Source organism: Diabrotica virgifera, chromosome 8, assembly GCF_917563875.1.
Source record: "Diabrotica virgifera virgifera chromosome 8, PGI_DIABVI_V3a".
NCBI lineage: Eukaryota > Metazoa > Arthropoda > Insecta > Coleoptera > Chrysomelidae > Diabrotica > Diabrotica virgifera.
The window spans coordinates 119762676-119834764 of NC_065450.1; the positions used below are offsets into that span (position 1 = coordinate 119762676).

General features: G+C 32.3%; 1 protein-coding gene across 1 annotated transcript; it reads left to right on the forward strand.

The window, feature by feature from the left end:
* Positions 1-1458: 1458 nt before the first annotated feature.
* LOC126890743 (uncharacterized) lies at positions 1459-50188 on the forward strand. The gene is made up of 2 exons (XM_050659913.1): positions 1459-2087; positions 50054-50188. Exons 1-2 carry the CDS (start codon positions 1634-1636, stop codon positions 50062-50064), a joined length of 465 nt encoding a protein of 154 aa, XP_050515870.1. The 5' UTR covers positions 1459-1633; the 3' UTR covers positions 50065-50188.
* The last annotated feature ends 21901 nt before the right edge of the window (positions 50189-72089 follow it).

Consider the following 72089-nt stretch of genomic DNA (forward strand, 5'->3'; position numbering starts at 1 on the left):
ATTAGCCATGTGGTAATAAATTAATCATTTTCATAAATTTATACATATGGCCTACGCGTCATATGGCCCAATATTTTTGTCCGACAAAATTGTTTTCGCTGTTTATATGATAAAAACCATTGATTAAAATGAAATGACCAATGTGGTTATAAATTTTTTTTCTTGCATAAAATTGATAACTTCGTGACAGCTTAACAGACAAACGCTCCACTACCATAATGCGCCAAGCTCCAAATTTGTCCGACTCCACCCAAATAACAAGTACAAAAAGTTTCGACGGTGTGGTCATTAATAATAATTTTATATGTGGGCCCAAGGACTAAGAGGGCGCCAGGGCATCAACTGCACACGGGCGCTACATGGGCTAGAGCCGCCTCTGATCGTATTGCATAGGAATGCTATGAGAAGTTTCATAATGTTTAATAAAGTCCTTTTTAAAAGTTGCATGATAATTACACAGAGAACATTTATGATGAAATGTTTTAGTTTCTGCAGAAACTGATACATTTGTGTGCACTTTTTTGACATGAAAGTTTAAACTTACTTATATCTAAATTAAAGGGGCAATTGCATCCAATTTGTCGGGATGCGAACTTTTTACATGTCTTTTTAAATCATGTTTATGTTTATACACTTTTTCGCATTTCACGCACTTATTAATTCTTTCCACACCTAACATTTTCGATGTCAAGAAAATGAAATACATACTCAAAAGCAAACACAAACACACAACTGTAAACAGTAGAAATGATTGAATCGGAAAATTGATCTAACAGCTTCACTGTTCAATTGGTAATTATACAAAGAGTCTACATTCTACCACATCCAATAATATTTTAATATTAAATATCATGTAACCGCAGTAAATATCGGTTTTTATTATCACTAACTAGTCTTTTCAGCGTTTTAAATAACTCAAATTTCGTCGATGTTTATATAGGCAACCCAAATTACACGCCGCTACCCCTCGGGTCAAGATTTAGACAGAATAATCTTACTCGGACCGAAGAGTGACTGTCCTTGAAAATTTTTCAAATAAAGAACAGAGCTCCTGTTAGATATAAAATTTTTAATGGACTGCGCGTACGTGCTAAGGTTATTGCAACTTTAATAATTATTTTCAGTGCAAAAAAAAGCCTGATCAATGTTCAATATAGGTGATCATTGGTCAGCGCTTTATTTCCTATCGAATACAGTCATTCGTTTTAAAGATTTCGATCAATGAGGTGCCAACATCTTTTTTTTCGTCCTTGAATTTTCAACCCTTAATAAAAAATAAACTACAGGTGATCAAAATCTGAAACCTAGTGATCATTGCTGTACAAACCGTGAGCAAAAGAATGGTATAATTATTTTTACGAAATTCGATCAATGAGGTGCTAACATCTCATAACCAATACGAACCTTACGAACTGTCAACACGACAGTTGTCACTGTCAGTGTTGACAGTTGACACTGTCAGTGGTGACAGTTTGTTGATAAACACATACAAAACAAACAAATAAACGTAAACTAAACATCACTACTCTAAACTATAACCTATCTATAATTATTTATTATGTGTTCAAGTGTTTACTGCTTTTATTATCATGAATATTGATAATATTGTATTAAAAATGCATTTCTGATTAATATGAGCTTTTATCTGAAACCGCCTAGAGGAATTGTTAATCTACATACCTTGGAAGCATGTGTAAAAGAAAGACTTACATGTTACAAGTTTCTAAACAAGCAAAGTTTAGAAGTAACTCATTTTCAATATTTAGTAGAAGATAGTTCCTTAGATCGAACAGGTCATTTCATTTTAAGATTAATTGCTTGTTGCAATAAGAAATTTAAGTATGATTTTATAGAAAATGAGGTAAAACTTTTCGAAACACGACTATGTTCTTATGATATACAAGATTTAAAACTTTGCCTCAAAAGGTTACTTAAACATACAAGAGAAACTCTAAACATAGCTACCAATAAAACTTTATTGCATTTACTTGCAGCTTTAACAAGAATACTGTTATTTATGCTAAGGAATGCTTATTTAAACCACATATTTAATGACTGTGAAGGTTGTAGCCTTTTTACAATTGAAGGTATGTATGCACACTATCATTATCATTAGGTACTCTTTTTATCTAAGTATACTTATATCAAAACATACTGGCAGGTTATGTAGAACTGTAGTTTTTCTTTTCAATTCGTAAATCATAACACATGATGTTATATTCTGTTTATTTCTTGGTTCCTTGTCATCCATCTTTTGTTTCTTGTGTATGTCTGTAGAAATATATTCCTCTTTCAAAAGTATTATTTTGTAAGTATTTAATCAGTTTTTTAATATCTTCTCAGGATCGTGTATCACTCCATCTATCCACCTATCATACCTAAAATTTCTTTTCATCATCATCATGGGCTCTACCTTGCTCATTCCTTCCTAACCTTCTCATTGGTTTTGCAATTTTGTACTCTTAACATCCATCTTCTAACTTCTACCTGATCCTTAAACTGTGCTTTGGGCCTGCCCTGCCCCTCACTCTATCTGGTCTGTACTTAAACTGCGTTTCGATGGCTCCATCTTGTTCATGCTCTCTAAGTTGTTTAGCCACTGCAGCCTGTTTATTTTGATTGACCTACCAATACTGGGTTCAGTATAAAAGGCAGTAAAGCTCAAAATTATAGCACCTACACCATTATCTGTCTTCCTGCACACCTTTATAAATATGTCTGAGGATTTTACATGTAAATAGCCTAAACATTCCTCATTGCTTTTTGTCATTGTTTACATTTCTGACATGTAAGTGATGATGGGCTTGATACGAGTTCTGTGTCAAGATTTTTTCGTTATATTTGTGACTATGTTTGATGTTAAAAGTGTCTTTAATCCATAATATGCTCTATTTGCTGGATATATATTATGTTTGTTAATTTTGGCAGTTACAATATTACTTTGGTTGATTTTTGAGCCTATATACAGAGTGAGTCTGTAATTTGGAATAAATTCAATAGTTGAAATACTAATTGTTTTTTTGAAAAATACTCAGATCTGTCGATTAGTATTTCAAATCTAAATTTTTTACATACAATAATAATGTATACATTGTGACCCAATTTAGAGATATGTTATGATTGATTTTCTTAAATGGCAACACTGTCATTTTGATAGCTATTTTGATAGAGTGTGTAAAGTTATACATAACTGCTAAATGTCAAATTTTTATTCCCTACCATTTACAAAAAGTTATGTATAATTTGGAATAAATTCAATAGTTCAAATACTAATTGTTTTTTTTTGAAAAATGCTCAGACCTGTCGATTAGTATTTCAAATCGAAATTTTTTACGTACAATAATAATGTATACAGGGTGTTCCAATTTAAAGATATGACGTCATCGTTGATTTTCTTAAATGACAACACTGTCATTTTGATAGCAATTTTGATAGAATGTGTAAAGTTATACATAACTGCAAAATATCAAATTTTTATTCCCTACCATTTACAAGATATGCCATATCTCTAAATTGGGACACCCTGTATACATTATTATTGTATGTAAATTTCGATTTGAAATACTAATCGGTAGGTCTGAGCATTTTTCAAAAAAACAATTAGTATTTTTGAACTAATGAATTTATTCCAAATTACATACATAACTTTGTTATTTTTATTATCTTGTAAAATGGTAGGGAATAAAAATTTGATATTTTGCAGTTATGTATAACTTTACACACTCTATCAAAATAGCTATCAAAATGACAGTGTTGCCATTTAAGAAAATCAATGATGACATCATATCTCTAAATTGGGACACCCTGTATACATTATTTATTTATTTATTTATTTTACGGATATACCATTTTTACAAAAATAGGACGTCAACCTTTACAAATCATAGGTTCAATAGGTTGCGTTAAGAAAACAAACCAAAAATTAACATTAACACATTCGCGGTCATGACTGCATATGAAGTCATTTACTCCATAAGAATACGTGTATCAAATGACAGCGTGTCCGCGAATGTGTTAAACAACATTCAATAAAAGTAGTAGCTTAAGTTATTAAATAATGCTCAAAATCTCTCAACTGATTTCTTAAATGTTGCTATAGATATTCCAAATAACTCTAAACTATTGCTGTGCTCATTGGCAGTTCGTAAAATTCTTGTAATGGGTTCATTTTGACCATAATTTGTAGTGTGGAATGGAATGTTCAAAATCTCAGTGTTATGAGTTCTGCTAGTATTAACATTAAAACTTATTAAATTTAGTAACTCTGGATCTTGAACATATCCATTGATAATCTTCAAAAGATAACATAAATCCGCTTGACACCTTCTATGATGTAGTGGTGAGATATTTACTATTGACAGTATATCCATCATATGTGTATTGCTGTCTAATAAAACCAATCTTGTAAGCACATACCCTCAAGACTTTATTCTGAACTCTCTCGATACTGTAGATGTCACTGTTATATGAAGGAGACCAAATGAGAGAACCATACTCTAAAACTGATCGGACTAAACTAAAGTATAACATTTTTAAAGTTTGTACTGAAAACTGATTACAGTTTCTTAGAATAAATCCCAACATTTTTAAAGCTTTAGCTGAAGTTTCGTTAATGTGATATTTAAAAGTTAATTTAGAATCAAAATTTATACCTAAATCGTTAATATTATGACGTGCCTCTAATGGTACATTATTTATACAATAATCATAATTTACAAACTCTCTTGATCTTCCAAAAGTAATTTTAAAACATTTTTTTATATTCAAGTATAGCATGTTTACCTCACACCAACTAGCTAAGCTTTTAATATTATTCTGTAACAAAGAGGCATCAACTAGGTTATTTACTAATCGAAATATTTTAAGGTCATCAGCAAACATTAGAAATTTACTACTTTTAATCACTGAGGATATATCATTAACAAATATATTAAATAAGAGAGGCCCAATATGAGACCCCTCAGGAACTCCTGAGGTTACAGATATTTGGACGGCGTTATGCATAACTCGACCAAGCGCCAAAACATAGTTTTGAGATAAATGGCTTCAAAGTTTTTCGTTTCTTGGTTGCTTAATGGTCGCTTAATGGTAAGTGGATTAATGTCGCTTGCTTTAATTTTGTTTTTCTTAGTAACCGGTAACGTGACAATAACAGGGATTTTTTCCAAGATAGTTTTAGCTATGTGTCACCAGAATCCGCTGTTATCTTGATATTAAAGAAATGGCGCTTGGTCGAGTTATGCATAACGCCGTCCATTTGTTGAGATAAACAATTTCCATATTTAACATACTGACATCTACCAGATATATAACTACCTATCTACTCAATTATTTTACCACCAATTCCATAGCCTTTTAATTTAGCAATAAGCAGATCATGGTTAACTCTATCGAAGGCTTTAGAGAAGTCTGTGTAGATAGCGTCAACCTGACCCTTCTGTTCAACTGAATTAGCAATGAAATTAATATACAATATTAAGTTCGTACATGTAGACTTACCTTTAGAAAAGCCATGTTGTCTAACATCAATTATATCTTTAGAATTCCATGTCAAAAAGTTATTTACAAGGCACTCAAAAAGTTTGGGTAATACAGATTGGTTACAAACCGCTCGATAATTTTCAACATCATTTTTATTACCAGACTTAAAAATTGGTGTTAAATAACTAGTTTTCCAAAAATCAGAAAAGATGCCAGTACTCAATGAGGAATTAAATAAGTAGCAGATAGGTTTTACGAGAGTAAAAATGCATTGCTTGAGAACATAAGCTGGCAAACAATCTGGTCCAAGCGATAATTTCCAAGGCATCTTTAAAACACTATCAATTATGTCTGAGAGCTCAATACTATAATTATTCACATTTACACTCTGCTGATAGTTAAAAATTGGGATCTGATTAACTTTAGAGTTAGAATATGTAGTTGAGAAAAACTTACTTAATAAATTAACTACGCCTTGAGCATTATCACCTGTACTATCACCGTAGAACATATTAGACGGCAGATTATAACTTATACGTTTATTATTGATATACTTCCAAAAATGTCGAGGATTAGATAGAATCCCATTCTCAATATTATTCAAATAGTTACTATAACATTGAGAGGAGACTTGTTTACATTCATTTCTTAACTGAGACAATCTTAAATAATCATCCCTTCTACCAAATAATTTGTACTGCTTATGTATTTTCTTTTTTAAATATATCAACTTCCTTAATTTACCATTAAACCAAATCGGAAACGAACTTGTTTTAAATTTTTTGATCGGAACAAATAAGTCAAAACCGGTATACATAAAATCATAAAATACTGCTAAGCTGTAATTCACATCATCTGATAAAAGTAAGTCCCAATTAATACTTGCGAAGTAATCATTTAATCCGACATAATTTGCATTTTTAAAATCATAATAAAATTCCTCGTAGTTCAGTTGTTGATAATGCTTTTCAAAACCAGTTAATTCTACAACTATAGGCGAATGATGGATACTATATTATCAAATAGCGAATCAAGTGGAATAACTACATCAACATTGTTTAAATTTGTAAATACTAAATCTAGAAAGCCATTACGACTGTTAGGTATAGTGTTTATTTGAAACATGTTAAAATAACCAAAAGAATTTGCCAAATACACAGCAGGAGAGTCATCAGGACATTCAACATTTAATCCAAAGTTGTCATTACTCCAGGAAGCATTTGGTAAATTATAATCACCACACAGTACCAAGTTTCCACACTTCTCCATAACATATTCAACTGAACTGCAATGTAACATGTATACATTTAGGTCGGATGCAGGAGGGATATAAACTCCACCCATAACTATGCACTTATTATTAATTTTCAGTGATACAAAAATTTGTTCTACTTCACAATCAGGGATTATCACTTTCTGCGCACTTATGTCATTTTTAACAGCAAATCAACACACCTCCACCCCTAGTTTTTCCTGTAGAAGCAGGATTGCGATCATTTCTAAACACATTATAACCAATAAGTCCTAATTCTGCATCGCTATAATCACAAGTTAACCAAGTTTCCACCAAAATGATTATATGATAATTACATTGAGCTATGGCAATTTCCAGAGACTTTAGTTTAGTTCTTAATCCACCAACATTTCGATAATAAATTAATAAAGGAGGTGAGCTTATATGTTTCGTTGTGTCTAGTTTTTTGTGTGGAATTATCATTTTTGCAAATTTCAGGTATACCTTTAACATATCGTATAAATAAATCTTTCTCACCTTGTTCTTGGCGTTTTTTGAGGTCCTCTTTAACTTTATTGAGTTTGTTGAGATGCTGGGGAGTTAGATTAGAATTTATAAATATCTTTTTTGCTTTGACAACGTGAATCTTATTTTTTAAAATATTCATTACATGAAACGAATTTGTTAGTACAATTTTTAGGGAACGAGCACCATTTTTGTTTTTCTTACCAAATCTAACAGCTTTGACAACTTTAATATCCTCTTGAGTAATATCCTTGAAAATTAAGGTCACAGTAGCCAAATCATCAGAAGCAGCATTTCTTCTATCCACAGATTCACCTAGATTATGAATGATTAAGTTGTTCATTCTCTTTTGTCTTTCAAATACCTCACAACCTCATTCTGCAGTTTTTCAATTAATTTGAATAGTTTTGGAACAAGTTTCATTCCAGATTTACATTCTTGGCACAAAAACTGCAGAACACGATTCTTCTTTAACTCCATAACCCTAATTTCTGATGAACACAGACCAGAACAATAAGTATCTTTGTGAACTGGGCGGTCACAGCTATCACAATAAAGCATTTCTTCTTCAGTACCATCTTTCTTGCATTCCATACACTTCATTTTCTAAATTAAAATTTAAGAACCGGTCCTGTACACTAACATTATTATTGAATGTAAAAAAATTTCAATGTGAAATACTAATTGAGAGGTCTGAGCATTTTTCAAAAAAACAATTAGTATTTGAACTATTGAATTTATTCCAAATTACAGACTCACTCTGTTATACACTCCCTTAAGCGTTGGTTTCCTCGAAAGTGGTGCCGACAAACTGCGACCATAACACTGCGATGAATGACGTCATAAAAAACTGTACCATGCAAAATAATAGCGGTGGTTTCCAAGGATGCGTTAGAAGCCACCGCTTGCTGAGTTTGCACATTCCATTGCCGCAGTGAAGAACCTTGAATTTGTCACCGTAATCTGACGTAATTCATCGCAGTGCTACGGTCGCAGTTTGTCGGTGCCGCTTTCGAGGAAACCAGCGCTTTACTCGTTTGAAAGTATGTATATGTTCCAACCTGTAGATCCTTGGATTTTGTTACTAGTACAATCATTCAAGCTTAAAATGGATCCAAACCTCACAATTCTAATTGCCTTTTCGATCTTCTTGACTCTTCAAACCTGACTTGGTCGCAAAGTATACTTTTTATTTTTAAAGGTTGAAAACTACCCCTTACTCTACTCTAATAAATTGAAAACTAATGAATTTATTTATTTATTTATTTAAAACACGGGATAACCCCATTAACAGTTAAATTACAATACAACATCAGTTAGGTAATAATTAAAGCGTAGGTAAATTAAAGCGGTAATGGGCTATAATTATGTATGTTCAAATATGTTAAATGTTGATTGTTTTCAATCATGACTTGATATATTTTGATATTTTACAGCTCACCAACCCTTAAAAACAACCCCTCATACCAAGATTATTTAAAAAATATGATCAAGAAACATGAAATTTTTTTATTTTGGATCGGAATAGGAGAATTTTTTTCCTTAAGTACAATAAATCTGACACTTAATTTTTTTAATAATGCAACCACCAAAACCACCCCTAAGAATGAAACTTAGGAAAAAATTGAAAACTAATAAATGGAAGCAGTTATAGACATCAATATGTTTAAACATGTTAATTTTGCTGTTTTTTTACAATGTAACTACCCAAAACTACCCCTCATACAGTTATTTAAAAAATGGCTGAGATTATGAAATCATTTTATTTTCGATCTTAAACAGAAAAAATATATTATTTAAATATAAAAACCTGATACATATAAGTTTTTAATTTGATTCAACCCCTAAAAACTACCCCTTATCATAAAAACTAGGGAAAAAATCTTTTTGAAAGCTTGAAGTAATGGAATTCGTTAAGAAAATGAAAATTAATTGTTACATATGATATAATGATAATATACGGATTTATAAAATTTGTATCCAATAAAAATATACATTTGAGGGAAATTAAACTTTTTAAACTTCACATTTTGATGATAATGAAAAATTGATGAAAACTAAGTACATATAAAATTAATATGATTTTTAAAGTATATGTCAATAATTTAACTTCAACTTCCAAATTCGTCTATTTCTTCTGCATCAACTTCCTTTTCTTCTTGGTCGACAGGAGGACAATTTTGGCAGCTATCACCAGAACAAGAACCGCAAGATTGATTGCAATATAATCCAAGTTTGCGACACCCACAAGTTGAGCCACATCCTTTTTTGCAATTGGAAAATATCATTTTAAGTAGTTCTTCTGGTACAGAAATATCCTTCATTTTGTTTGGTACCAAGATGCCCACTTTTGTTCATCCCCAATCAGCAAAATTGAGAGTTTTGTTGCCCGATATGTAAATACAAAGCAGACACTGCATGTATAAAAGAATAAATACTCAAAATAACATCAAAATTTAGACGCTCCGTAATTTTCTAACATTATCTCTAGAAAAATGTATTTGGTTTTTTAACAATAACTCTTCTTCCCTTTAAGCTTTTTGCATTCACTGTCACATCATTTTGTAGAGAATTTCATTAGCTATACGAGAATGAGAATTGCAATCTTTCTAAACCCGTTTGTTCAGAGAATTTTAATGTTATGTATGTATACACCGTTCTTAGGCGTCAACGCCCTTCGGTAGGGATCTATGGAGGAGTATCACCAAGCCGGAAGCCCTTATCCCTTCCCGTACCGCTCCTCCATAGGTCGATCAGACGCCAGTTTATTCCAGACCAAGCCGTAGACTCTATTGAGTTTTATACTACGGCGTTGGCCTTTTATAAATTTCATGACCTAGCTGAGGCTCGAACCAGCGACCGCAAATCGCAAATCCACTAAACTTGTCGATCGACTGAGCCCCAGCTAACTGGACCGTCAAGACCGACTTGACCGAGAATTTTAATGTTAAAGGGCTAAAAAGACGCTCCATTTGCATTGAAATCAATACTTTAAACGTTTATATCTCGCTTAATTTTTAAACTACGTGAGTTATAAAGAAAGCAAAATGTTCAGTAAAAAAGCTAAATTTTTGGTCACAACACTTTTTTCCATAAATCCAATAGTGTTTGAGATATTTTGAAAAAATAACGTATTTTTTGAAAAATCGAAAAAAAAAAAAATTTACTTAAAACAAGTTTTTTCAAAATGTAATTATTCTAAATAATTCAAACTTTTGGAACGTGTTGTCGGAATATAAATTAAGTTAATTTTACATGGGCTACGATTAATATTAATTTTGCCGCACATGGCATACATTTTACTGTCATTTTTTCTTTTATAAATTCGAGGTATTTGATTAATTTTCGTCATAACTTGCTTAACTTTCATGCTAGAGGCTTTTATCAAAGCCTATTTTGAAGGTCTAAAAAAGTACTTTAAAAATGTTTATTAACATTTTCTATGAAAAATAATAATTTTTCCGGTATTTGAGCTCGAATCTTTGCATACATTTTATGAAAAACAAAAATTTTTTTTTCAATGGCTCAAAGTTGCTTAACATTATCTAAAAAATTTATCAAAACTGACTAGTTTCTTTGTTTTTTTTATAAGCTTCAATTTTAATAAGGATGATTTTTTCCTGAAAATGCGTTGTTTTCGAGTTATTCGCGAATAACTATTGAAAAACGTGTTTTTTTGGAATCTTCAAGCGCGAATAACTCAGAAATTATGAAGTTAAGTAAAAAAATTATTTTACATTTTCTTCATAAAATTCAATAATTCTCTATCGATTTCCGGTGTCATTTTGAAATTTTAAATTTCCACCCCGAGAAAGGGTGGCATTCAACCCCGGGGTGGAAGCATGCATTGGCACCAAGTCAGGTTTGTTATTTGCATAATTGTTGAGCTACTGTAAAAATTTCAAACAAATCCATGAAGGCCTTTAGACTTGCGAGGTGAACTGCTTGAATGAATGTACTATACTTAAGTAGCCCCATTCTTTTTGCTGCTACTTTCGATGCAGTGAATGATTCAACCTGGTCCTCCTTTCTTCTTGCACTGATGTCAATGTTGAAAATTTCTTTCACCATTTCATATTCAGTCTTCCTCTTGTGCTTTGTCCAGGAACTTGACATTAAATAATCTAACCTATACTCTAACTATAATATCACTATAATAATAGGTAAATATTGTTATCACAAATATTGTTATCACTATATAGGTAACAATAGGTGCCATAAATTTTTGTCTTCAATCTTAATATAAATAGTCATTATCTCATCATCATTCTCTTTGCTTTATCTAATCACTGTGTTGGACGATCATAATTTTAACACTATTATAGTCAACGAATCCTAGAACCACCTGAATCCATGCTCTCCCCTTTTGGAGGCAATTGGTTTTAGACCTTCTTTTAAATGCATTCTAATTTAATTTTTTTTGTCACTCGTTCATTTAAGGATTCTTATTTCTGCAATATTCATTTTTTGTTCATCTTTTATTTTTGACTTCACACCTCGTAGACCCTTTTGACCTCGTAGAACCAGAGTTATAGCCAATGAAAAATAGGTTCATATTCGCCAAATTTCAAATAGGCTATTTCAACGTGAAATATCCAAAAAATAAAGTACTTTTTGGGAAAACCTATTATAACTTTTTTAAAGTGTTTAAAAAAAGCTTTATTTCTGTTTTTATAAAAAGTTTCTCGCATCAAATTTAAGCAAGTTACGCTCAAAATAAAGTTGTTCCCTTTTGTTTTGGCAAAAGAAATCGGGAAGATCACCCCCTAATTGGCAACCTAAATGAAATTAATCGTTACCGCTCCACAAATTATTTAACTTAAGTTCTGTTTATATGATATGTAAGTTTCAATGACTCAAAGTGCTTATTTTTGAAAAAAATTGGTTTTAAAATAAAATTTTTAAAATTTTTAATTTTGAAAAATATGTTTTTTTTTTCAAAATAACTTAAAAATTGTTAGATACCAAAAATTTCAAAAAACAGAAAAGTCAGTATTACTTTTCTGAATATCTTGTATTTTTTGTTTTTCTGTAAGACAAAAATTGATTAAGATTTGGTGTTTCTAAATTTACATACACTCGTGATCAGTGACTTGTTCAAGCCCTTTTAACTACAGCTCTTGCAAAAATAAGGACTTTGAACCGATGAAACTTACAGATCATATAAACAATACATACACGAGTAAAGAAACTTGTGAAGTGGTAACGATTAAGTTCATCTGAGATACTAATTAGGAGGTGATTTTCCCGATTTTTACCAAAAAAAGGGACTAACTTTATTTTGAGCGTAACTTGTTTACTTTTGATGCTAGAAATTTTTTTTTTAAAACAAAAATGAAACCTTTTTTAACTACTTTAAATAATTTGTAATGAGTTTTCCCCAAAAAGTGCTTAATTTTTTGGTTATTTCACGTTAAAGTATTCCATTTGGAATTGAACGAATATGATCCTATTTTTCATTAGCTATAACTCTGCTTTTACCAGGTATAGAGACCTAAAATATACACATTTTATTTCAATTTTTTGCGGGCTATATTTTTGCTAAGAATGTTTTTTTCGACAAAATACTTACTTTTTGAGTTATTTGCGAAAAACCGTCTAAAAGCGCGGTTATTTTGTTGAAAAATGAACATATTCACTCGCAAATAACTCAAAAAGTATTGACTTAATGAAAAAACTCTATAAAACAAAAGTTACTTAAAATTAGTCAATTTATCCATTTCCGGACTTACTTTGGACGTATATTTTTTCACCCTCCAGAAGGGGTGAAAGCCACCCCCATGGCAAAAGCACACATCGGCACAATATCACTCTTTTTCTTTGTCTTGTTAGCTATGTATATGCCAAATTTCATGTCAATCCAAGTGGTTCTTTAAAATTTAGAGGTTTTGCAATATATTACCGTTAAAGAACGTACCTACTATTTCTGAAATTTCCTATATATGTATATGTAAGTATCTTTCAAATAAAACAAATTAAATGAAATAAAACTGCATCATCACCATATATTTGACTCCTATGAATGTCCCTGTATCTCTTGAATTTGGACTTTTCTTGTTTGAAGCTTATCCACCAACTCTATGGTCTCATCTACCAGGCACTCCTGAGTATATAATCTTTTTAAACTGAATAGTTCTGAAACCATTTTCTTCAACCATCTTGAACATAGATATTTTTTATATGTGATTTAACTACAGTTCATTGCAATGAAAGTTACATTTTATGCTTGCTTTTATTATTCAATTTTTAATCTAAAGATGGTTTTCAAAAATTCTGAAATAAAAATTATGAATGACTAAGTTTTAAATGTTTATATGAATATAATATAATATACATGGTGTCCCGAAACTCTCCTGACAAACGAAGACTGGAGATTCCTCAGATAATTTTAGACAATTTAACCCAATTCACCTAGCCCGAAAATGCTTCCCAAGGGAGCTAGAGGTCTTTAGATGGCGCCTTGTAATTAGTTTTTTTTAAATACCTCTAGTCCAGAAAGCCACTGCGCATCCGCTAGGAAAAATATTCCGATTCGGATTTCTTGCACAATCTTACTCAAAAAGGACCCCTTTTACCAAATGTGCACGTTGCCAGGACCAAAAGTGGGTCAAAAATTTTTTAAACGTTTTTTTTTGTTTTTTTCCTAAAATTATTTTTTTGCATGAAACAAAGTTTTGTTAGTTTTTTTGGATCATTCCAAACAGAAAAGGTCTGTAGTGACTTTTCTCCAAAGTTGATAATTTTTGACATATAAGCGATTAAAAATTGAAAAATTGCAAAATGGGCCATTTTTAACCCTCAAAAACCATTTGAAAAACTGAAAATTTGAATGTTGCCAAGGTAGGTAGATATTCGTCAAAAACATCGATTGATGAAATCCCGAAGAGTTTTTTGCAATACAATATTCAAAACTCCTTTGCATAGAACACTGTGCATACAGTATGGTGCAAATGAAAGGAATAAATTCGTTATTTCGTAAACTGGCGACCTTAAGAAAAAATCCCGAAACAGGTCGATTTTTATTTTTAAGTTATGATATTGTGGCATATATGGTATACTAGTGATGTCATCCATCTGGGCGTGATGACGTAATCGATGATTTTTTTAAATGAGAATAGCCTCAATAGACTCATAGTATGCCAGCTCATTTGAAAGGTTCTTTAATTCTCTATTCAGTTATATAAACATTTACATAATTATTTATACAGGGTGTCCTGTATACTGTCCTGTAAATTTTTTGAACACCCTGTATAAATAATTATGTAAATGTTTATATTACTGAATAGAGAATTGAAGAACCTTTCAAATGAGGTAGCACACGACCCCTATTCTCATTTAAAAAAATCATCGAATACGTCATCACACCCAGATGGATGACGTACTAGTATACCATATATACCACAATATCATAACTTAAAAATAAAAATCGACCTGTTTCGGGATATTTCCTCAAAGTCGCCAGTTTACGAAATAACGAATTTATTCCTTTCATTTGCACCATACTGTATACACATGCAACGGTGGAAAATAGTGTCGAGCACGCTTTATTAGCAATTAAAAAACAAATTAGTTTTGAATATTGTATTGCAAAAAACTCTTCAGGATTTCATCAATCGATGTTTAACGAATATCTACCTACCTTGGCAACATTCAAATTTTCAGTTTTTCACATAGTTTTTGAGGGTTAAAAATCGCCCATTTTGCAATTTTTAAATTTTTAACCGCTTATAATTGTCAAAAACTATCAATTTTAGAGAAAAGTCACTACAGACCTTTTCTGTTTGGAATGATCCAAAAAACATAACAAAACTTTGTTTCATGCAAAAAATAGTACATTGTTTACCGGGTAGGAAAAGCTTAACATTCCTGGACGACTGTGAAGATTGCTAAGTCGAGGCGCAAGCCGAGACTTAGCAACACAGAGTCCAGGAATGTGGCTTTTCCTACGAGGCAAACATACTATTTTTCCGCAAATCGTTTAAAATTCGACAGATATTGATTGATTAAAAAAAAACGCGATAATTTTATTCCCAAATAAATGGTGCTTTGAAATTCCTAATAAAATTACTTGGGTTACTATGGAAACGTATTGAGGTTGAATTGTCAAACTTGACGCTTATAAATTTAATTGCTGGTGTTCTCGAAAGTAAAATGATAAGTGATGATGAAATTTCCATTCCTGGGACTCCTCCAGAGCTGGTTGAGGCAGTGAATACTGCTTCATTAGAATTATTGCCAAAGAAATCAAGAGAAAAGTACGAAAATGCATACAGACGTTTTATGGATTATCGCATGAGTAAAAATACGAGTTCTTTCTCAGAAAATGTTGTAATGGCATACTTCCTAGACCTTTGTTTAAAGATGAAATCTTCAACATTATGGGCCAATTATTCAATGCTGAAGTCAACCCTTGCACTTAAACACAATGTAGATATATCTACATACTCAAAACTTCGTTCTTTATTGAAACGGCAAGCTCAAGGTTATAGGGCAAAGAAATCTAAGATTTTAACGAAGGAAGAAATTGAAAAATTTATCCAGGAAGCTCCAGATAAAGAAAATTTAATGATTAAGGTAATTTACAAGGTTTTAATAGCAATGTGTTTTCTATCATTTATGTAGAACACTAACAACTGTACGGAAATATCATTTCCTTACAGTAAGGAAGTCCTGACTTTTTCTTCAAGAAATTTTGACAGGAATGTCAAAATTTCCTGGCGATTTGCGGAAAAAATAATTTTAGGAAAAAAAAAAAACAAAAAAAAAACGTTTAAAAAATTTTTGACCCACTTTTTCCAGGCAACATGCACATTTGGTGAAAGGGGTCCTTTTTGAGTAAGATTGTGCAAAAAATCCTTATCGGAATATTTTTCCTAGCGGATGCGCAGTGGCTTTCTGCACTACTCCAGATGGCTTCCATTTAGAAAAACGAAAACTGCGCTTATTTATCTTCCAGAGATAAATTGATTCCATCAGTTACGAATTTCTAGTACCGGTCATATGCGTCCGTTTTGGGTAGGACACGGTTATTTTATCGTATCACTTTTTTGTCTTTAACTTTTAAACATTTCTGACACTGGATTATTAAATTGTGATGTATTAAAAGGTACTCTTGCTGTAAGTCGCTAAGATGCACCGTTTTCTAGAAAAATCGATTTGAAAATTTTTCGTTCTTTTTTATTTGAAAAAGATTTGAAAAAAAATTCAAAATAAAACGGTCTGTTTTACCGACTTAAAGCAAGAATAACTTTTAGTACTAGAATACCTTATAATTTAATAATCTAGTGTTAAACTTGCTTAAAAATTAAAGACAAAATAGTCTACAGTGAGGGAGAAAGCCCTTACTTTATAATATAATATGTATCATAAAATGTATATAATTTAAACATAAGTAGATCGTTGAAGAGGTGTTGTTTCTGTAATAACAAACAAAGCGAAGGTTGATAATGTAGCAAATTGATGTAGTTTGTTTGGGTAACTTTGCGAATAAGAATCGTTACTCACGTATAATCTAATTTCAAAGTCCAAGATAAAGGAAGATATAAAAAGCCCTAGGAGGGGTTTAAGTAGAGATTATTATTATAGTTAGCATTGTTCGAGATGGGTGTCTGAACGACTACCCCGTGAAGCAACACCTCCTTAAGCCTACGCTTATGGACGTTGTATCTTTAAATAAAAGTATAGTGTAGATTCAGTGTTTTTCCTAAGTTCGAGTGTTGGCCCTCTTTTCGTCACTTAGAGACCAACACGACAATAGTTATGCGAAATAATAACCGTTGACCTGCCCAAAATGGACGCCTGTGATCAGTACTAGAAATTCGCAATTGATGAAATCGATTCATGTCCGGAATACTCGTATAAATAAATATAAATATCAGTTTTCGTTTTTAAAAATAGTTTTTTTGTGAAAATTTTTTTCAAATTGAAAAAACGAATAATTTTCAAATCGATTTTTGTAGAAAACGGTGTATCCTACCGAGTTAAAGTAAGAGTACCTTTCAGTACTAGAATACCTCATAATTTAATAATCCAGCATCAAAAATGCTTAAAAGTTAAAGACAAAAAAATTATGCGATAAAATAACCATTGTCCTACACAAAACGGACGCCTATGATCGGTACTAGAAATTCGCAATTGATGGAATCGATTTATCTCTGGAAGATAAATAAGCGTACCAGATTTCGTTTTCATAAATAGAAGCGTTCTGGAGATATTTAAAAAAACTAACAAGACGCCATATTTCAAGAGGAATCTCCAGTCTTCGTTTGTCGAGAGTCGAGAGAGTTTCTGGACACGTATATGTTTATATTATAAACATTTACGGGTTAAGACTCTTCATAATTTTTTCAGAATATTTTGAAATTGTTTTCTGAATTGGAAATCAAAACTGCAAAGTGAATATAACATGTGATTTTCATTACAAATCAATAAAATTGTGGTTCAATGCCTTATACAAATATCTAAGTTAATTTTTTTATCTATAGTAGATTTAATTCCTGTATTCCTGAGGTACTCATCACTTACAGATCAAAGCAAAGTATGAAAGAGTAGAAAATTCATAGCTTTTTAATGATACATTGTTTCTCAGTTTATAGGTCATGGTTTTGAACTGTTACTTCCTGATTTCCTGTCATTTGCTGCTGCACGACTTGGAAAAAAAAGTATTATTAGAAGCGATGTGAGGCTGTCTTCCTGACTGATCTCTTAGCCCGGCCGCACATCAAAGAAACATGAAACGTAAATTACGTTTCATGGAAATAAACCACTGCTAAACAAATATATATCCGGCCATTTATGAGACTCTCCGAAAATAAAAATGTGTCATGAGCATGAATCACACTCGTTTCATTAGTAGGCGGACTTTGAGATGTTTTTAGCAGTGTTTTCTTTTCATGAAACATGTTTTTCGTTTCATGTTTCATGTTTTTCGTTTCATGTTTCTTTGGTGTGCGGCTTGGCTTAGACAGGGCGCACATCAAAGAAATATGAAACGTAAATTACGTTTCATGGAAATAAAACACTTCTAAACAAATATACGTCCGGCCATTTATGAAAGTCTTCGAAAATAAAAATGTGTCATGAGCATGAATCACACTCGTTTCATTGGTAGGCGAATTTTGAGATTTGTTTAGCAGTGTTCTATTTTCATGAAACATGTTTTACGTTTCATGTTTCATGTTTTTCGTTTCATGTTTCTTTGGTGTGCGGCTTGCCTAACTTTGCCACTGTCTTAGATGAAGAAATATCAGGAAGCAATAATTCTAATTATCTATAAGCCTACAAAACCATAATATATTATACTTTAGGGAAATAAGCTAAAAATAGACCATGTTCGGGACACTCAAATATCCAAGTAGCTGACTACTTTTTTAGTTATTGTAGACCTATAGGAAGAAAACCTGCCTAATTCCCAGCCTAGAGTTCGCGTCCGTTTTTTAATTACTAACCATTTAGTACAAAAAACGCGATTTTTTCGATTTTTTGCACCCCATTAAAAGGCTAAATACATATAATTACAAAATTTAATTTTTTAGAACATTGAAAAACCTTCAAAATGCCGATTTTTGAAAGTTAAAAAGTTGATTTGTTGCTACGTAAACGGAAAAATAAGTGAAAATCGTTATTTGTTAATATTTTTTACTAAAACTACCTTAGAACCGTTTAGAACTTTAGTATTTCACCCAAAGTTGGGTATTGGGGTACTTACCAAACCCATTTGACATTAAAATTTGAGACCGATTCATTAACCCTTTCACGCTCTCTGGTAGCTATACAGGGTGCGCCAAACCTCTGGTCTTCTTTGATTACGGCTAAACTATGAGATATACAAAAAAATGTTTATAACAGAACTAATGTGTATCAAAGCGGTCTATAATTTAAAATTATTTTCAATTATACAGGGTGAGTCAGAACGACGGTATGAACCAAAGTTGTATTTTTTTAAATGGAACACCCTGTATATTAAATCATTTTTGAATATATTATTTAAAAATATGAAAAATTTGTATAAGGTCTTATAGGTCTAAAGTTAATAATTTTCGAAATATTTACGTTTTTATTGAGAAAAATGGTAATATTTATAGGGTTGTGGATTATATTTCCAAGGAAATACAAATTTCGTTGATAGGTCAAAGTTTTTAAAATATAGTGTTATTTTTAAATAATTTAATATTTTTTACTTTTAGCCATAAAATATATAGTGTGATCACTATTTGCAAATACAAAATTTTCTCATTTTTTTTAAATGGGACACCCTGTATATTACTTTTGAGTTTTGTAGTAAATATTACAACCTTTCTTTTGGTGTAAGGTTGTATGTACCTAGCATGTTTCGTTTTGTAGATATTTAAAAAAAAACTATAGATTTTACGTGTTGGCGGATTTTTTATTTAAAAATTTTTTTGCAAAAAAAATAATTATAATCTGGTTTTAGAAACATACACTAAAATATAAAATATGAAGATAAAAACGTAATTAAAGATTAAAATAAATCGTATGCTAGTACAATTCAATTGAATTTAATAACTTTAAATTATTTTACAAAAAATATTTTACCATATTAATGAATGCATAAATTAGTTACTAAATTAAATAAACAACCAAATTTTAAATCAACCGTAGTAATTTTTCTACTACAGCAACTTTCCTGTGCCAAATTAATTGTTAGTTAAATTGTATTTAGTTAAACTTTTAATTTAGGTACCTTTTAAATTTACTTACATACATCTTGAGAATATAAAAATTATTATAAAGTATGCTTTGAAACAATTGAATGTTAAATGTATCATCCAAATTATTTATTAATATAAATAGTATTTACTGGTGTCACAAAAACTGGGAATACTTTTGTAGTTGAAATTTTTGTAACAATTTTTTTTTATTTTAAATTTTAATTTTTTAACCGAAACATTTTTGGATATGACATTTGTTTTGGGTGAAACCATTAGAAATTATTACCAGATTTTGTGACACGAGTAGGTACATAGATACTATTTACTTCTTAAGGTGATACAGTAGCGATCAACAGGTAGCCAAAACGCGTTCCAAGATTGCGGCTGTAATTTTGAATATTTTTTCGAGATATTTGGCACACCTATTCGTAATATAATAAAGAATGGCGGTACAGAGCCCAATTTGAAAAATATATTAATATATGGAAATTACTCTGTAATTAAATACAATATTAAAAAAACGAGCCTGTACCGCCATTAAGAAGAACAAAAAAATACACTTTCTTCAAATAAACTTTTTTATCCGATGCCTAGATTTTGTGTCATTTTGGAACTACTAAAATTTTTTATTTCATTAGTAGTTCCAAAATGACACAAAATCTAGGCATCGGATAAAAAAGTTTATTTGAAGAAAGTGTATTTTTTTGTTCTGCTTAATGGCGGTACAGGCTCGTTTTTATAATATTGTATTTAATTACAGAGTAATTTCCACATATTAATATATTTTTCAAATTGGGCTCTGTACCGCCATTCTTTATTATATTACGAATACGTGTGCCAAATATCTCAAAAAAATATTCAAAATTACAGCCGCAATCTTGGAACGCGTTTTCGCTACCTGTTGATCGCTACTGTTTCCTCTTAATATACTTCCATAACGTTCATTTGTTTCAAAGCATACTTTATACGTTCTCAAGATGTAGGTAAATTAAAAAGTTATTAACTGATCTTACTCGTAAATACAATATAACTAACAATTAATTTGGTATAGGAAAGTTGCTGCGGTAGAAGAATTACTACGATTGATTTAAAATTTGGTTGTTTATTTAATTTAGTAACTAATTTATGTATTCATTAATATGGTAAAATATTTTTTGTAAAATAATTTAAAGTTATTAAATTCAATTGAATTGTACTAGCATACGATTTATTTTAATCTTTAATTTTTTTTATTTAATACGTTTTTATTTTCATATTTTATATTTTAGTGTATGTTTCTAAAACCAGATTATAATTATTTTTTTTGCAAAAAAATTTTTAAATAAAAACTCCGCAAAAACGTAAAATCTATAGTTTTTTAAAAATATCTACAAAACGAAACATGCTAGGTACATACAACCTTATACCAAAAGAAAGGTTGTAATATTTACTACCAAACGCAAAACTAATATACAGGGTGTCCCATTTAAAAAAAATGAGAAAATTTTGTATTTGCAAATAGTGATCACACTGTATATTTTATGGCTAAAAGTAAAAAATATTAAATTATTTAAAAATAACACTATATTTTAAAAACTTTGACCTATCACATAAATTTTTATTTCCTTGGAAACATAATCCACAACCCTATAAATATTACCATTTTTCTCAATAAAAATGTAAATATTTCGAAAATTATTAACTTTAGGCCTATAAGACCTTATACAAATTTTTCATATTTTTAAATAATATATTCAAAAATGATTTAATATACAGGGTGTTCCATTTAAAAAAATACAACTTTGGTTCATACCGTCGTTCTGACTCACCCTGTATAATTGAAAATAATTTTAAATTATAGACCTCTTTGATACACATTAGTTTTGTTATAAACATTTTTTTGTATATCTCATAGTTTAGCCGTAATCAAAGAAGACCAGAGGTTTGGCGCACCCTGTATATACCATAAGCAATTACGGCTTATTTTGTCATCAGAGTTGCGGTGAAAACAATCTTAAATAGGCGCAGTCGATACACTAAATGCTTGCTGGTAGGTGTGAATACCGAAAACCTGTATGCGGCGTGGTAACGACGTGCTTTTCACAAAACTGGTATGATAAGCTACCAGCGCGCCTTTCTGCGTTTATAACAGTTTATGTAAAAAATCGTTCAATTTTATTTTTGCTTTTTGCACAAGTGTCATTTGGAAGAAACTACTAGGACAAAAATTGAAGGTAAGTGTCAAGTGTATTTTTTTATTATTTTTAACTAGCAGATAATTCTTTAAAAGCACTGGAATAGTTATTGCAAGAATAAATATGTTTTTATTTATCTCGGCGTACAAACACTTTTTATCTCTTAGTTTTGAAACTTATGCAAGTTATTAAACAATATTGTGGCAACAAATTTCTATAAAAATCTTGTTGTTTGACATTAGCGATAGGAAAATATTTTTAATCATTTTGAGGAGTTTAAGAAATAAGAGGTTATTTTTTCACATACTAAACCAACAAAATCTCGAGATCGTAGTTTACGCACAATACTAAATTTTTTACGGATACATTAAAGCAAAGTTTAGTGTTTATTTGCTAGACAAGGTTCGATAAGACTTTAAATTATTTATTAGGCCTACTTGTCATTACAATTTTTCTAGTACATTATTAAGTTTGGTTAGATTTCTCCAGTACATTATTCCTATGTTTTTTTAGATGTCTAGAAATCGACCGCTTACAGAAGCTGAACTCCAGTATATAGTAGATCATCTAAGTAATAAAGAGTATTGTCTTTCCGAATTTAATGGTGATGAGGATGGCGATTACAATTTCCCTGAGACAAGCTCAATTTCCAGAACTCCGTCACAATCCTCGACTACTATATAGTATCGACAGCCAGCCGACATGTTCCAGTACTTCAGTACAGCTCTTGAAAAGGGTGCGCCAATGTACTCTTACAAGAAAGACAAAAATAATTCTAACGGAAACGAAGATTTTGGTTATTCGGATCAAGATTTGACTTTGATCCAGATGACGGATTTGGTTTCAAACACAACAAGTTGGCTAGGTTATTTCCTAAAAACATTTTTTCTGATGAATACGACGAGGATAAACAACTGTTAACATTACCTCAAGCAACAAATTCCCTAACTCCTGCCGATAAAGATGAGAATGCGGAACAAGCTCCTGTTCCTTCAAATCAATCTTTTGTGTGGTCCAAGAAAAACGTCCCCAATCTTCTTTTCGAATCATTTGATTTTACTGAGTCTTCAAGTGTCAATGTTGGCATTAATTCAAGTAAGCCAATCGACAAAAAATCGAACCTCTACGCTACCCAGAAGAATTCAATACCACTGATGCAGAAACTACTGGAAAACAAAACTTTTGCTTGTGGCACTGTAAGGCAAACAAGAAAATATTTTCCAAAACAAATAATTAAGTGTTGATAAAGAGCTTTCCCAAAATTAGTCAGATTCGGTTAGTTCTGGGAAATATATGTTTAAAAGTGGAAAGATTGAGGCGTAAAATGTGTTAGTGTTATCAGCAATCTACATAATTTTCAACAAAAAACTCAAGTTTTGAGAACAAACAAAACCGGAAATAGAGATTATGTAGGTACCATGTCCTCAGGCAATAGCGGATTATAACAAATACATGGGTGGAGTAGATCTATTCGATCAATATCATGCTAACTACTCCATCGCATGGAAATCAAGACGTTGGTGGGTAAAAATATTTTACTACCTTTTAGACGCAGCAATAGTAAACAGCTATATTTTATATAAGGAGACTCTGAAAAAAAAAACTCAAGTGCTAAGCCTATGACTGCATTACAGTTCCTAGCATTACATTGAACTAGCTGATAATTTGATTAGCACTTTTACTTTCAGAAAAAAGTCTGGACCTCCATCAAACTCAACTTTGAATGCTGGTTCACACTTACCCACCAAAGGAACTTATAGGCGCTGTGCTCTTTGTGCTCCATCTAAAAAGAAACAAACGCGCAGCAATTTGATTTGCCAAGTTTTTAACGTTGCTCTATGCAAAGACTGCTTTGCACCCTACCATAGTAGATAGAAAGTTCTTAGATAATAAATTTAAAATATACATGTATTTAGTTTTTTTATCTTTTCAAAATAAAGTATTTTTTTATAAATTGTTGTAATTGTTTTTACCGGTCGCTGTATATACCATTGCCCACTAAGTATTAGTTGTTTGTCAAAATGCACACTGGTAGCTATATATACCACCCTTTCCAGCCCTTCTGGCACCGAAAATTTTTTTTAAACATTTTTTGTCTTGCTAATGATGCATAATGAATTACTTTTACTATTCAAAAGTATAGTTTTACAAAAACAATAGTTCTGTCCGTTAAAGGGTTAATTAGTTTAAAAGTTATGCTATTTGTTTATCCCAAAGACCTTTATTTTGCAATAACATAAGACAGAAAATAATGAAGATAGGGCAATTCTGCGTATGTCAAATAAAAGTATAAAAATTAATACTATCAAATTGTACTAAAAAAATATAAAATTATCTAATATGTATAGTCAAAAATCCTAATGCCAAATTTTTGAAATTTTGAATTTTATAAACATTTAGAATAACTTTAAAAATATTGTCCGTAGAAACAATCATTTTACATATTCCAAAAACTGGTATTTTACACGAATTTTTAGAAATGTAGTTCAATTGGTGACTATTCGTGGTAATTGAAGGGGGAGCCGACAAATGCACGAGTTCAAAAACTTAAAAAACAACTTAAAGTATCATTTTCTATATCTCGGGATCTACTCAATAGATTTTGATCATTCTTTTTTTAATTTGTTTGTAATTTTTGTGTACCTTACAAATCTGCAATTTGTCTAGAGATTTATTAATTAATAAACAGTGTAATATGTTTAAACAATTTTTGAAAAAATAATTTTTTCCCAAAAATGCATGTTTTAATCATACTATCATTATTAATCATAGAAAAAGTTAAGGTATACTTTAATAAATAAATTATCTTCAATAAATAATTATTTAATAAAAATAATTTGTTTCTTAAAGTGTACTTTAAAATTTTATATCATCATTAATGACACTATGATTAAAAAAAGAACATTTTTGTAAAAAAATTATTTTTTCAAGAATTGTTTAAACAAATTAGACTGTTTATTAATTAATAAATTTATAAACAAATTGCATATTTGTAATGTACGTAGAATTTACATACAAACTTAAAAAAGAAGGATCAAAATCCATTGAGTAGATCCGGAGATACAGAAAATTGTAGTAGTTTGAAATTGCTTCTTCGGTATTTGAACTCTTCGGATTTGTAGGTACCCCCTAGTAACCATTTGAACTACATTTTTTAAAATTCGTAGAGGGTCCTGTGAAAGTACAATGTTTGTGCAAATTTTTTAACAAAAAATACAAATCCCATTCTTTAAAATGGCATCAATGAGATTCCTTAATTATTATAAACAAATTAGCTGTGGATTAAAAAAATATTTTTTAAATAGGAGGAGTAATTCAAATTTACCGCACCGTAATGCTTGCTTGTAATTGGTCCAACAGCAAGCAGGCTTACTCCACTAAATTATGAAAATTTGACATTTGTATAATTTTGACACTAATGACATTTCAAATTAATAGTTTAATTAAGTTATATCGGCGATTTTTTGTGTTTTATGCGATATTCCTTTAATTTTTAAATATTTAGTCTGCATTTCTATAAAAAACAGTTGTTTTAGAACTCTTTAGGGACGTATTAGTATAGTATAATATTTATGGATTACCGTCGAAGGCCGATATGATCAATAAAAAAAGAAGATGGATCTGCTTATTTTTCTAGTGACATTATTGCGTGTGAATCTAGAAAATGAACCATAGCTTTTCGAATGTACAAAAAGATTTTTTCTACGGATAATATTTTTAAAGTTATTCTAAATGTTTATAAACTAAAAATTTCAAAAATTTGGCATCAGGATTTTTGACTATATTAAATAATTTTTTTATCTTTTTTTAATACATGTTGATAGTATCACTCTTCTACTTTCATTTGGCATACGCAGAATTGCTCTATTATCATTATTTTCTGTCTTATGTTATTGCAAAACAAAGGTCTCTGGGATAAACAAATAGAATCGGGACACCTCGAATCTCCTAAACCTGTTAGTCCTGTCCAATTTTAGTGATTTTTTTAGTATGTTATAGCCTTATTCTTTAAGAATCTCGATGTAGTAATATTGTTGCTAAACTTTTAAAAGTCATTATATAACGGGTGTAACAATAATACTGTGTTTTTTCCTCAAAGTTCGGAACACCCTATGGAATATTCTAGTATTTAAATAATATTGAAATTAAAACTCAATTGTAGCCTTAGCCTTTCTTAACATTTTGCTTTGTGACTTATTCACTTTTGTTGGATAATGAAAAAGTTAGGTACTTTGACAACTAGCCATGTTCTTCATCAATGCAGGGTGTTTCTAAATAAGCGCGACAAACTTTAAAGGGTTATTCGGCATGAAAAAATAATGACCGTTTCATTTATAACCATATGTCTGCAAATGCTTCGTTTCCGAGATACGGGATGTTGAATTTTTTCTTATAGTCCTGTCGCCAGGGGGGGGGGGTGGTACAACGGCCTACCCAATTCAGATGGACTTACCCAAGTGTTTTTATGTATTTTGACCCGTAGAACACGAATTTTTTGGGTAACAGTTGATCCGGATGTCGATAAGATTGTTATAAACAAAGAACTTGAGGAATTACATAACAGCGATTTTTCGTAAACAATACATTTTTTTGTATTTATTGGGTGATTCTCAGCAAAAAATGGTCTTATAAGTTTTTTCGTAGGATGCATAGTTTTCGAGATAAACGCGAATAAACTTTAAAAAAATCGAAAAAGTTCAATTTTTGAACCCGAATAACTTTTGATTAAAAAATAAAATAGCAATTCTGCTTACTGCATTGGAAATTTCAAGTCAAATTCTATCGGTTTTGATTATTGGCATTGCTAAAAATTAAGTTGTTATTTGTTAAACAAAACCATAAACACATAGTGTTTCCCGTGCCCAATGCATGCGTTTTAATGTACATAATCTCCGTAGAAGTTGTCTGTATGCGCGCCTACTCGTTCGATTTCAAATGAGAAATGCATTGAAAACATCATTCAATCACTATGTGCTTATAGCTTTGTTTAACAATAAAAAAATTAATTATTAGCAATGACAGTAATCAAAACCGATAGAATTTGACTTGAACTTTCAAATGCGGCAAGCAGAATTGCTATTTTATTTTTCAATCAAAAGTTATTCGGGTTGAAAAATTGCAATTTTTCGATTTTTTGAAAGTTCAACCGCGTTTATGTCGAAAACTATGCATCCTACTGAAAAACTTGTAAAAACATTTTTTGCTTAGAATGACCCATAAAATACATTTTTTGCTGAGAATCACCCAATAAATACAAAAAAAATGTATTGTTTTGCAAAAAATCGCTGTTATGTGATTCCTCAAGTTCTTTGTCTATAACAATCTTATCGACATCCGGATCGACTGTTACCCAAAAAATTCGTGTCTACGGGTCAAAATACATAAAAAAAACTTGGGTAAGTCCATCTGAATTAAGGAGGCCGTTGTACCCCACTGGCGACAGGAATATTACACACTGACGATTTATTTATTGCTCTAAAACCGGTTGAGATATGCAAATGAAATTTGGTGGGTTTTAAGAGGAAGTTATTGCGCATTTTTTGACGTACAATTAAAATTATGTATTTTATATTCACCATTGGCGTGCATACGGATCATATAACCCGGTCATATACCCTGTTTGCACGCCAATGGTGAATATAAAATTTTTAGTTGTATGTCGAAAAATGTAAAATAACTACCTCTTAAAACCTACCAAATTTCATTTGCATACCTCAACCGGTTTTAGAGCAATAAATAAATCGTCAGTTTGTAAGAAAAAACTCAACATCCCATTTCGAAAACGAAGCATTTACGGACATATGTTTATAAAGCAAACTGTCATTATTTTTTCATTTAGAATTAATCCTTAAAGTTGGTCACACTTATTTAGAAACATGTATTGATGAAGAACATGGATAATTGTTAAAGTACCTAACTTTTTTATTATCCAGCATAAGTGACTGAGTCAAAAAACATAATGTTAAGAAAGCCTAAAGCTACAATTGAGATTTAATTTCAATATTTTTTAAATGCTAGAATATTTCACATGGTGTTCCGAACTTTGAGGAAAAAACACAGTATTATTGTTACACCCGGTATATAATGACATTTACATGTTTAGCAATAATATTACTACATCGAGATTCTTAAAGAATAAGGCTATAACAGACTAGAAAATCACTAAAATCGGACAACAGGTTTAGGAGATTCGAGATATCAAAAATGACTCATTTTTAAGGTGTCCCGATTTTTTTTGGCCAGGAGTGTGTATCAAAAGTTATATTTTATTTTTGTTCAAAATATACTTGATTTATTAAAAAAAAAACTATTAAGCAGACAACAGATATTAACTACTCTTACATTTAAAAAAATTATCTCACATACATGAAGACTTTAAGAATGAACTGAAATTACTTTAATGTTCATTCAGCATGCACTTTACACGCCGTTTCTTATCGACTGGTAATGTAATAAATATTTTATTGGCGGTTTTTATTATTATGTAATAACACAAAAATGTGCAAGTTCCCTATTTTTTGCGTTTCTTTCTTTTACATATGCTCTTCTCTTTCTTTTCCTTGTAATTCCCTACTTTTCTACTTTCACTGGATAATATTTGTCTTTAATTTATATTCTGCTCACGTATAATATTTAATTTTAATATTTTTTTCAGTTCCTTTTTATTTTTGTTTGCCATTGGTTGCAAAACTAGAAGTTAATTTGGTAAAAGGATTTGCGGAGATTCCATGTTATCTTTGGAAAAAGCTGCTATTATCTTTGTATGAAATTTACCTTAATCATGTTATAAATCATATGAGCTCCAATGAAAATGTAGCTTATGCTTTGGAAGATCCAAGGGTGAAGGAAATTTGGAAACATGTACAAACTTACAATTTAAAAAATGGCATGGGAATACAACTACATCATGAATACAAAATAGATGTCCTAAATATTTTTGAGCAAGCTAAGTTATTTCCATTGTGCATGCTAAATCTATTTAAAGTATTGGAAAAGAAAAATCGACTAGCTCATAATGATAGGTAAAATATATTTAATTATTATTTAATTGGTATACATTATGGAAAGAGAAGTTATATCCTTATAATATGAGTAGGTATAATATACAGTATGTCTGCGTCACTTGGAACCATATTTTATTTATTTATTGCTAATTTACAATCTACTTCAATACAGTAATAAGTAAATATGATGTATGTTCTTGGGTTATGGCAGGTGTCGTCCATTGACGACTCTCTGGAATTTACCTAGCAGCTAGGTCTTCTGGCCAAAGTCTTTTCAGACGTCTGTCAACCAGTGGGGGGTTGAATAATTCATCTATGAGATGGTTTGGGTGGTCTGTGGTGCGATTCATGTATCTTCTAGAGTGGTCAGCAATCACATCATTGATGAAGGGGATGTTGAGGTCTGCATGAAGGGTTTGGTTTGACACATACCATGGGGCTTTAGCTAACATACAAATAGTTTTTGACTGGAATGTCTGTAGTATTTTGGTGTTGGATGGTTTGCTACAGCCCCACAGCTCGATTCCGTATGTCCACACTGGTTTGAGTATTGTTTTATAGATGGTCAGTTTGTTTTCTAATGAAAGTTGCGATCTTCTGCTGATTAGCCAGCTCATATTTTTAACTTTTAGGTCGTGGTGTCGTCGTTTGGCTGCAATATGTGATTTCCAAGTAAGTTTTTCGTCTAGATGAAGGCCCAGGTACTTTACTTCTGTTTTTATTGGTATAGGTGAATTATTTAGGTGTAGTTGTGGACATCTAATTCTTCGATTTGTAAAATTTACTTGACAAGACTTGTTTGTGTTGACGTTTATTTTCCAGCATTTAAGCCAGTCTTCTAGTTCATTGAGATGATTTTGCAATTTGTTAAACGCTAATATTTCGTTGATGTCTGATTCTAGTATACCAGTGTCATCCGCAAATGTTGCCATTAGTGTATTTTCGCTAAAATAGGAATATCAGCAGTGAAGATTTGGTAAAGGAATGGTCCAAGTATACTGCCTTGAGGTACTCCGGATTTTATTTGGTGGTAGTTGTATAATGGTGGTAGTATAATTTAAGGAGGAGGTAGATTTGGTCAGTTAGCTGAGTTTTTATTTTAAAGAGAAGACCCTCGTGCCACACTCGTATCAAATGCTTGCTGTATATCGAGGAATGCTGATAGACAGATTTGTTTCCCTTCTAGGCTCTCTTTTATTTTGTTGACTAATCTATGGCACTGTTATATGGTTGAGTGATTTGAGCGAAAACCAAACGGATGATCTGGGATAAGGTTTTCTATAGGTATTATTGTTACTAATTGATGGATTCGACCGTTACTTGATGGAAGTTCATTTTATCTCACAATAAAACACTGAAAAACGTTTGTTTTTCTATACTTCCACAAAATTTATTACAACTATGTTATTACTACAGCTGTTTTGGCAAAGTGCCTTTCTCAAGTGATATATTTTACAATGTGTTTGCCTTTTTAAGTCTTTAACTGAAGAGGTTGAGGAGTGGGGAGCTGTTTGTCTCGAGTTGGTCATTCAGAATTATATCTGTATTTTTCAATTTATTAATTTCCATTGATTCTAAAAGTGATAGCTTAAGGCCTTTATTTTGAATATGTAGAATTTGAAACTCTTCATTGAAAGAATGATTATGATCTAGAAGGTGAAGTGCGTATGTAGAAGTGTCTGTTTTTTTTATTGTTGAAAGCCCTTTTGTGTTCTGCTATCCGTTTGTCAAAAGTTCTGCCAGTTTGACCGATGTAAGTTTTCGGACAGTCACCACAAGTTAGTTTGTACACACCACTCTGTAGTTGCTTTCTCTTTCGGCTTTTATTGTTTTTAATATGTTTGCTTAAGTTGTTGTTAGTTCTGAAAGCTGGTGTTATTCCTTTCTTTTTTATGTATCTGGCTATTTTTGTTGTTATTTTGCCAGTATATGTGAGAGAGCAGAAGGTACTGGGTTCTTTCTGTGGTGGTGGATACACTAATTTCAAGGCTTTCTTATGCAGTTTTTGGTTTAAAATGTTGTTAACTGTTTGTTCGTTATAGCCATTGTTTACTGCTATTTGTCTAATGATATTTAGAAGTTATTTTTTGTCATAGGAATTTCTGTCAGTCTATGTATCATGCTATGGTAGGCTGCTAATTTGTGTTGTGTAGGATAGGATGATGAATTGTGTATAGTTGTGTCAGTATGGGTAGGTTTATGATATACGGAGAACTCATGTTTGTTGTGTAGTCTGGTAATCGATAAACCATAAACTTTCTAGATGTAACGATTACCAGACTACACAACAAACATGAGTTCTCCGTATATCATAAACCTACCCATACTGACACAACTATACACAATTCATCATCCCATCCTACACAACACAAATTAGCAGCCTACCATAGCATGATACATAGACTGACAGAAATTCCTATGACAAAAAATAACTTCGAGACAGAACTAAATATCATTAGACAAATAGCAGTAAACAATGACTATAACGAACAAACAGTTAACAACATTTTAAACCAAAAACTCCATAAGAAAGCCTTGAAATTAGTGTATCCACCACCACAGAAAGAACCCAGTACCTTCTGCTCTCTCACATATACTGGCAAAATAACAACAAAAATAGCCAGATACATAAAAAAGAAAGGAATAACACCAGCTTTCAGAACTAACAACAACTTAAGCAAACATATTAAAAACAATAAAAGCCGAAAGAGAAAGCAACTACAGAGTGGTGTGTACAAACTAACTTGTGGTGACTGACCGAAAACGTGCATCGGTCAAACTGGCAGAACTTTTGACAAATGGATAGCAGAACACAAAAGGGCTTTCAACAATAGAAAAACAGACACTTCTACATACGCACTTCACCTTCTAGATCAGAGGTTCCCAAACTATTTTTTCTCGTAGACCACTTTAAAAAATATATTGGTTTCGGTGGACCCCCTGCTGCTACATGGGGGGGGGGGGGGGTAAAAATAAGACATTGAAGGTCTTTTTCGTCTTATTTTCTTTTATCAATACAGTGGAACCTCGATAAGTCGGATTAAACGGGACTGCGGCCAATCCGGGTTATCGAAAATCCGGGTTAGCGGGATAATATGGTAAAAATTAGTAAAATACATATAAATAATAAACAAATACACATTATAAATGCAAAAACTTGAAATACATATGCACAGTACAACTAAATTACGTACAGTTCTATACAGTATTGTTTATTTCTTGGTAAAAAACTCAGTCAAAATGAAAAAATGTTTGTTTTGTCTGATGAAAATCTGTCCGGGTTAGCCGGACTTCCGGGTTATCGGGGGCCGACTTATCGAGGTTCCACTGTATATCATTTTAAGCGATTTTACAGTGATTTTGAATCTATATAAACAAATTTGCATTTTTTATCGTAATTTATCAATTGAAAAAATAATGTTTTAATAGAAGGGTTGTCCAAAATGTGATTATTAGGCATTATAACAAGTTTTTTGTTTTAAAACAAGTTGTTGATCAAACTTTAGAGTAGATAACGTTAAACTATTGTTTTTTCCATTTTCCTCCATTCCCAAAATACATGTTCTTCTATGTGGCTGAAAATTTGCCCACAGATAGCCAAAACACAAGACTTTAATGGTTAAAAGAAAAAGAATTTGTATAGTTTTACAATACAAGAAAAGTTACATGCAATAAAGAGTCAAAATTATATAGTACAGTCGGGTTAGCATTTGATCTTGCTTGCCGAGCTACCCAAGCAAGATTCTATTTTTCTAATCTTAATGGGGTCAATAGTGTAAATTTAAAATCGCGAATAAAGGAGAACCGTTTTTGATCAATATCTCCGCCATAATTAACTTTTCGACGTGTAAGGGCTGAAGTTGTGAAAAATATGATTTCGTGTAATTTATTCTATTATAAATTTTTTTGTGTCGTCGATATTTTCCGAGTTATGGGGGAAAGAGTGACAGTTACAGCATAATTATTGAATTATCTCGTTTATTATTAGTTTTATAACAAAAATGTACCTATACAAAAATGGAGAGAGTTAAATTTTATACAATTTTAATTTCTTTCATGTTTTTGCTAAAACCAATATTTCAGGTAGTACGTATGCGGTAAAGGCGCGAGCATAAGTACTGATTGATTTGATAGCAGTGGTTTTTGTTCAATATCTCCGCAATTCTTAACTTTTCGACAAAAATGGTAGGAACTGAAATTGATCCAAATAAATTGTGTTTACAATAATTATTATAATTTTCTTAACCATTTTTTTCGTATGATCGATATTTTCCGAATTAATTGTACTTACAGTAGACGCCTATATTTTTGACTCTGATATTATTCCACGTATTTTTTTTGTATTGTAAAACGATACAAATTCTTTTAACCGCTTAAAGTTCTGTGTTTTGGCTATTTGTGAGCAAATTTTCAGTCAAATCGAAAGACATGTGCTTTGGGAATGGAGGAAAATGTAAAAACGGTATACGTTTTTTACACTAAAATTTAATCAACAACTTGCTTTTTAATCAAAATAACTTGTTATGATGGATTATAATAACATTTTTGAGTCACTGCTATTAGAATTTTATTTTTTCCATTGATATTTTACAATAAAAAATGCAAATTTTTTAAATAAATACCAAATCGCTATAAAATTTTCGTGGACCCCCACTTGCAACTTGTGAACCCCCATTTTTAATTCACGCCAACGTAGACCCCCGTTGAGTCCTTCGTGGACCCCTGGGGGTCCACCTGGACCACTTTGGGAATCACTGTTCTAGATCATAATCATTCTTTCAATGAAGAGTTTCAAATTCTACATATTCAAAATAAAGGCCTTAAGCTATCACTTTTGGAATCAATGGAAATTAATAAATTGAAAAATACAGATATAATTCTGAATGACCAACTCGAGACAAACAGCTTCCCACTCCTCAACCTCTTCAGTTAAAGACTTAAAAAGGCAAACACATTGTAAAATATATCACTTGAGAAAGGCACTTTGCCGAAACAGCTGTAGTAATAACATAGTTGTAATAAATTTTGTGGAAGTATAGAAAAACAAACGTTTTTCAGTGTTTTATTGTGAGATTATTGTTACTATTCTGTTAAGGATTAACCTTTCGAAGACTTTTGATAAAGTCGAAAGGAGACTTATTGGTCTGTACGAACTGGCTTCAGTTAGAGGTTTACCAGGTTTAGGTATCATTATAATTTGTGCATACTTCCATTGTACTGGAAAATAGCATAGTCTCACGAGGCTATTAAAAATAATGCTTATTAAGACGACACCTTTTCTTGGGAGTTTTTTAAGATTTCGCCAGTTATAAGGTCAAATCCTGGAGCTTTATGAGGGTTAAGCAGGTTGATTTCGTTACGGACTTCGTTTGGTGAGAAGTATTTTAGTGGTAATGATAGCTGACAGGGTGCATTGAGGAAGTCTCTAATTTTCTCGTCGTTAATATCGTTGGCCTGTGGGGTGGAGAAGACGGTTGATAGATGTTCTGCAAATCTGTTGGATTTTTCTATATCTGATCGAGCCCAGGTTCCATCATTTTTCCCAACTGGTGATTTCATTACTACCGGCTTTTTGAATTTCTTTGTGGCTTTCCAAAGAGAGTTGTCGTCAAGAGAAAGGTTTGTGACATATCTTTCAAAGGATTCGTTTTTGGCTGTTTGGATAGCGGAATGAAGTCTGTGTGTGAGCTTGTTTAGATTTGTTTTATCTATCGCGTTTCTTGTTCTTTGCCATTTGCGACGGGCTATTCTTCTCTCTTTTACTACCCAGGCAACCAAACGACGTTTTTATAACGTAGATAACACGTCATAAAAATGACCAATTGACTTGTTTTTATGACGTAGTACTGACGTTGAAAATCACGTGTATTTGTCTCATCGATTTGACGTCATAATTGTGACGATTTTAAAACGTAATCTTATCTACGTTTTTTTCACGTCGGTAAAACCACGTCTTTAATACTTTCAAAAGGTGACCTCTTTCAGATGTTTCAAAATAGTATAAAAAATAGGTACACATAACATAAAACCTATAGGCCTACGTCCCATGTGTCGAAGATATAAGTACTACCATTTGTTTAAGATCGCTTGTGCGCTAGGCTAGAAGCATCATTGATTCTGCATGATTGTACCAACCCTCACATTATAGAATTTTCACTAGTTACATATACCTACTTACTGTGTCAAAACTTAACAACATATATATGAAACTAATAAATAATTTATTAACAAATTATCCAGCATACTAATATCTTAATTTAACGCTTAATTAAAAACAAATAAACGTAACCTCAAATAGTTGTCAAGAATAATTACTGCATTAAACTAACTCACTGAGCAAAAACACATAAAAATCTAGTAATTTACACGTTTCTTCAACTAAATATCTAAATAAAAAGTCTTATTTTATCACACAAGACACAAACCACGTAAACAATAAATGAGAAATTTCTTATGAACATTTAGCGTTATCTATACCTAACCGAAATTGTTTGGAGTCAATACAAACAAGCAAGCTCCTCCCAATTTTGTGACGTCAGACTTAGGCTGTCTGAAATTAAAACGTTTTTTAAACGTAATTTTAACGTCATTAATCTTACGTACTTAAAATCACCTACAAAAGACGTCTATATGACGTAATGTTCAAACACGTGTTATATTCAATCAAAAACTGACGTTTCCTCAACGTTATATGACGTCACTTGGTTGCCTGGGTAGTGTTCTAATATGTAGGGGTATACTATACCTTTCACCAATGGTTTTTTCCTTTACAGGAGTAGCTTTCCAAGCGGCCTGTTGTATTTGTTTCGTTAAATATTTTACAGCTTCTTCAATATCGTTTTTGTGCTTGAGTTGAATGTCAAGAGATATTTTTTCATTGATTTCTTCTTTGAATTGAACCCAATTCGTGTTACTGGAACATAGCCTTGGTGCAAGAGTTTTCCAAATTATATTGGTACTTAAGGTAATCAAGATGGGACTGTGGTCCGAATGTAGATCAAAACTGGGGGTTATGTCGCTGTGTATTTCAGGTATTCCCTTAGTTATAGCAAAGTCTAACAGATCAGGAATTTTGTTGTTATCAGTGGGCCAGTATGTGGGGTACCAGTTGTTAGGTATTTCAGGTTATTATCTTGAATGATCTTTAATAGATATCTGCATTTTGGAGATATCAGTCTTGCTCCCCAGGTTGTCTGTTTTGCAATCCGGTCCCCTGCCACTGGGAAATGTGAGCCAAGTTGTTCAAAAAACTCTCTGTATTCCTCCAGATTGATGGTGTGGCGTGGGCTGTAGATAGAAGCTATTGTTAATGGAAAGGTGAGCGCATGTATTTTTATGATAGTACTCTGAATTTTGTTGGTGATATATGGAGCAAGTTCGTAGTGTTTTATAGCTGTACGAATTATTACAACTGAACCAGCATGGGCTGTTCCATCTGGATGGTTTGCGTAATAGACAGAGTAGTGTGGAATTTTTATAAAAGACCTCTCAGTTGTGTGACTCTCGAATATAAACAGGATGTCTATTTTGTTTAATTTTAGAAATAGTATAATTTCTTGCACATGGTTTGTTAGACCATTTGCGTTCCACTCTACTATTCTAAGTGAGTTAGCCATTACGACGTTCTATTTATCACTGTTGTAAGCATGCTTAGTATCATGCTGTTTTGGTTTATCAATTGTGCAAACATATTTTTAAATTCGTTGAGGAATTCTGTAAGTTTATTTGAAAGGTCTGAATTATTGTTGTTGTCTTGTGAAGAAGTATTAGTTGCTGCAACTTGAGCATATGTTACGTGTGATTGGTGTATGTGGTGAGCATTAGTGTTATTATTATGCAGGCTTGCAACTCTAGGTATAGGAATGCTGCTTGTTATATTTTTGTTTTTCGAATTTACTAGGTCTTTATATATAGCACATCCTTTATAGTTTGCTGGATGATTGCCATTACATAAGGCACATGTTGCTGGTGTGTCGCGTGCTTTTTTGCAGGTTTTTGTGTCATGTGATCCACCGCATTTAACACAGGCGAATGGCCTCAGGCAGTAACTTTTTGAGTGCCCGTATTTTTGAAACCTTGTGCATTGTACTATTGTATTTTTTATTCTAGGTGGTTCTACTGTTATTATGCAGTTTCGTAGGACTTGCAGGTTAAATATGTTTTTGTTGTTTTCATTTGGCTCTATATCGACAAAGAATAAGGGCAATGGTTCTTTGGTAACTCTATGTCTAACATTAATTATGTTGCGAACTTTAAAACCCTTGCGAGATATCTCCTGTGGGTATTGAATGGTGTAATCCTCTTATGATAACTCTATAGACCCTTTCTTGTTTCGGTTGGGAAGTGTGATGTACAATGTTTTCTTTTCTAAGGTGCTGTATGAGTGTCCTGTAGGGTCTGAGTTTCTAGGGTTAATTTTTACTGTATTATTTGAAATGGTTTTGGTGTAATAGGTTCCTGCCGCAGTTACAGTTGAAAGGTTTGCTATCATAGCACTATAGTCAGTAACTCTATAAATATAGATTGGTGGCGGCGAGGGATCTTTTTTGATGATATTTGTGTTTTGTGTATTTGATAAATTGTCTGTTTGTTCATCTAGATTTTCTTTTGAGAGGGAATCAAATCTGTTTTGTGTTTGCATTTGGTGGGGAATTTCTGAAGTTGTTTGTCTTTTCACCCTTTTTCTCTTATTGCCAACTTCTTGCCAAGGATGTTTATTTTCGTTTTCTGTTTCGTTAAGTTCTATGTCGCTATCGCTATCCATGTAGGTATTGGTGTTTTGTGATGATGAGAGTGAGCATTGAGGGTTTGTGGATAATGTTGTGTATTGTTACTGAATAGGGTTTTGAGTGTTTTGAATATTTTGTGCAGTTGATTGACTAGGAAATTGTACTTGGTTTGGTATAGCTATTTGGGTTGGAATAGGTATTTTGTTTAGGCATGACATTTGATTTGTTAAAATGGTACTTGCGGTTTTACTGCTGTTTGGTTTGACTGGTTCTGGTTATTTATTGTTGGGACATCCTGTATAGTATTCATTTGTTGATACATTGGTTGGCCATTATTATCAAATCCTAATAAGTTTCCCGAAGGGAACATATTTCTTTTGTTTGTTTCAATAATCACTTAGTTTTTGTTACTTTTCACTTTAACAATTTTTTGATGCTGATAGGATAATTACTAGTTAATTAGGTAGTTTTACGATAAGGAAGTTCTCTAGCGCTTTGAATGACGGTACATGTTCACGCTTCGAGAATCAGATTGCTACTAACTTGGAACCATATGAGAAACTTTTTTTATTATCAACTTTACGAAAAAAAGTTATTCTTTATAAACAGCTCTGCATAGTCTAAAATCTAAGATTCAATCATCAGATATTAAATTTTATAAACAGTATACGAGGAGGTATGTCAAAAAATATGAATTTCCCTCAAGAGTAAAGTACCTTTATATTTCACAATATCGAAAATAGTTTTAAGAAAAGTTTTTTGTAATTAAAAATTTTGTTATAATATGCAACTACTCTTCGAATTGAAAAATTGTTTTTGAAATTTTTTTTTCAAATTACTGATACCCAAACTTCGTTATTAGACCGGGCCCTGGAAGTATTTGAATATGCAAAACCTGAGGACCGCATTCCACCAATGGATTTGAGTTAAGGATAGCTTTTAGATTAAGAATCCGAATCTTGCCGGATCGTATTTTAGTGCAATTTTGTTTTATCCCCTCTCCTCATACTCATTAAGAAAATCAATGAAATACATGGAATGAAGTCATTTTTATGATGATTATGTTAAAATTCATAGTTTCTTCTAATGATGGATTATTTAGTGGTATAAAAAATAACAAAAAATATAATAAAAGCATTTTTATTAGCTATAAAATACACAATAGAGAAAAATGATTTAAATAGCAATATGTTCAAGTTCAATCAAGACAAATAGTTACTAATTTTTATTTTTACAATCATTATTAACTGGGCCTACGTCTTTTCGTCACACTATCCGCTCTTTGGTTATAAATGTGTTTTGATGGCTCCATCTCGTTCATTTTCGTTAAATAAAGTTTTTTCATTAATTCTGGAACATGTTACCGGTGGAATTACCCCTATCCCCCCTAGATCCGCCACTGTTCAGTAGTTTTCTAAAGATAAGGCGGAACTGCAGTTTTGCTGGTATTGCATAACTGAGAAGCATTCATAAAAACATGATAATGCTTTTATCGATCTAGCAGCACATTTTATACCGCACTCTTTAGTTTTCTGAAGATTTTTCAGAGGTTTTCTGAAGACTAAAATACGATCCAACTATTTTTGACCACGAATTCATATACAACACGCAAGTATGTATGAAGAACATGAGTTTCTTGTCTTCTAATAATAAATATATTCGTTCACTTGACCGTAAATTAGTGCACTTAACGTAAACCGAGCACTCGAATCCAATAACTTCAGAAAGCTGTAACTCGAGAATAGTAGTTATTCAGACCCAGGTGCCATGGACTTTTTTAATCTACACATCAAGAAGTATCATTGAACAAACTTTCATTAAATTTGACCGGGACCACTTTTCCACAAGGAGTGTTGCGTGGTCCTTTATGGGCATTACTATTACTATTCGATATCCGTAATTAAGGATCTGTGTGCATCCATAAAAAAACTTTAAAAATTTATCCAAAACTTAAACCAGACATAGCTGTTCGGGGAGAGGCCAGGTAGGAAAAGGTCTGTAGGACGGCCTGGAAAAAGGTGGAAAGATGCCGTCATAGAAGTTCTGGAGAAAATGGGAGTTAGGCAATGGGAAATAGTGGCACATGAACGACAAACATGGAAGGCAATAGTAAACGCGGCAAAGACTCTCGAAGAGTTATAACGCCAATGATGATGATGATGATGATGATGATGACTAAATATTTTTGACGTTAAATTTACAAAAAGCAACAGGTTTTTTTGCATTACAACCAAGATTATCGTTTTCAGGACGAGCAGTTATCATCACGAATAGGCAATGTTTTCAACAGAGTTATTCAAACCAGAGTGAGCAATAGAATTAAGCGAATAATTATTACAATATAATTCCCACAGCCAAAAAACTCACAATTTTGGAATTCGAAATTTTGTAATAGAAATTAAAATTCATGTTTAATTTTAATTGCTATCACTATTTTCGTGCCGAAAAGAGGTTTCATGGCGATTGCCATAACTCTCATGCACTAAGGCTGAAAAACATTTGCGTCGAGTGCATTCACGAGAAATCTTTTAGAGAACTATTCGGCAGCAAATATTTCTTGGGAATTTTTTGTGGGGATATTTTGTCCAAAAAAATTTGTGGGGATTATTTGTCCGGGATTTTTTGTGGGGATTTTTTGTCCGGGGATTATTTGTGGGGATTATTAGTTGGGATTTTTTGTGGGGATTTTTTGTCTGGGGATTTTTTGTCCAGGGATAATTTGTGGGGATTTTTTGTCCGGGATTATCTGTCTTAGCTTCGCTGCCGCTTAGTTCTCTAAAAGTTTTCCCGTGAATGCAATCTACGCAAATGTTTTTCAGCCTAAGTGCATCAGAGTTGTAATTACAATCGGCATGGAACCAGTTTTCGTCACGAAAATAATGATTTACAAATAAAATTAAGCATGAATTATATTAATTTCGTTTACCAAATTTCGAATTCCAATTGTACCATTTCAAACGTCACATCGTTGTTTTTTTTATATACTTTTAAACACTTTCAGTTATTTTCGGCCTTTATTTTCAGTTATGGTATTTAATTCAATAATTTTCTTCCTTAATTTTCACTTTTATTCCTCCGTTTCTATAATTTCCTATTTCTATCTCCTATAAATGCTTTGACTAGTTTCTAAAGTTCCCTCGTATTCTACTCAGTGACTATATCTGCTTCGGCGCTGTCACATGGCGTTGAAAGCCCCACCAAAAAGAGAGCCTTCTTCTAGGATAAGTACTCGATACAAATGCTTTTCCAATTCTTTCTCCATAGAGAAAATACTTACCTAATATCCTAAGTTAGAATTATTTCGTGGCCAGGTCCTCTTGCCAACCTGGCCATTTGGGACCACTAGAACCATTTCCAAATAACTTTATGGCAACCTATAAAGTTAAGGCTTAACACCAGCCGAAGACCACCCTAGGGTGCTGCAGCAGTGAAATCAGCAAAGGAAGAGCCGGCCGAACGTGGAGAACATCGCACCAAAGAAGCAGGAGAAGTCGGCCGAACAACCGTCGACTAGAGTCCACAACAACGGAAAATCCTGGGAAAGTTCAGTTAAGTCCATAGTTTCTTTCTTGGCTTAAACATCGATCCCTGATTCGCTGATTGTAATTTACAAGTTTTCAATTATTAATTTGGTTAAATGATAAATATAAGCAATAAGATGTAATTAAATATCTAATAGTTGAATAAAGAATATGTGTTGAAAACTTTTTGTTCCGTCAATAATTCCTAATTTCTTCATATTAATTAGTTTATGCCGAACAACACCCCTGAGGGGTTTCAACTTGAAGAAGGATGAGCTAGCCGCTTCACAATTGGTGCCCCACGTTGGGCGCCAATTGTGAAGCGGCTAGCTCATCCTTCTTCAAGTTGAAACCCCTCAGGGGTGTTCGGCATAAACTAATTGATATGAAGAAATTAGGAATTATTGACGGAACAAAAAGTTTTCAACACATATTCTTTATTCAACTATTAGATATTTAATTACATCTTATTGCTTATATTTATCATGTAACCAAATTAATAATTGAAAACTTGTAAATTACAATCAGGGATCGATGTTTAAGCCAAGAAAGAAACTATGGACTTAACTGAACTTTCCCAGGAGTTCCCGTTGTTGTGGACTCTAGTCGACGGTTGTTCGGCCGACTTCTTCTGCTTCTTTGGTGCGATGTTCTCGACGTTCGGCCGGCTCTTCCTTTGCTGATTTCACTGCTGCAGCACCTAGGGTGGTCTTCGGCTGGTGTTAAGCCTCAACTTTGGAGGTTGCCATAAAGTTATTTGGAAATGGTTCTAGTGGTCCCAACTGGCCAGGTTGGCAAGAGGACCTGGCCACGATTTAATTCTAACTTAGGATATTAGGTAAGTATTTTCTCTATGGAGAAAGAATTGGAAAATCATTTGTATCGAGTACTCATCCTAGAAGAAGGCTCTCTTTTTGGTGGGGCTTTCAACGCCATGTGACAGCGCCGAAGCAGATATAGTCACTGAGTAGAATACGAGGGGACTTTAGAAACTAGTCAGAGAATTTATATGAGATAGAAATAGGAAATAATAGAAACGGAGGAATAAAAGTGAAAATTAAGAAAGAAAATTATTGTAAAAGAAAATTAAATACCATAACCGAAAATAAAGGCCGAAAATAACTGAAAGTGTTTAAAAGTATATAACAAACAACGATGTGACGTTTGAAACGTTACACAATTGTGAGTTTTTTCAAAAATGGTGGATATGCGGAATAAGCTAAGGCTGTGGGAATCATGTAATTATTCGCTTAAATCTTTTGCTCACTCTGCTTTGAATAACTCTGTTCAAAACATTGTCTATTCGTGATGATAACTGCTGGCTCTGAAAACGATAATCGTGATTGTAATGCCAAAAATCCGTTCCACGCATCGCAAGAAAAGTTTTACAAAGCTTTTCGATTATTTTGACTTTTTTGGTGTTTTTGGGAACAAATTTATGGGCATTACTATTCGATATCCGGTTTTTTAAAAAGCGTAATTGAGGATCAGTGTGCATCCATAAAAAAACTTTAAAAATTTATCCATAAATCCAACTAGACATAGCTGCTCGGAGAGATGCCAGATGGGAGAAGGTCTGTAGGACGGCCTAGAAAAAGGTGGAAATATGTAGTCAGAGGAGATTGGGAGACAATGAGAGTGAGACAATTGGAAATAGTGGCACAGGACCGACAAACATAGAAGGAAATAGTAAACGCGGCAAAGAGTCTGGAAGAGTTATAACGCCATTGATGATGATCATGACTAAATATTTTTGACGTTAAATTTACAAAAAGGAACAGAATTTTTTGCATTACAATCAAGATTATAGCTTTCAGGACCAGCAGTTATCATCCCAATAGACAATGTTTTAAACATGTTTTGAGTTATTCAAAGCAGAGTGAGCAAAAGATTTAAGCGAGTAATTACATGATTTCCACAGCCTTAGCTTATTCTTATATCTTCCACGATTTTTGAAAAAACTCACAATTGGAATTCGAAATTACAATTTATGCTTAATTTTAATTGCTAATCATTATTTTCGTGCAGAAAACTGGTTTCATGGCGATTGCTATAACTCTCATGCACTGAGGCTGAAAAACATTTGCGTCGATTACATTCACGGGAAAACTTTTAGAGAACTGTTTGGCAGCAAATATTTCTTGGGGATTTTTTGTGGGGATAGTTTGTCCAAAAAAATTGTGGGGATATTTTGTCCTAAAAAATTTGTGGGGATTTTTTGTCCGGAATTTTTGGTGGGGATTTTTTGTCCGGGGATTATTTGTCCGGGGATTATTTGTGGGGATTTTTGTCTGGGGATTTTTTGTCCAGGGATAATTTGTGGGGATTTTTTGTCCGGGATTATTGGTCCGGGGATTATTTGTCCTAGCTTCCCTAACTTGCTCTGAAAAATGAAAATATCTCGAAAACTAACAAATTTAGACATAGGGAATATTATACAGTGCTAGTCAAAAGTCCGTACCCCCCCTCGTATCTTTTGAACGGTTATACCTATAATAGTGAAATTTGGAGTGAGGAAATAAACGGACGTAAGCTTCTTAACTAGTTATGACAGGTGACGTAATAGTGACAGATGACGTTACAGAGCCACTGTGACCGATAATTTTAAATGGGACCTTATAGCAAGTGATATCTCGTTTGAAAGGTATTTAAAATACCTATTCAGTCATACTAATTTTTTTTGGGTTTAAGTTGATTTTGATTTTGGTGAATAAATTAAATAAATATAATATTGTAGTTTCGAATTTAATTAATAAAAATTCAAATGTCCGCCTATGGATTTTTTGTCAAAAAAGTTGACGTTTTTTAATTCTCTAGTAGTTTTTACGTCAACGTCAACCTGTTTGACAAGTAATCATAGGCGGAATTTTGAATTTTTATTAATTAAATGCGAAACTACAATTTTATATTTATTTCATTTATTCATCAAAATTTGCTTAAACCCAAACAAAATTAGTATGACTGAATAGGTATTTTAAATACCTTTCATACGAGGTATCACTTGCCATAAGGTCCCATTTAAAATTATCGGTCACAGTGGCTCTGTAACGTCATCTGTCACTATGACGTCACCTGTCATAACTAGTTAAGAAGCTTACGTCCGTTTATTTTCTCCCTCCAAATTTCACTATTATAGGTATAACCGTTCAAAAGATACGAGGGGGGTACGGACTTTTGACTAGCACTGTATAAAAATTAAAGTACAGTAATGCTACTTTTCGATAGTGATATAAAATACAGGCTATTCTATTTAAAATTTCTGAGAAAAGAATGTACTTGCGGTTTCACTCACCCTGAATTCGATATAAAGAAAATTAGCAATATCAACAATTCTTAAAAATTTTCACAGTCAACAAAAAAATATGACACCAATAAACCATTGCTGTTGTGCTTATTTTTATTTATACAGGGAGCTGATAAAAGAAAATCGTTGTTACGATTTTCATAGAAAATGGGTCATAACTTTGTTAAAGCCCTAAATAACATAACAAACCTTTGTATTTTTGTGATGGGGAAGTTAAGAGGATTTCGAATATAAAATAAAATATAGGGTGTTCTATTTAAAAAAACTTAAGTTTGGTCTGCCACTACGTTATCGAACACCCTGTAGCACTTTAACTAATTTTGTAATGTGAAGTTCAAAATTGGCTACAATTTTTATCATTAACTTTTATTGCTATCTATTACTACAGCGGATCTAGTGAGCTTTATCACACTAATCAATCACCCTGTATATTGAATTTAAAATTATTTTAAGACGAACAATTTTTTTATCATTACTTGTTAAACCACGGAAATGTCTGTCAATTGTAATTCATATTTCTAATAATGTTTAAAAAGTAATGACGAAAATTTTTTCGTCTTAAAATAATTTTAAATTCGATATATTTACCTGTACAAGTGTGCTGCGTAGTAATGAACGCAACCTGTATCAGTAACCAGATGGCCGGTACGGTGTTCGAGGAAGCATAGGGAATAATATATTAAAGAACCAGTCGTCTTAAAATACTTGTTTTTCCGACGTTGCTAGCTCTTGGTCCATATCAAATTATACAGCAAGAGCGTGGCTCAATGGTGCCATTCTCCGTACATCGCTATTGAATGCACTTCTTCCTGGTGCATTTGTTACCAAAAATAGACCATCAAGATTAAACTTTTGAAAGTAAGAGATAGCAAATTTTATGACCTTTTCATAACGAGGATTTTCGTCTAGTCGTCCATCCGATTACACAATAAGAACATGTTTATAGATCCGCATTTGGTTTGATAGAAAGGTTTAAACAATTCTGATTCTACAAGTTTTTCCATATTATAAGCATGTGTAACAGCGTCGTCAGTGTCACTTTCAACTTTGTTTTTTTTATTTTCTGGCTTTGGTTTAGAACCTTTAGCCACGTAATTACATATAAATATTAGTATTCATTCAAACAAAATTGTACAGTATAAATATAAGTATAAATATAATAAGTTATTTATTGTGTATTATTTGTGGAAGATCCAAGCAGAGAATACATCAGGATAATATATTCTGCAATCCAAGTATTTTGTTGTTGAAGATGTTCAAAAGTGTAAGCGTTCGATAGTAACAATATATTATTAAAAAATCAATTTAACACTTTTCCTCTTTTCTCGATTGAGTATTAGTCTTTGTTGTACATATAAATTATTACAATCACTGAATACATAGTTAGTGAAAAAATTATCACATAAATAAAAGTATAAATAAAGAATAGTAAAAAATAAAGCTTACAAATAAAAATATTTCCTTAAGCAGGTAGGTACTATACTATGTTAAGAGGATGGGTACGTATTTTCGGCTGCAATGCTATTCAAATGGGGATCCATTTTTTTTCGAATCCTGAGAAAACTAATAAGTATTTTTGAAAAATTTAAACGCAGAATGAAAGATTACGTTATTAGCGAGGGCCGAACGTCCCTTAGAACTTCTATAATGGTTATTTTAATAAGTTCTGGGGTAAAAAAATAAGAGAAAATTTAGAGTGATTTTTAATTTCAAATATCTCATTCAAAATAAACTTTTTATTTATTCTAAGGGACTTTCGGCTCTCGGAAAAAATTTAGTCTTTCATTCTGCGTTTAAATTTTTCAAAAATATATATTGGTTTTTTCAGGATTCGAAAAAAATGAACACAATGTCCGTGATAATATTTTCCAAATTTCTCTTTATCTTACAACGCACTAAGTGCACTAAGTCGAATAGAATATTGTCAGCAGTTTGTCAGTCAGACAGTAACAATCAGTGACAATTTTAAATATTTGACATGGCATTGTAAGTATTTTGAGTTTTTGATTAAATAATATTGATAGTGTATTTGATAAATAATTGATTTAAGACGTGAACTTAATAAAAAGTTATTTATTGTGTATTATTTGTGGAAGATCCAAGCAGAGAATACATCAGGATAATATATTCTGCAATCCAAGTATTTTGTTGTTGAAGATGTTCAAAATTGTAAGCGTTCGATAGTAACAATATATTATTAAAAAATCAATTTAACACTTTTCCTCTTTTCTCGATTGAGTATTAGTCTTTGTTGTACATATAAATTATTACAATCACTGAATACATAGTTAGTGAAAAAATTATGACATTTATTAACTGCATTAATAATTTGCAATTATATAAAAATAACAGTTATCCGAGAACATTCAAAAGCCATCTCTTTAAGTTAATTATGACGTTGTCAAGTAGAATGATATTCTAGTAATATTTACATATCCATACCAGTGTCAATTTTACTACACGTAATTTGCCATGTAAAGACAGAAAAGGAAGGGATAGCCGTAAAATATTTGCGAATTATGTACCCACGGCCTCAATAATAAAACTGCTATTTTTTTTTTCTTTTTTTTTTCACTACATTAGGAACTAAACCCGATTCAACACCTCGGAGGTATAGATGCTCTTTAGACTAGGGCGCATCTGTAAAAATATTAGTACATTTGGACGTTGAGAGGTGACTCAAATTTTTTTGCAGAAATTGCTTGAAAATAAATCAAATAATAATATTTGAGTTATCCTCCCTCTCAAAAAGGTCCGGAACATTGTTTAAATAATCAAAATGTCAAAAAATTAAGGAAAAATTCGATTTTTTTCTTCGTTTTTTGATTATAACTTTAAAAGTATTCATTTCCGAGAAAAGTTGTATTGACATAAAAGTTGCGTAATTAAATTTCCCACAATATAGAATTGGTTAAGAATTTAAAAAATAGTCACCCTTGTTGCAAAATAGCAATAATTGCGAAAAAAACATACAAAAACAAGTATTCGCATTTTACGTTTTTCAACCATTTATGCTACACTTAGGACCTTCATATTTCACTCAGAAAAACTTTATGATACAGTAAAACAATACTGTAAATTTCAATAAGATCGGTTCAACAGATTTTGCAATCCAGCTTTCGTAAAAAATTCATTTTTTCAAAATGTTACAGGACTGAAAATAAAGCAGATAGCAAGTTAAAATTTTTTTTGCGTATAGAAGTGTACTGTACCTTTCATTTGCAATTTTGCAAAATTAAAATCGATTAACACCACGGCGTCAGGAATTTTTTAAATAAACATTAATTATTGGTGCTACGCGCAGGACAGCGGATAGTTTGCTCTGATTTGGCATTTCAATGACCTTTGATAATGATTGATACATTTTAATTTTTATTACATTTCGATATAAATAAATAAATTTGTTTATTAAAAAATAATAACACATACTCTATCCTTTGAAATAACACTTTATTAGCAAAAACTTTCTTTGTTCATATATTTTAACTTAAAAAATAAAAGTTTATTATTTTTAAACATATGCAATTGTTTAAACAATATTTCACAAACAACAATAAAATTAGTTTGATTTTTGTGGAATTAAAATATTAAAATACAACAAAATAATAAATAAGAATAAATAATAAATAAGTAAGAAAATAATAAATTAGATTAAGATTGGAAGAAATTTTGGTGGAAATCAACTTGTGTGAATCGAACACCGCTGTCCTGCGCGTAGCACCAAAAATTATTGTGTATTTAAAAAATTTCCTGACGCCGTGGTAATTAATCGATTTTAATTTTGCAAATTGCAAATGAAAGGTACAGTACACTTCTATAAGCAAAAAAAAATTCAACTTGCTATCTGCTTTATTTTCAGTCCTTTAACATTTTGAAAAAATGAATTTTTTTGCGAAAGCTGGATTGCAAAATTTATTTTGCAAAATGTATTGAACCGATCCTAATGAAATTTTTAGTATCGTTTTACTGTATCATAAAGTTTTCTGGGTAAAATATGAAGGTCCTAAGTGTAGCATGAATGGTTGAAAAGCGTAAAATGAGAATACTTGTTTTTGTATGTTTTTTTCGCAATTATTGATATTTTGCAACTAGGGTGACTATTTTTTAAATTTTTAACCAATTCTATATTATAGGAAATTTAATTACGCAACTTTTATGTCAGTACAACTTTTCTCGGAAATGGATACTTTTAAAGTTATAATCAAAAAACGAAGAAAAAAATCGAATTTTTCCTGCATTTTTTGACATTTTGATTATTTAAACAATGTTCCGGACCTTTTTGAGAGGGAGGATAACTCAAATATTATTATTTGATTAATTTTCAAGCAATCTCTGCAAAAAAATTTGAGTCACCTCTCAACGTCCATCTCAAAACAGATGCGCCCTGGTCTACTTAGTGATTTTTTTATTTTTTTTTGTTTTTGTTTTTTTTTAAATATTTTTTTTTCATTTTTAGATTTATCATTAACTTTTTCACTGTAAACACGGGTATTTTTGCAGTTACTCGAGCGCGTCAGATTATCATATGGGGAAAAACCTGGTATCCTGCAGATGTACCTCTACCATATATTGGCTCTTAACACAGGGGCGTTCGTTAAGGGGGCCCAAAAAAAAATCTATCCTTAAAAATACTCGAAATTGTCAGATTAAGATAAGGTAAAAACATGCAAAAGAGTGTATATTTCAAAAATCTGACGAATTGAGCAAGGAAATGGGACGGTCAAAAAGTTTCACAAAAAAAACCGAATATTTCGCGAAATGAACGTCATATCGAAAAACTAAAAAATACGAGTTCAATATTTTTTAAAAATCTATCGAATGATACCAAATATGACCCCACGGAGAGGGGTGGGGGTAAATTTAAAATTTTAAATACAAATCCCGCGATATTTTGCAAAATAAACATCAGATCGAAAAACTGCAAACTACACTTATTCAATATTTTTGAAAAATCTATCGAATGGTACTAAACACGACCCCCCGCGGAGGTGGGGTGGGGGTTACTTTAAAATCTTAAATAGGAGCCCCAAATTTTTATTGCAGATTTGGATTCTTTACGTAAAAATAAGCAACTTTTATTCGAAACATTTTTTTGAAATATGGATAGATGGCGCTATAATCAAAAAAACGATTGTTGGAAATGGAAAATTAAATTAAAAAGTGAAAAGTCCCCACTAAAATGGAAAATTTTACTTAACTTTTTTTGGTTTTAGGACCTTATAATCACAACCCAATAGATCCCCAAAGCGTTCGAGTGACTGCAAATTTAGCATACTTTCCTCCCTTACTATTGTTTTATTCAATAATTTTTCATCCTCGATTTATTTTTTTTTGTGATTGTGTTCTTTGATCGGGCTATTAAATTTGCCAGTGTATTTATTAGCAATATTAAATTAAAAATTCGTTTTAGGTTTGACTTGAGTTTATATTTGAAAGGTATTGGAATGTCAATGTCTGAATCACTTAAGTTCTGGGAAGATATGTATTCAAAAGAACACAGCACTTGCTCCAAATGTACACACAGTTGGCAAAAAAATGAAAAACGCTACATTTATGGAATTCGTCATTTGTATGGATTCGAAGGCTCAAGAAATAATTATCAGTGCCGATCGTGTACATATTTGCAGGTAAAGTCAGTTTACTTTTGTCTTTCACAATTACTTCAGTCGTTAGAGACTAAAATGCCACTGAACCTCTACAAATCATACGAACAAGCTGAATTTTGCTGAGTGTATCAATTTTTGAACACCAAAAAGATGTAAAAGAGTTTGCCACTCCTACCCCCGGACTCCCCCCTAAAAGCCTAAAAAGCCCCCCCCTAAAAATAGGGGGACGGGAACGGAAAACATCGAGTTACAAAGAATCTGTACACCGGAGAAAAAACAGATGATTTAAAAAAAAATATTTATTAGCATTTCTTAGGGTATTTGGCTCCGAATTCCATCCTACTACATCGATTTACTTGATATTTTCACAGTAAGTAGGGAAAAGCTCAAGAAACAAAGTCTACCCTATGCCGATGTGCGCTTTTATCTTGGGGGTGATTCCCACCCCTTCTCGGGGGTGAAAAATGTTTTGGTTAAAATAGCCACGAAAGAGGCTAGAGAACCTAATTTTAAGCAAAAACTGTTCTGAAACTGTTGTGAAAAATGACACCTTTTCGGACGGATTTTTGCGAATACCTTAAAAACTATGCATCTAACAAAAAAACTATTTAAAATATTTCTGTAGGTTATAAAAAAACAAAGAGATTCGTTCCTTCATAAATCTTCTAGTTAAAATACAAAGAGATATATGGAAGGTAAGAAGAGTTTGTTTTTTGCTGCATGCTCAAATCGGTGTATTCAACTTGAAATAACAGAGAAACTGTCGATTTTAGGTGACTAATAACTTTTGTAGTGCTTGAAAAGACCTTTAAAATGAGCAATACTAAATGTCGATTACATTCAAACTAAGCGAGATATTCTGCAAAAAAGTTGATGACTAATGTATTTTAAGAAGAAATGAGAAGTATATTTAACCCCTCATCCATCAGAATTTAAATACATCGTTTTCCTTCTATAATACTTTTTATTATAGTGTTATTTCTATGTTCAAAATGTTGGACTGGATTAAAATGAATGGTTTTTGAAAAAAAAATAAGATCAAATTATAGAGCGCATTTTTAAATTTTCTTAAAAATCTTTCTTTTCCTCAATGTAACTAGAAAAAGATAAGAGATACGAAAAAAAGATACCACACAAAAATGTAGGGCTTTTTCAGATAAAAATGTCCTTTTTATTTTTTATTACTGCATCTCTTATCATTTTTACGTTACTACATGGAGAAAAAGGAAGATTTTTAAGAAAATTTAAAAATGCGCTCTATAATTTGATCTTTTTTTTTTTCAAAAACCATTCATTTTAAACCCATCCAACTTTTTGAACATAAATAACACTATAATAAAAGGTATTGTGGAAGGAAAACGATGCATTTATATTTTGGTGGAGGGGGGGGGGGGTGGTTAAATACACTTTACATACGTTAGTTATCAATTTTGTTTGCAACATATCTCGCTAAGTTTTTATGTAATGAACCTTTAATATAGCTAATTTTAAAGGTCTTTTCAAGCACTACAAAAATTATTAGTAGAATTATACACCTAAAATCGACCGTTTCTCTGTTATTTTAAGTTGAATACACCAATTTGAGAATGTACCAAAAAACAAACTATTTTCACCTACCATATCTCTTTTTGTATTATAACTAGAAGATTTATGAAGGAAAGTGTCTCTTTGTTTTTTATAACCTACAAAAATGTTTAATATAGTTTTCTTAGTCAGATGCATAGTTTGTAAGGTATTCGCAAAAAACCGTTCGAAAAGGTATTATGTTTCAATGAAAATGGCCAATTTTTAACCACGAATATCTGAAAAAGTATTGAGTTTTCAAAAAAATATATAGAACAGTTTTTACTTAGAATTAGGTTCTCTAGCGAATTCCGTAGTAATTTTAACCAAAAAATTTTCCACCCCTAAGAAGGGGTGGGAACCACCCCCAAGATAAAAGCGCATATCGGCATAGGGTAGACTTTGAATTAGGAGATAAGTAGAAGCTAGGCCCAAAATTTCATTAAATTCCATGCAGTAGGATAGAATTCGGAGGTAATATCCTATTTTTGCTCCCATTGACTGGCGTATAGGTACTTCACAGTACTTTTAAGCCCGCCCTATTTTATAAGTCATAACTTTTTATAATAAGCTGAAAGCGTCGTTTGTTCCCAACGATCCTTTAGAGAACCTAAAAATCTTATTATGTAGTTAAAACGAAATCTTTTGAATGTCATTTGAAGTACCTAATAAATATCAGCTGATCATTAATAGATGATATTTAACAGAAAATTCTCAAATTAGATGTACTTCAATACTTGCGATATAAGGGTACCAGAATTTGGTGGTACTAAAAGTACCGTGGGTAAAGGTTAAATAAAATTTCTATCAACTCGACGGTACAAAAAAGTTTATATCTTGTAAGGTAAAGAGTGCAGCTTTCGTACAATTCTTGCATTCTACCGCAAAGGAAGACGGAGAGCTAGAGCCGAAAAATCATCGTCATAAGTAATATGGAGTTTGGCATGTGAAATGAGTCTATTGTATATTGACAATTATGACCCCTTTCAGGCTAGCACCTCGGTGGATACAGGAAGTAGCAATAAGGGATGAAAGGGGAAAGTTAGTGCAGTCATTAAAGGTTTTCACCTCCTATTTTGTTAAATCTACATCGATTTGCATTAAAATTGGTAAGTAGTTAGAGCATACCTCAAGAAACAAAACTGATTTGGTGCCAACTTGCACTTTTACCCTGGGGTGGATACCACCCCTTCTCGGGGTGAAAACTATTTTATTAAAAATAACCCCACAAATCGATAGAGGGACAAATTTTAAGCAAAATTTGTTATATCAAGTTATTAAAATAAATGAATACTTTTTGAGTTATTAAAGATCAAATATTTGAATTTTTCGTGAAACAAATGCATGGTGTAAAGCAGTTTTTCATAAATAATTAAAAAAGTGTAAGCTTTAACAAAATAGTTATGATTTCCAAAATTGAAGATAATAAAAAATCGAATAGATTTTTTACGTGAAAGACCTTTTAGAATTAATTAAAAGTGAGTTATAGTTGATTGAATATATATTTTTTAGGCTAGTACTCAAATCTAAGTACGAGTATTCAAGCTTAAATAACTGGAAAACGATGCATTTCCTAAAATATACATACTTATTAAACACTTATCAAAGTACTGAAGAATACCTATCAAGTGAGCTCCAGATGAAGTTGATAATATCAAAGCTAAACAAGTGATGATGAAAATAAGAGAACCCTTTCGAATCTTTTTGGAAAAAGTGAAAATTAAAACATACGCTATTTATATATTTATTTTGAAATTAGTTAACAGAATAATTTTCAAAGGAATTTCGGGAATGAAGTTAGGATTATAATTTAATAATTAAATTTTAATTTTTAATCATATTTAATTTTTCTTTTGTAGTTTTCAATGTTTTTTCACTAATTAATTTCACAGCAGTATCTGTATCAATTGTACAATTTATTTTAAGCACCCAAGTGTATTCTATTGCCATGTTGAAAACAGCCATATTTTTTGGAGTATACAATATAATAATATATTCAATACAAACGCCGACTCCGAAATGACAGTAGCAAGTTCATACCTATACAATAGCGTTTATTTATGAACACATGCGTGAAGTTACGGATGATAAAAAGAACATATTAATTAATTGTATGTTAGTTATTTATTTATTTAGCGTATGGCTCAATACATGGAATAAATACAATAATAATTGTAAAAAAAAACGTACATAATTCAAAAATACAAACATAAGCTTATATAAAAACGAACATAGACAAAATACAGATAAAATATAAGATAATACAAACAGATAAGGTTATATCTTTAAGTCGAGTTGAGCTATCCATTCAAGGCCTGCAGGCATAGTTTTGAAAAAGTCTTTTGGGTCTCCTCGGTACGCCCTCAATTCACATGTCTCCACTATGTGTTGGATGGTTTGATCTGGAGCACCACAGTCGCAGCTGGGGGTAGGCTGTTTTCCCCATTTATGTAGGTTGTGTGCGCATACTGCATGTCCCGTTCTAATTCGGTTTAGGCTCTTCCATATGTTTCGTGGCTGGTCGAAGCCATCAGGCTTTTGGACTGGGTCAATAAGGTTGGATACTTCAGGTGAGGCTTCCTCAGTCCACAGCGTGCGCCATCTGGAGGTAACATTGAAAGCATCTGCCGTTAGCTGTTGGGCTGTTCTTATGGGTGGTTTTCTGGATGGGAGTCGGTTTGCTGCTAAACTCGGGATGTCTTCATGGATTGGTAGTTGCAAGTTGCTATTTACTTTCGAATACTCCGTTATCAAGGCCTTTTGTCTTCGTAGGATAGGCGGAGGTATATGGCTAAGGATGGGAAGCCAATATAGTGGAGTAGTCTTGATGCAGCCACTAATCATTCTCATTGCTATATTAAGCTGCGTATCAACTATCTTCACATGTATGTTAGTAAAATCTTATTATTGTATTATTTTGAATATTATTGAATTTTTTCTATCAATATAAACTGAATATGTCCAGAAACTGGGGGTGTACAATAATGGGTACATTTAACATATTCGAATAAATTTTTGCTAAATTTTACAAATATCTTAAAACAACTTAAAAAACTAAAAAATAATAATTTAATAATTAAGCTCCAAATTGTTGGAGCCTAAACTTTGAAAAATGTTTCTAGCATAATGTTTAATGGTATCAACTTCTCCGGGAGCTTATTTGATACATATTTCTGCGAGTACTTTGACAAGTGTTTAGTAAATATATTTTATAAAATGTATCGTTTTTCCGTTATTTAAGCTTGAATACTTAGATTTGGGTACAAGCCGAAAAAAATATACACATTCAATCACCTATAACCCACTTTTAATTAATTCTCAAAGGTTTTTCGAATAAGAAATCTATTCTATTTTTTATCATCTTCAGTTTTGATAATCATAACTTTTTTGATTAAACTTATAGTTTGTGAGATATTTATGAAAAACCGCTTTACACCATGCATTTTTTTCACGAAAAATTCAAATATTTGATCTTTAATACATAACTCAAAAAGTATTGATTTATTTTAATGACATGATATGACAAATTTTATTTATAATTTGTCCTTGTATCGATTTGTGGGGTTATTTTTAATAAAATAGTTTTCACCCCCGACAAGTGGTGGTATCCACCCCCAGGGCAAAAGTGCAAGTTGGCACCAAATCAGTTTTGTTTCTTGAGGTATGGTCTAACTAGTCACCAATTTTCACGCAAATCGATGGAGGTTTAACAAAATAGGAGATGAACACATTTAATGACTGCACTAACTTTCCCCTTTCATCCCTTATTGCTACTTCCTGTATCCACTGAGGTGTCAGCCTGAAAGGGGTCATAATTATCAATATACAATAGACACATATCACATGCCAAACTCGATATTACTTATGACGATGATTTTCCGGCTCTAACTCTTAGACTAAAACGTAGTGTAATTTTTGCCATTTTTTACGTTTCCCACGAGGTCAATAAAACTTATGACTTCCATTGACCGATCGCTGTGGAATTTCCACAGTAATCCTAATCTTCAAAACCTGTAACATGAAATTTTGATTTTGAGTTTTGACAACAAATATCTACGCGGAATTTGAACTATGCCTAAAAACGCTAAATTTCAACTTACACATTACAAATGATCTAAAATATTTAAACCTGCTTATTTTCAATTGGTACACCAGTACGCTTTTCGAAACTACCCAACTTCAACTACAAATTTCACCCAATGCCGTCTTCGTGGAAGCATTTCCCGTGACTTGAGATCGTTTGTAATGTGAAAGTTTAAATTCAGCGTTTTTAAGGCATATTTGAAACGTATATTTGTTGTCAAAACTCAACATTTCTAGCAATGGAAATTCCACAGCAACCGGTCAATGGAAGTAATAAATTTTTTTGATCTCACGAGAATCGTAAAAAATGCCAAAAATTGCGCAACGTTTATTTATTTAACAGCTTTATAGAAACTGACTTTATTTGCGGCAAAATTCAAAATCTGCATACGAAACCTACCCTCTTCCCCTTTAAAACACATTTTGATTTTTGTCGATGGGACACTAATCAAAAGATATCGAATTTTTACCATCGAATTAATACAAATTTTATTTAAAAAATTGATTCAAATTCACCGGTCGCTTTAAGCGTTGTTTCTGAGAGAACGGTTGATTCTACACAAATAGTGCTAATAATCATTTTTGTTCAAAATTATCTCAGCTACATTTCCTGTTTGAAATATTTTTTTCTACGGCGTCAGGTTCTTGGTAAAATGATGTTTTCTGTTTTCCCCGAAGAGTGGAGTTTTGGGAAACCCAGGGATAAGAGTGGCAAACTTTTTTGAATTTTTTATATAAGGTTTTTGAACTCCTAAGTGGAGCATAGAGCTTCAGTGAAAACGCGTCATCGGGTTCTATTTTGCTCTAAGGCCTTCACCTCATTCCAAGACTTTCCTTGACCTCGTATCTCGTCCATGATGGATCTTCTCGAAGTTTGTGCTGGGAGACCTTTTATTCTTTTTCCTCGACGATTCCAGTCTAGGGCAGTCTTTGGACTATTTTTTCCTGAGTGTGTGACCGATCATCCAACCCCACTTTCTGCACTTTATTTCATTTTTTATCCTCTTTTGTTCTACCAATTCTTCGTAGACGTTTGTTAACAAAGACCTGTGGTTTGTCTGCAAGGATTTTTGTCACTTTCCAGGTTTCACATCCGTAGAGTAGAATAGACCTGATATTTGATTGGAATATTCGAATCTTTGTCCTTGTAGTATATTCGCCAGACCTCCAAACTCGGAGTGTTTTTTGTGTGAATCTTTTTTGGGGTCCCAAAATTGACATTCTCAGCAAAATTGAGCTGGTTCGTCTCGTTTTTAGAGATAAAATCTCTGAAGACTGAAATAAAAATAATTTATCATAACCATTCTCGTTGGAACTTTAGCGCGCTGAGCAGATTGGACGTGAATTATAACTTGTAAAATTCCCTCATATTCCTTAGTCTCAGCATCCGTTATGGCTTGCAAATTGTAGAAGCCTCGGAGGTGTAACCAAAGAAGGTTCCCATTGTTTTCGGTCTGGTGGGGCGTGGAATAACATTATGTTGTTTTATATGCCATTGGATTGAAGACTTCGTCTTTTTTTTTTTTTTTAAATATTTAGTTTATTTTCTTGTACAAAAGAAAATTGTCATATTCTTCTTCTTTTAGTCTATTGATAAATTGACGATAATTGTGGAAGAAGCATCCATAATTACTGCCCTATTGACAGTTTCCACAGTAGAATTAAGTTTCACGTAGAAAGATTTCTACGAATGCTCAAAAATGGAATTATTGTTACTTACTTTGTATCTGCTCAGATGGCGTAAATGAACAGAGAGCTTTTGTTTTAGTGTATCCAGGCATTGTGGAGCTGTTTTGTTTTCTAGATAATTTTTGAGTATCTCGCACTTTGAGAATGTCTTCTGATACGCCAGTCAATGGGAGCAAGATTAGGATATTACCTCCGAATTCTATTCTACTGCATGGATTTTAATGCAATTTTGGTAATAGCCTCTACATATCTCCTAATTGGTGTGCTTTTATCTTGGGGGTGGTTCCCACCCCTTCTCAAGGGTGGAAAATTTTTTGGTTAAAATAACTACGGAATTCGCTGGAAAATCTAATTCTAAGCAAAAACGGTTCTATAATTTTTTTTTGAAAACTCAATACTTTTTGAGTTATTCGTGGTTGAAATTTGGCCATTTTGATTGAAACTTTTCGAACGGTTTTTTGCGAATACCTTAAAAACTATGCATCTTAAAAAAACTATATAAAACATTTTTGTAGGTTATAAAAAAAAAACAAAGAGACACTTACCTTCATAAATCTTCTAGTTATAACACAAAAAGAGATATGGTAGGTGAAAAGAGTTTGTTTTTTTGGTGCATGTTCAACTTGAAGTAACAAAGAAACGGTCGATTTTAGATGTATAATGCTCCCAATGTCTTTTGTAGTGCTTGAAAAGACCTTTAAAATGAGCAATATTAAAGGTCGATTATGTTCAAACTAAGCGAGATATGCTGCAAACAAAATTGATAACTAATGTATTTTAAGAAAAAATGAGAAGTAATTTTAACCCTCATCCACCAGAATGTAAATGCATCGTTTTACTTCGACAATACCTTTTATTATAGTGTTATTTCTATGTTCAGAAAGTTGGATAAATTTAAAATGAATGGTTTTTGAAAAAAAAAATTATAGGGCCCATTCTTAAATTTTCTTAAAAATCTTCCTTTTTCTCCGTGTAACTTGAAAATGATAAGAGATACAGAAATGAAACATAAAAACGAAATTTTTATCTAAAAAACCCTTTATTTTTGTGTGGTATCTCTTTTTCGTATCTCTTATCATTTTCGAGTAACATGGAGAAAAAGAAGATTTATAAGAAAATTTAAAAATGTGCTCTATAATTTGATCTTACTTTTTTTAAAAACCATTCATTTTAAACAATTTCAACTTTTGGAAAATAGAATAATCGACATTTAATATTGCTCATTTTAAAGGTCTTTTCAAGAACTACAAAAGTTATTGGTATCAGTATACACCTAAAATTGACCGTTTCTCTGTTATTTCAAGTTAAATACACCGATTTGAGCATGCACCAAAAAAACAAACTCTCCTCACCTACATATCCTTTTTTTGTATTATAACTAGAAGATCTATGAAGGAACGAATCTCTTCTGTTTTTTATAAGCTACAAAAATATTTTATATAGTTTTTTTGTTAGATGCATAGTTTTTAAAAAGTTAATGCAGAGTTTTCAAAAAATAATTATAGAATAGTTTTTGCTTAGAATTAGGTTCTCTAGCCTTGTTTCGAACAAGATAACTTTTACTTTGGATTAACTTCTTTATCTTGTTGTACTCCTTAACTTGCCAGGTTTCAAAGTAAAAAACAATCTAATTAGGTTAGCTGCAACTGAATAATAGAAATACAATCAAAATTCGTACTTTTCTACAATTTTTCCAACTTTTTATTACTTGTCTACTGACACTGACAATTATCAATTATTTATATAAATAGCTAAATAGGAGAGACTTAATACTAACTTACAAACCGTAGATAGCGAATGAAAAACTACCTACGATTTCTTCAATAACTAATTTTCTTATTTTGTTGATAGTCCAGAATAATAACATACTGAAACATTCTCCCTCTCTAAGATTAATTAATCTTAAAGAAATTTACAACTAATTAAAATAAATCACAAATAACAACCAAATGAATGAAAAATAATGAAATGAATGAAATTTAAATAATTATTTAAATTTTCAAACTTCTTCACATCCGGAACAGGCATTTTACATAACGGCTCCCTCTCATGAATGAAGTTGATTATAGCCCGTTTCTCAAGTTGACTGTTATCAGCAGTTCTTCTTCTTCTTTAAGTTCCATCTTCTATCGAAGGTTGGAAATCATCATAGCAATGCGGACCCTGTTGACTGCCGCTCTAAATAGCTCTGCACTACTGCATTCGAACCATTCCCGTAAGTTTTTAAGCCAGGATGTTCTTCGTCTTACCACATTTCGCTTTCCTCGGATTTTGCCTTGCATAACAAGTTGTAATAATGAGTATTTTTGCCCTCTCATCACATGTCCCAAGTACTCAAGTTTTCGTCTGCAGTTGGTAATGTCGAAATCCTTGGCCAAGCTACTTTTCCTTTTCCTGCGATGATTGAAACTCTTAAGCTCCCTCTCGCATGGCCTCGTACATAAGCAACGGGTGCAAACGCTTCTTCGCTAGCATCACAAAATATGTGAAGTTGGAGTTCCATACTTAAATCCACATCGTAGAATCTTAGAACTTCAAACTCAGGACTTACTCGAAGTTCTTCCAACCAGTCCTTGAAGCTTCTTCTTTCTCATAATCCTTAGTGCCCTTCAGGGCGTCGGATGTCGGGTTCCGCCTTTTATCCACTTCTTCCAATTGCTTCTATTGGTGGCCAGGTTCTTCATATCCCTCATACTGATGTGTCTCCTTTCACCTATATCTTGGATCTGGTCCATCCATGTCTTCCTCGGCCTTCCCTTTTTTCTTTTGTGTCCCATTTTGGCTTCATGTACCTTCTTTGTAAGTCTATTTTGCTCCATTCGTTGTATGTGTCCAAACCAGCTTAATTGTTTGTTTTCGATCTTCCTAATTATCGGTTCTTGTTCCAACTCTCTTCTTATATCTTCATTTCTGAATCTGTCAAACTTCGTAACTCCGGCTATTTTTCTCATGTATTTCATCTCCGTCGCGTTTATCATTGATTCATGTTTCTTTTGGACAATCCATGTTTCCGCCCCATATGTCATTATCGGATTTACTATGCTGTTATATACTCTGAGTTTAGTTTTGTTGCTTATTTCTGACTTTCCAAAAATTGTATTATTTAAAGAGTAATACACGCTAGTTGCCTTCTTCAGTTTATTACTTATTGCCAAGTCCGTTTTCCCATCATCTGTTATTATATTTCCCAGATATTCAAAAGTAGATACATGTTCTATTACTTTTTCCCTTACTATTATATTAGTATTCCTTTCTCTTTTCTCATCTTCATTTATTATCATAAGTTTTGTTTTGTTGAGGTTCATTTCCATTTTTAATTTATGTATCTCTTTTTGCCAAGTATCTATTAGTTTCTGCATTTTCTCTACTGTGTCTGTGATTAGAACTATATCATCAGCGTATAGAAGGGAGTTGATCTTTATTGCATTTAAGTTTTTATATCCTACTATGTATTGAAGGTTTCTTGTTTGATCTTTGGTATTTTTGATTAAAGTATCCATGACTATTATAAACAAGAGGGGGCTTAGTCCATCTCCTTGTTTAATTCCCTTATCCCATTTAAAAGTGCCTGATCTTTCTCCATTTATTTGTACTTGGCCTTCTACTTCCATATATATAGATTTTATGACTTTTATCATCTTTTTTGGTATATTATAGCTCTCCAATATTTTCCACAATATTTCTCTGTTTATCGTATCAAATGCCGCCTTCAGATCGACGAACATGAGAAATAGTTCATTCCCTTTACGGCATTGTCTCTCTATTATATTTCTTATGATGTAGACGTTATCGTTTGTTTGACGGTTTGATCTGAATGCAGCCTGTTCGTCTTCCAATTCTTTCTCTATCACTGATCTTAGACGCTTCTCTATAATTCTCGTGTATACCTTGAAGGCGACCGATGACAAGCATATTGCTCTATAATTCTCGCATTCATTATGTTGTCCTTTTTTGTATATTGGTAGAACTATGTTCTTCTTCCAGTCATCTGGGATTTTCTCTGTACTCCATGCTTCCTTGCATATCTGTAATAGCCAGTCCTCTCCTTTTTCACCCATCCATTTTATCATTTCTGGATCTAGTTGGTCCTCTCCTGCCGCTTTTCCAAGTTTAATATTGTTTATAGCTTCTTCCAGTTCTTCCTTCCTTATACTCTCTGGTTCCTCTTCCTCCTCCAGTTCTGGTCTATTTCTTCCTGCTTCATATATTTCTACTTCTTCGTGTTTGAATTTATCTTCGTAGTATTGTTTCCATACTTCTACTATTTCTGTAGTCTCTATTTTCAATTGGTTATTTTTATCTTTGATTCCATACTGTTCCCTACCTTTTTTCCCTCTTAAACCCTTTATACGGTTCCAAAATTTTCTGTTATCTGTTTTGTAATTTGCTTCCAATTCTTTTCCGAATTCTTCCCAGCTCATATTTTTCGCTTTCCTTACTGCTATCTTTGCTCTATTACGTTTCTCCATGTATTCTACTTTGTTATTTTCATTTCTACATTGTTGATATTTTTTCCAGGCTTGCTTCTTTTCCTTTATTATTTTCTTTAGTTCTTGACTCCACCATTCTGTTCTCTTATGATATTTATTTATTGACTTTTTTCCACAAATTTTCTCTGCTGTTTTATATAGTGTGTCTTTTAGTATTTTCCATCTTTCTTCCATATCCAATTGCTCTCTTTCCAGCTCCATTCTTTGCAATTCCTCATATATTTCTTGTTTATAGTCACTTTTCTCTTTCTCTGTTTTCAGCTTCTTAATATTTATCTTAGTGTATGACTTATCGACTATATATTGCTTTTTCTTTGTAGTCATTTCGGCTACGAGTAGCTTGTGTTGAGTATTAAGTTCTGCAAATTTTTCTGTTTTTATATTTTTGATAATATTCATTTCTGCAGGAATCACGATGTAATCTATTAGACTTTTGGCATTTCTTTCCTGTGCTTCAAAAGTGTATCTGTCCTCCATATTTTGATACCAGAATGTATTTCCAATTTTTAAGTCGTTATTTACACAAAATTGTATCATCTTCTTCCCATTTCTGTTCTCAGCTTTTTCTCCATACCGCCCAAGGCTTCCAAGTCCCTTGTTGATGTCATTTCCAACTCTAGCATTCCAGTCTCCCATAATAATTATGTTCTCAGTATCTTCTCTCACTTCGTCTAAAGCTGTTTGGAGTTCGCTATAGAATTGAGACATTTTCTGTTCTTCTGTGCCCTCGACTGGTGCATATATTTGTATTATGCTAACTAACTCGTCTAGTTTTATACTTACGGTAATTATCCTAGAGTTTATTGCTTGGTATTTTACAACTCTCCCACTCAGATCATCCGTGATTATAAAACCGACTCCCTCTTTTGCTCTTTCCATTTCTTGTACACCTGAGTAGAAGAGCTTGTAACCATCGCCACATCTCATATTTCCTCTTCCCTTCTTCTTCGTTTCACTCAGGCCTAGGATGTCAATGCCGTATGTTTTCATTTCCTCTGTCAATTCGAATTCTTTACCATAAAGACTTGTGATATTCCAAGTACCTATTATTGTTGTTTCCTTTCCATTATTTTCGTTGTCCTTTTCCATTTGCGTTGTCTTTTTTACTAGTATCTTTGCAGTTTTTGGTGCCTGTGTTTTCAGTTTTTTGAGTTATATGCTCCCCCTTCTGCTGTTCTTATTGATTTTGGTATTTGCTGTATTTCGTTTCCTGGGGATCTTTCACTCGCTTTTCTCCCCTTTGTTTTTTGTTCCTCTGCTCCATTTTCAGGTTGAATTTCTCCATTGTTATCATTTTTGTAGCCCAACTGCTCCGGGGTATATATTTCTCCATCTATTTTGAGCCCGTTATAGTTTAGGAACGCTCTGTAACCTTTATCTCTAGCCAATTTCAGTTGGTGGATCAGAAATTTCCTTTTCTGTTGGTATTCTTTTGAGTAGTCTTCCGTAATGAATATTTTGCTGCCCTTGAGTCTGCGTGTTTGGCTTAGTATCTCTATTTTTTTCGACACATGTTTAAGTTCTATTTTTATAGGCCTGCTTTTATTATTTTGGTTTCCTACTCTATAGATATCTTGTATCTCCTCGTTTTCGTCTATTGAAATGTTCATTTTATTAGTTATTTCTTTGAATTTATTTTTTAGGATTGCTCTATTTTCATTTGTTGTTTCGTCTACACCATGTATCACAATGTTTTTCTTTCTTACTTCTTTTTCTAGAGCCTCGATTCTTCTTTCTTGCAATTTCATCTCCTCTTTGATTTCCAGGTTTTCCTTTTTGATCAGTTCATTTTCTAATTTTAGCTTATTGAGTTCGATTGATATAGCATCTATTTTATTTTCTACCCTAATCTCTCTCTCTTCCATTTTATTAAGTTTTTCTATTATTTCTTCCATTATTTTTTCCATGACGATGTATTTGTTTTTACCTTTCCCTACACGACCACTCACCGATAAAGGTTTATCCCAAGTCGACCCTGCGGAGGAACCGCCTTTCCTTGAGTGGTTAAATGTAGTTTGTTTAGATTTTAAATCAAATATTTTATTTTTAAATTGATTTTTAAGTTGATTTTAGGCTTACTTTATTTATTATGGTTTAAAGAATATTTATACTATTATAATCCAATACTTTAACCATCCAACCGTCCAGAGGATCCAAAATCTATTTTTAATAATAAAAATATGGAATATTCTTACCTTGAATTGTTACGCCTATGTTTATGTTATTGTTATTTTTGACTACCTTATTAAATTCTGTCACCACGCGTCTTACTTGTTTGTAGGTTAATAAACTAAATTTACACTTCCACAATAAAATATTATGAATTTTCACTATGTAAATATTTTAAACCATTTAACTATTAATTAAGTTTTATTAATTGTTGTTTATAAGTTTTAAAATTCACTTTTTACCACCAAAAACTTGATTTTTAGACGATCGATCTAATTATACGTATCTTCTAATATATAGCCAGTGACGGAACCCCCCGTTAGATTAGAATAAATTCATTTTCTCGGGAATGGGCGAATGGAGAGAAATCCTCAAACAGGTTTTTCCTCAACAGAAATCCTCATGATTTTTTAGATTAGAGTAGGGGTCGTGTGATAGCTCATTTGAAAGGTTATTTAATTCTCTATTCAGTCATATAAACATTAATATAATCAAAGACTAAGTTGTGAATTGCATAGTGTAGAATTCCTTCCCTTTAGTCTTCACTGCAGCATCCATTTGGCTTGCATATTGTAGAAGCCTTGGAGGTTGTCACCAGGAAATGGGCCAATAAAGTTTTTCAATTAAAAACCTTTTAAAAATATTTAATTTACAAATATTTTTATTAGGTTGAAAAACTTAGTCTTTTATTTAGCAGATGCCGCTAGGCACCTACTACCATCTCGTCAGTTGCGGTGGGAGATGGATATGTCGAAGATTTTTACCTGGGCCAGAGAAATGCAGCCTATGCAGTCTCTGATGAACCTCTAACAAGAGGTGAAATCGTCGATAAGAGTGCTGACTGCACTCTCTGATCTGAGTAAAAATTAAGACGGTTTTGGTTTCGCACCGCAACTGAATGAATAAAAATGGTATACATTTTTATTATTATTATTAATATAATCATTTATACAAAAAATTTTTGAATTAAATTATTTGAGACAAAAAGAAGAATGTATGTAATTCATTTAATTTAAAATAAATTTTACTTCTGTAGGAAAACAGAAAAAAAAATGTTTGTTTGACAAATAATAATTGTTTTTCGCTTAAATTCAATGTTAAAGCTGCCACCCACCTGCCTGTCCTTGAAGCGGATGTCAATAACGTATGGTACTTGATCATCCCAGTCTACTTTGAATTTCCAACATAGCTGCCCGATGATTCCTTTGACTTTCAATGGGGTGAGAAATCCTAGCGAGTCGAAAATACTCATTATGAAACTTGCTAGTTGACATTTTGTCTTATTCCTATGTCCTTTTAGAACATACTTGGGTATCCTTTTCGTATCCAGCTCAAATATGAAACAGTCCTTTACTTGATCCCAAAAAATTCCGAGTGTTTTTTCAATTCCTAAATCTGACTTTAATGAAATTTGGATCGTTCCTTCCGCTCGTAGCTCTGAAGGAATTGCATTTGTAACTTTCACCGAATTGCTTCTCCATTTGACGATGGGAAAACCTTCATTCTCATGAATCATTCTAACCTTTTTCTGCATTTGTATTGCCTGTTTTTCCGTTTTAGCTCCACTCAAGAAATCGTAAATGTATGTATCTTTAATGATGGAATTAACTACAACTGGATATTGGTTTATATGTTCCTTTGCATTTAGAACCTTGGCATAGATTGCAGTGGTCGGTGAGCATGTCCATCCAAAAAACAATACTGACATTTCATACGAATCAGGTTCTCGATTACCATCCATTCCACGATACAAAAGCGTTTGGGCTGGTCGATCTTCTTTTCTCGGTGCAACTTGGTGAAACATCTGCTTGATATCTCCAGAAATAGCAAATCGATGTCTTCGGAATCTCATAAAAACAGCAGCAAGTTGTTGTAGCAGATCGGGTCCAGTGTAAACGAAGTCATTAAATGACTTTCCTTTACTTTTAGCAGCTGCATCAAAGACAAGTCTTGTCTTTTTACTCGGGTGAAAGGCAAATAAATGAGGTAGGTACCATCGCTTGTCTTATTTTTCGTTAGGGTATACTTTAACCTTCTGGAGAAATCCAGCTGAGATATATTCTTCGAAAGTGGTTGTGTATAACTTAGCAAAAGCTGGATCCTTATCGGCTTTGCTTTCCATGGTTAGCAGTCTCTTTCTTACCATTTCTTCAGACGAAAGTAAAGGTAGAACATCATTTTTCCACAGTAAGCTTGTTTCCCAACAGCCTTGTTTCTTAATCGTTGTTTCTTCCAAAATCTTCAAAGTTTCCACATCCCCTTTTGACATCGGTGTCGCAGATTTGAATGTTGTACAATCTTCGGCTGCAATGAAGTCACTCATGACTTCAGAGAGATCTTCGTTGTTAGTGTTCTTGCAAGTGAAAATAGAGAAATTTCCTTGTTTTTCTCCAGTTACCAATTCACCATTTCCAGCAAGAGTCCATCCTAACTTTGTTTTCACAGCAATTGGTAGATCAGAAGATTGTTCAATGTAATCTCGTGACAGGAACAAGGAGATATTATCATTTCCAATGATCAGTGATGGGGTTGCATTCTTCAGTGATGGGAAAGGTGCTCTTCGTAAGTACGGATACTTCTTCTTTAGCTCTGCAGCAGAATAGGTCTGAGAAGGCAAGTTCATTACTGGAACAGTATGACACTTCAAAATGTAAGTCTTTGCATTTGAAAAGTCGCCTGAGATCTCTATTCTCGTTGTCATTGACGGAAATTGTGGTTCCATTGGTTCCTTTAAGTTGAACAGGGGCATACCATAATAACGTTTCTTCAACTTCATCGTCTGCATCTGTAACTGCTGATCCTTGATGGCAGTGTATATGAGTAGCTGGTGGGGCTGAAGGAGGTTGAGATTTTGATTGATCTTGAAGGATAGCTTCACCATTTTCTTGAACTTCATCGAATCTTGAATTATCATGTAGGGATGTATGATGCCTTCCTCTACATCCTTCAACTTTACAAGTCATTCTTAATTTGCAATTTTTGACTGTGTGATTTTTCTTTAAACAGCGAAAGCACATACGATTCTTCTTTACAAACTCGTCTTTTTCCTTAATTGGTAGTGCAGAAAACTTTCGACAGTCACTTACATGATGATTTTCAATTTTGCAGTACACACAGTATTCTTTTCGATCCGGCTTGGGGTTCGTTGATACTGTTCCAAGATTAGTCTGCTTCTTCTTTCTATCTTTGTCATTTGTATTTTCAGAAGCTGTAGTGGGAGTTGACACAAGATACGCTACAGACTGTTTTATAGAAATCCATTGTGAAAAATATTTCAGATTCTCTTCTCTTGAGGTGTCTTGTCGAAGCCAGGTGTACCACTCAGTTTCCATTTCTATCGACATCTTCTTGACCAGAGTGCTCAGGATTTCAATGGAATATAGATACTGGCTACTTTTATAAGACGTGATGCTTGCCACTAATGCTTGAACGGCGATTCCGAATTTGATTGTTGCTTCAGGTTTGGTTACTGATGGAGAAGGGGCTGCTCTTGCTTTAGTTAATAACCCTTTAATCACAAACTTTGGTTGTCCAAACCTATCTTCTAGGGTCTTCATGATGCTTTCTACATTATCGATGTTTGGTAGCAGGAATGAAACTGTCTCCAAGGCATCTCCTTTCAAAGCTTCTCTTAATCTTCGAATGTTGATTGAATTGTCAACTTTGTACTCTTTAGTTGATCGATCAAACTCAGCTTTGAATAGTGGCCAATCTTCTGAACAACCATTGAACTTTGGCAGTTTCTCTTCTTTACGAGAATGGGATTGTGTAGCAGACACCTGTGAAATCGCTTGAGCCATCAAAACGATTGGGTCAACTGGAACATTTTTTGATTCTGGTAGACACTTCACTTGTGGTATTTCTTCCACTTCAGTTTGTATGTTTACTTCATTTGAAGGATTGGTTTCGACGACTTCACCACCATCATCAGATTCTAAATACTGGTCTTCGGCAATTGATTGTCGAATGGCTTCAGCTTTTTTCTTTTTAAGCTCTTCAAGATCCTTAAGCTCTTCTTCTTGAACTAAACTTAACTACTGAAGGCCTTGTAGTTTTAGCTGAAGGTGCCTCAATGTCTTCTTACTTTCTTGCAGGTTTTTTTGTACATTGACTAGCTTCTCAGCATCATCTACACTCAGGTCTTCTGGAGAGATCTCTTTTAGGGTTGAAAAGTCCTCAGAGCATTGTTCAACCTTTTCTTCTTCTTCTATGATCTTAATTTGTAATTCAGCAATCTTTTTCTTTGTCTCGGAGTGTTTGCCTCTTGAAGCGTATTCTTTTTCAAGGGCAATTACGCATTGTTACTGCTTGTTGAGTATACTGATGAAGCTCGTGACAATGAGCTTCTTCGGCTTGAATTGACTTTTGGTTGTCTTACTCTCACTGGAGTTGGGGCATCTATTGGATTTCCAAACTCGTTGTATGTCATTCTTGGAGGGGGTCTTGATATACCCTTACTTTCACCTTCGCTTGCTGACATCGTTGTAAATAGTAGTTTACCTTTGAACTTAAAATGACTGTTTCCTTCCTCTGGAGAGCAGCTAACCTCTTCTTAATTACTTCAATTCCCGGGTTTCGGCACCAAAATGTTTCGAACCGATAAGTTCTACTTTGGAATAACTTCTTTATCTCGTTCTACTCCTTAACTTGCCAGGTTTCGAAGTAAAAATCAATCAATTTAGGTTAGCTGCAATTGAATAATAGAAATGCAATCAAATTTAGTTCTTTTTTACAAATTTTCAACTTTTATTACTTTTCTGATGACACTGACAATTATCAATTATTTATATAAATAGCTAAATAGGAGAGACTTAATACTAACTTACAAACCGTAGATAGCGACTGAAAAACTACCTACGATTTCTTCAATAACTAATTTTCTTATTTTGTTGATAGTCCAGAATAATAACTCAAACATACTGAAACAAGCCTATTCCGTGGCTATTTTAATAAAAAAAAAACAGAATGTGTTTACTTTGTACGCACGTAAGAAGTTATACTTCTATTATATGATTTCAACGAAATCAATATACTTTTAACAGTTTCTCTACTACTTTCCAAAAATTTTTATTAAAACAATACCAAAAATTAAAAAAATAAAAGAATAAAACACACACAAACACATTGAAAAATGCCACAAATGATTTCTGAACAATAATTGTTGCCAAAAATTTTAATTAAATACGTATTTTCTGAAAAAAATTATATAATAATATACTTACAATCATAAAATCTATAAAAAATAAAAAAATGATATAACTTGCATTGGGCTTGAACCTACTTCCCGTGTATCCCGCCGTACGAGAGTCGAAGCGATTTCAAACTGCACCACCTTCGCGTACACGTCATGTGGGAATATACACAAACTGAACAACTTTTTGACATTTTGTTTATATGAATTTTTATTAGTTTGATTTTTGTCGAATTAAAATACAGCAATATATAGAGTAAGAAAACGATACATTAGATGAAAATTTGTAGAAAGTTTGTTCGTAATCAGATCATGTAAATTAAAGCATTGCACTAGGGGTATAGCATAGCAAGCACTAGGTAAGTACATTATTTTTTTTTACATTTTCCAAATAGGTATGAAGATAATTTTTTATTGGAATACAACTGAAACATTTAGAATTACGTACCTGTGGCTTTTCAAAACTATTTAAAAAGGCACTATAATTATAAATTTGATTTTATTTCTGTCCTCACAATAAAAACTAATATATTATACAACATTTTTGTTTACCGATAACCTCCATATTGAACAATTATTGACAGATCATTTCAACACCCAATCAGAGCCCGTATAAAGACTAATACCAAACTGTCGGTGTGCGCATGCGCGCAGATCAATATAAATTCACCCTCAATCTCAATCGCGCCTAAAGAAGTATAACTTCAAAAATTTCACCCCCGAGAAGGGGTGGGAGCCACCACCAAGATAAATCCGCACATCGGCATAGGGTAGACTTTATTTCTTGAGCTATATATTCGCTACTTACAGTGAAAGTATCAAGTAAATCGATGTAGTAGGATAAAATTCGGAGCCAAATACCCTCATTGACTGCCCTATGATTACTTTTATACTTCTCACTCCACGAATAGTCCAGAAAGCCACTGCGTATCCGCTAGGAAAAATATTCCCATTCGGATTTTTTGCAAAATCTTACTCAAAAAGGACCCCTTTTAACAAATTTGCATGTTGCCAGGACCAAAAAAGGGTCAAAAAATTTTTAAACGTTTTTTTTGTTTTTTTCTTAAAATTATTTTTCTTGCATGGAACAAAGTTTTTTTAGGTTTTTTGGATCATTCCAAACAGAACACATCGGCATAGGGTAGACTTTGTTTCTTGAGCTACATATTCGCTACTTACAGTGAAAGTATCAAGTAAATCGATGTAGTAGGATGGAATTCGGAGCCAAATACCCTCATTGACTGCCCTATGATTACTTTTATACTTCTCACTCCACGAATAGTCCAGAAAGCCACTGCGTATCCGCTAGGAAAAATATTCCGATTCGGATTTTTTGTCCATTCTTACTCAAAAAGGACCCCTTTTAACAAATTTGCATGTTGCCAGGACCAAAAGAGGGTCAAAAAATTTTTAAACGTTTTTTTTTGTTTTTTTCTTAAAATTATTTTTCTTGCATGGAACAAAGTTTTTTTTAGGTTTTTTGGATCATTCCAAACAGAAAAGGTCTAGAGTTGATAGTTTTTGACATATAAGCGATTAAAAATTGAAAAATTGCGAAATCGGCCATTTTTAACCTTCAAAAACTATGTGAAAAACTGAAAATTTGAATGTTGCCAAGGTAGGTCGATATTTTTTAAACATCGATTGATGAAATCCCGACGAGTTTTTTGTAATACAATATTCAAAACTCCTTTGTTTTTTAATTGCTAATCAAGCGTGCGCGATACTATTTTATACCGACATGCGACAGTATGGTGCAAATGAAAGGAATAAATTCGTTATTTCGTAAACCGGCGATTTTAAGGAAGAATCCCGAAACAGGTCGATTTTTATTTTTAAGTTATGTTATTGTGGCATATATTGTATACTAGTGACGTCATCCATCTGGGCGTGATGACGTAATCGATGATTTTTTCAAATGACAATAGGTGTCGTGGGCTAGCTCATTTGAAAGGTTCTTCATTTCTCTATTCAGTAATATAAACATTTACATAATTATTTATACAAGGTGTCCAAAAAATTTTTATTAAATTAAATTATTTGACAAAAAAAGAAGTAGAAGGACACCCTGTATAAATAATTATGTAAATGTTTATATTACTGAATAGAGAATTGAAGAACCTTTCAAATGAGCTAGCACACGAACCCCTATTCTCATTTAAAAAAATCATCGATTACGTCATCACTCCCAGATATATGACGTCACTAATATACCATATATGCCACGATATATGGTATATTAGTGACAATTAGCCACAATATTATAACTTAAAAATAAAAATCGACCTGTTTCGGGATTTTTCCTTAAAATCGCCAGTTTACGAAAAACGAATTTATCCCTTTCATTTGCACCATACTGTCGCATGTCGGTATAAAATAGTGTCGCGCACGCTTGATTAGCAATTAAAAAACAATGGAGTTTTGAATATTGTATTTCAAAAAACTCTTCGGGATTTCATCAATAGATGTTTAAAGAACCTACCTTGGCAACATTCAAATTTTCAGTTTTTCACATAGTATTTGAGGATTAAAAATGGCCGATTTCGCAATTTTTCAATTTTTAATCGCTTATATGTCAAAAACTATCAACTTTAGAGAAATGTCAATAAAGACCTTTTCTCTTTGGAATGATCCAAAAAACCTAAAAAAGCTTTG

Excerpts from the sequence above, each read along its gene's own strand:
- LOC126890743 (XM_050659913.1), top strand. The coding sequence starts at position 1,634 with ATGAGCTTTTATCTGAAACCGCCTAGAGGAATTGTTAATCTACATACC.